General features: G+C 41.7%; 1 protein-coding gene across 1 annotated transcript; it reads left to right on the forward strand.

Annotated features, from left to right (window-relative positions):
* The first annotated feature begins 12,134 nt into the window (after positions 1 to 12,134).
* LOC137501727 (transcription factor Adf-1-like) lies at positions 12,135 to 14,110 on the forward strand. Its single transcript, XM_068228775.1, has 2 exons — positions 12,135 to 12,264; positions 13,623 to 14,110. Exons 1-2 carry the CDS (start codon positions 12,135 to 12,137, stop codon positions 14,108 to 14,110), a joined length of 618 nt encoding a protein of 205 aa, XP_068084876.1.
* Positions 14,111 to 70,897: the final 56,787 nt, after the last annotated feature.

A 70,897-nucleotide genomic window follows, 5' to 3' on the forward strand; every position in this document is an offset into this window, starting at 1 on the left:
CCTGCTGCTTTCTTTATTTGTCAGCTCAGTTCAGTTCAGTTCACTGAACTGTTCTATCAAGCTTCTTTTCTTTGTTCCATCTTTGCAATGATTTAGCTTTGTTTTGATATCTCTTCTTTCTTCTATCTTCTTCCAGGTATTGTCTTATATCCATTCCTTCCTCCTGGTTTGCTTGATTCCCAAAATCTCCTCACTCGAATTCAGGAAGGCTGATTTTATCCTTTCCCATTTTCCATTCACTCTAGTTTCATTAGGGCCTCCTCCTGCGTTATCTAGATCAAGTGATCTGTACCTATTCTTCAGCTTGATTACACAATCCTTTATAACTTCAGTATCTTTCAATTTGTCGACGTTGAATTTCGTTTCCACTTCGTTTATTCCTTCGGTTTACTGTAGCAATCTTCAGTTTTAATTTCAGTTATTACCAGGTGGTGATCGCTTCCACAATCTGCGCCTCTTTTGTTCCGAGTGTCTATGAGGGATCGTCTCCACGTATGGCTGATTGCAAAGTGATCAATTTGATTTTGTGTTCTCCCATCTGGCGAAACCCATGCTACTTTGTAACATGTCCTGTGAGGAAAAACTGATCCACCAATCACAAAATGGTTATTTAGGCAGAATTCAACAAAGCGCTCTCCATTGTCATTCTGGACTCCCACTCTCTGTTTCCCTAGAACTCTTTCCACCCCGTCATTTTTATTCCCAATCTTGGCATTCAAACCACCCATTAGCAGTTTGATATCTTTCTTCTTACTCTTCATCAGGACACTTTCAAGCTGTTCATAAAAATGGTTCTTCTCTCTCGCTCAGCTGTTTCTGTTGATGCATAGCACTGTACCAGATGAATATTTCTAACTCTTGTCTTGAACCTGCTGTAATGATGCGATCTAAAACAGGGTTCCAGTCAAGGAGGCATTTTCGTGCTTCTCTTGTCAGCAACAGTCCCACTCCGCTTTGGTTGTCATCATCTTCTTCCTTTCCCATAGGTGCCGATGACCTCGATGTTAGACCCCTATAAACAACAAACATCAATCAACATCATCTTCCTTTCCTGAATATAACAACGTTTTGCCATCTCTCAACTGATGCTCTCCAAATCCATTCCATTGTGTTTCACTCAGTCCAAGCACCATCATCTTATAGTGGTCCATTTCCTTTGAAATATGTTCCAACTTTCCTGCTTCGTACATTGTTCGCACATTCCAGAAACCAGTTCGAGTCCGAGTTTTTATTCTAAGAGTTGTCATTGAAATATCCGTCCGGTTTACTTTTGTATGTGTTTCTCTAATACTTGATTCTCGGGTGTGCAAGTTATTAGCCCACGGTACCCAAAGCCCAGTGGAGGGGCTGCCTCCTATAGCATCTAGGCGTGCTGATTTTCTGTCAGGGTTTCTTTCCTTAGCCTTTAGAGAACCAACTCTCTATACTACAAGGCACTAGCTTCACCAGAGCCCCGTTAGCCGCTATTTTCAGGGTTCCTGTAAGTCCGTCAGAACTACGGTAGCGGTCCCGGGGCACAAGAGGTCCCCACTGTACTTCACCCTTACAGCCATTCCCCTACTTCTAACGTTTGCCCATCTCCCACAACGTCTATGGGAGACGGGTTGCTCTTTCGTCACCGATAAAGTTAGCATGAAGATACTGTGGTGATTTTCGCCATCTTAAAAGCTCTGCAGTTTCTACTGGGTGACGAAAGAGACCACTTTTTCGTGTGTACCGACTCGTTAAATCGTTAAGTTCTCTGCAGCCTGTTGGCACCTGTTGCCACCAACGCCCTCTTGTGGAGCATGTTCATGACCCTCTAGCCAGGCTGCGTGATGTTGGCACCAGAATCACTTTCGGGTGGCTTCCAAGCCACTCTGGATTGCGGAAAATGAACTTGCGGACGAAGGTGCAAAGGAAGCGTTACTTTTACCTCCTAGACCAGTGAATGTACCTGCTAGGGTTATTTTTCTCAGCTACGTCGAATCATCTTGGCGTCCTGGGAATCGGAGTGGCTATCCGTACTTTCAACAAGCTGAGAGCAATTAGAGAAGAAAACTACCGTGTGTTGGTCATCTTTCTGACCTTCACGGAGAGAGGCCGTAGTATTGTGTAGGCTGAGGATAGGTCATGAACGATCTACGCACTCTTATCTCCTAAGGAGGGAAGACACCCCGGTGTGTTATTGTGGTGCCGACTTCACCGTGGCCTACATCCTCACAGATTGCGCCGATCTCTCTGGCCTAAGATGGAACCTTGGTCTGCAGGAGACACTCGAATTCATACTAGCCGACGACGCAACTACTGCTGATCTTGTCATTCGCTTTATGTGCGAGAGTTAGGTACCATCCCGGCATTTGCCTGGAGAAAAGTGCGAAACCTCAGAAAATCACTTCGAGGATGGCTGATGTGGGAATCGAACCCCTTCTACTCAGTTGACCTCCCGAGGCTGAGTGGATCCCGTTCCAGCCTTGGTAGTTTTTTTGATATTTCGTGGCAGAGCCGGAAATCAAACCCGGGCCTCCGGGGATGGCAGCTAATCACACTAACCACTACACCATAGATGCGGACTTAATTTTGTTAGTATATTTTGAAATTGTTATCTTGGATACATTGTTTTGCTTTATTTTAAATTTCTTTTCCACTTCGACTTATAGAGAGGATAATTACATAGTTGTGCTTCTTAAAGCAAAAATCACCACCACTACCCGCCGTAAGAGGCTACTAAAAGGGGACAGGTTTGTTCCTAACTTGGGAGCATGGGTTGGCGACCACGGGGCCCTTAGCAAAGTTTGACATTTCTTCCACTTACGTGCATCTTGCTTGCATCTTTCCTATCCAACCTCTGTTGGTCAACTCTTTTTTCCTTTTCCTACTCCGGCGGTATCAGGTTTCGAAGCTTCGGTAGTCTTGTTTTTTCACGCCTTTCGCGATCCTGCTCATTCTTTTGCCGTTACCTTCATTCTTCGAAGTGACGGATATCTTCCATTTTCCCTCCGTTTAGTGTCAATACAGGATGGTTGCCTAGTTGAACTTTCTCTTAAAACAATCATCACCATCACTCTTCACATTCATGGACACAGTTGTGATGTTCAGTGCGTAGAAGCTCCTCTAGGACTTTTTCAGAGCACGTGTCGAAGGGCTTCAAACTCACTTCAGTGGCTACAGTGATTTGTGCTCGTGAAACATTCTGGGAAAGAACGGACTGAAGTGATCACTGTGTTCATTTTTAACATATCTCGACATTCTTAGCTGAAGAGGTCGTTACACTTTATTACCCAACAGTTAGCTGAGGGAACTTCTGCAAATATTGGGCCTTCTCGTAGTTTGTGCGGATAATTACATCAGGTCTCAAACTCTCTGTTCCTGAGAATTTATGTTGTCTTTCCATGGTGAGGCCAGCCCCACGGTCCAGGGGTAGCGTATTTGCCTCTTATCCGGAGGTCCTGAGCTCGATTCTAGGCCAGGTCAGAATGTTTACCTAAATTAGAGGGATGGCACTAGGTCCACACAGTCTACGTAATTACAGTTGAGGAGCTATCTGACGATGAGGTAGCGGCCCGGGTCTAGAACGCCAAGAATAATTGCGGTGAGGACGTGCTACCTCGTAATCTGCAGATCTTCAGGTTGAGCGGCGATTCCTTGGTAGTTCAATCCTCATCATGGAGCAATCACAATGAAATAAGATAAAATTACCACTACCACTATCCCTTATAGCATTGAAGTGTAAGGTCATTAACATGTTGCAATTTATTGATGATGATGATGATCCTTGATGTTTAAAGGGGCCTAACATCTAGGTCATCGGCCCCGCAGTTTATTGTTAACGTTCAATTGTAAATGCGCTTCCCAAGCAGGACGAAGTAACGAAGGGCTCCTAGGGGTACTGGATAACATACTGTTTGGTCGTTCGGAAGTTGCAGAATTTCCTTAACAATAGGTCTCCATGTGAGCTATCTGCTTTCATTAAATTCTCTATGGAAATGGTTTCAACCGGTGCTGACTGAAGTCGTTAAATTAATGCTGTGTTGATAGTTGATAACTGTTAACATCTGACGTGTTTGTAGCAGATTGTTTACAGAAACCCTGTCCAAATTTTCTTTTAATTTACTTTTGAAATTTGCATTCGTTAAACGTTAAGGTGTTAATGAAGCCCCTAGATATCTAAGTTCATCGTGATCGCCAATCCTGGTGGTATTTCCATAGATTGTTGGTAATTTATCTACCCTGCACCTTGTTTGAATGGTCAAGCGCCCAGGGTTCAATTCTCGGCCGGGTCAGGGATTTTGACTACATATGGGCAATTCCTATAACTCGGAGACTGTGTATTTGCGTTCGTCTTAATACACATATTCACTTACACAAAACACACGACACTAGCCATCACAGAAACACCCTATAGTGAATACATCCTTCAACACAGGACTGGTTTCAGGAAGGACAACTGGTTGTAAAACTGGGCCGAACCCACACACCTTACTGACACCAAAAAATTGTAAAAAACGGCGGGAAGGAAACGAAAGTTGGTATGCAACTGACACTAATATTACAATTTCAATTATTACGACCGTTGACTTTGTGGGGGTCGTGGTTATATCAGTGGGTTACATGCTAGCTTTCCACTCGGATGGTTGACGTTCGAGTTCCGGTCGATATTTTCTTTTCGATCATCATGTGGCATCAGAAAGGGTATCGGTCATAAACCCCAGGCCATAACCAAATGAGCCTAGGTGGCTCCAGCAACCCTAGAAATAACTGGGATATGCTGAGGAAGGTTTAGTCCGGCTCCTTGCTGAATGGTCAGCGTACGGTCTACGGTTCAGAACCTGATTCGACTCTGGCCGTGCCGATGAATTTTACAGCGTATGGTTAAATCCTTTGGTTCGGAGACTGGTTGTTTGTGTTCGTCTCAATATACTTCTCATCTTAAACACTCTAAGTACTAACCACTGCAGAAATGCACAATAGTGAATATAGATCCTATCCCTCTTCATAGGATCGGCGTCAGAAAGAGCATTTGATCGTAAATTGTATCAAATACTGACCCACAAAGTTGGGATTAAGGCCAGAAAGAAGATGGCATTCGACTTTGCATTATTTATTGTAAGACTGGGGATTGTAGAATACACATACAGTATCCCATGCCTATCACAAACGGCGACTGAAAGGCGGAAACCTCTGGCCTCTCTACTTGGGAGTCTTAAATGACCATGGGGCTCCCTCCTAGCTGTGTCTGGCAGTACTTTCAACTTACGTGTGCGTGACTCCTCACTTTCTATACGACCTTTCTTGGTCAACTCTTGTTCTCTTCAGACTCCTAAAGTATTAGGTTTGAGAGTCCTTGGCCTTCTTCACCCTGTGGGTGGGGGTGGTAATATAACGCCCACAGTATCCCGTGCCGGTCGTCAGAGGCGACTAAAAGGGGCCACAGGGGCTCTCAATTTGGGAGCGTGGGTTGGCGACTAGGAGGCCGTTAGTCGAGCCCTAGAACTGCTTCCATTTCACGTTGCGATCCCAAGTTGAGAGCCACATTCATCTATCCTATCCGACCTCCCTTGGTCAACTCTTTTCTTTTCCGATCCCGACGCTATTAGAGCACTCGAGGGCCAGGGAGTCTTTCATTTTCATGCCTTTCGTGGCCCTTGTCTTCCTTTGGCTGATACCTTCAGTTTTTAAAGTGTCGGATGCCTTCCATTTGTTGCTCTCTGATTGGTGTTATATACAGGATGGTTGCCCAGTTGTACTTCCTCTTAAAACAAAAACCACCACCACCACCACCACCACCACCACCACCACTTACTTGTGCCAGGCTCCTCACTTTCATCTGTCCTATCCAACCTCCCTTGGTCAACTCTTGTTCTTTTCGATCCCGGTGGTCTTAGGCTGCGAATCCTAGGGAGTTTTTCAATTTCACGCCCTTCGTGGCCTTTCTCTTTCTTTGCCCGATATCTTCATAATTCGCAGTGTCCCTTTTTTAGTGTTTACAGAGGATGGTTGCCCAGTTGTACTTCCTCTAAAAACAATAATCACTACCACCTCCACCTTTTAAGGCCTTGAGGGTCTCATTTTCGCATCCGTCGTGATCCGCCCTTTTCTTTTACTGATACCTTCATTCTTCAAAAGGCCATATCTCTCCATTCTTTTTCTTCGGATTGCTGTCAAGAGTGCATGACTCCCAGTTGTACTTCCTCAACCACCACCCCTACCAACACTCTCAATTCCAAGCTTATAATTGGACGATTTGTTCCTTGTTCTTTTCTTAGCGGATATCCTTTCTTCTATTAACGTTACATTAAGCCGATTACCTCGTTGATTCTACATGTTCATCAATATCATCCTCCTGTAGGTGGGGGTGGTAGAATAATGCCCACGATGTCGCCTGCCTGTCGTAAAAGACGATTAAAAGGGGCCTATAGGCTCTCAACTTGGGATCGCGGGTTGGCGTCCACGGGGCCCTGAGCTAATCCCTGGCATTGCTTACACTTACTTTCCCCCTGTGGGTGGGGCTGTAGATTAACACCCACGGTATTCCCTGCCTGTCGTAAGAGGCGACTAAAAGGGGGCTGAGGGGCTCTGAACTTTGGATTGGCGACCACGGGGCTCTCAGCTGAGTTCTGGCATTGCTTCCACTTACTTGTACCAGGCTCCTCACTTTCATCTATCCTATCCGACCTCCCTTGGTCAACTCTTGTTCTTTTCAGACCCCGACGGTATTACGTATGGAGGCCTAGGGAGTCTTTCATTTTCATGCCCTTTGTGGCCCTTGTCTTCCTTTGGCCGATACCTTGATTTTTCGAAGTGTCGGACCCCTTCCATTCTTCCCTCTGATTAGTGTTATATAGAGGAAGGTTGCCTAGTTGTACTTCCTCTTAAAACATTAATCACCACCACCACCACCACCACCTTACACTTACTTGTGCTGGGCTCCTCATTTTCATCTATCCTATCCGCCCTCCCTTGGTCGGCTCTTGTTCTTTTTCGACCCCGACGGTATTAGGCTGAGAGACCTAGGGAGTCTTTCATTTCCTCTACCTTCGTGGTCCTAGTCTTCCTTTGATCAATGCCTTCATTTTTCGAAGTTTCAGATCCCTTCCAATTTTTCTTTCTAATCAGTGTTATATATAGAGGATGGTTACCTAGTTGTACTTCCTCTTTAAACAATAATCACTACCACCACACCACTCATTACTATCACACCCGTAAAAATAGTTAACAATGAGCAGGATGTGTTGTGTTAAGCATTAGTTTGTTGTTTTCCAGAGCATGATGGTTCATGAAGCAGCCTACGACTGTGACTGGCACTGTACCAGTAGTTTCAGCTTCAGGAAGTCTGTTCAGATCATCATTATGAGAGCCCAGAAACCAGTGAAGATAACAGCTGCTTCGATCTACGTCATCTCTTTGGAACTGTACATCAAGGTAATCTAACTTTCTCTCTACTTAACGAGAGCTCCATACTGCTGAATGACTCTACATTTGGAAGTCTTTAGTGGGTTAAAGTAAATAACATCATAATAAACTTATTAAACTTCTATGAAGGAACTAACGTTATCAACGCTGACATACTAACACTAACGTAATTATTCAGTTATATAGACTCACAAACTTCCCCCAAATATTCAGGACATTAGGGTACATGCTGAATTCAGATCGAAGAACAAAACGCTCAACTGTCCCAAGGGAGCGTGGGTTGGCGACCACGGACCCCTAGCTAAGTCTGGCATTGCTCCAACTTGTGCCAGTCTCTTCTCTTGAATCATTCCTATCTGACCTCTCTTGGTAAATTATTGTTCTTTTCCAATCCTGATGGTGGGCCTTTATTTTTTTTCGATATCTTCCATTTTAATTCTGATTAGTGTTAAGAGAGTGTGGCTGCCAGGTTGTGCCTTCTCTTAAATTAAGAATCACCACTACCATCAAAACACTCAACAGAAATCAATCCAGAAAGAGCAAAAAGCACTCGAAGAGGTGTAACTTATCCAGTGTTTGCAAACACAAATGCAATGAAAGTCCCAAATTTTATATTGGACAAACTGGTCGGAGTTTCGCACAAACCATATCGTTCATTTAATACTACAAGAACGTCATAAGTAAAAAACTGCCTGTTTTGAGTTATGTATACCATTTTATTGGTTCTTGCATACACTTTTAATTGATATACATAACCCAAAACAGGCAGTTTTCGAGTTATGACCTTGTTGTATTAAATGAACGATATATTCTTCATGTTTCTTCATCTAGCACGTTCATTCCCCTACAGAGGCAATTGCCATCACCTACTTCCAAATACTCTCACACGCAGTCCTCGCCCACAATTCGCCTCACATCACACTTTATCTAGTTGAACGGCCGTCTCCACCCTAACATTCATTTATCATCCTTTTCCATCTTCGTGGAATCCGTTCCCCCTATATGATCTAGCACACTCGACTTTTTGACCAAGGTGTCTTTTCCAACGTGTTTTAACCCGGTCTTGAACATGATTTCATTGTTTCACTGAAAATCTTTTAGCGAAATGCCTGACAAAGTCCCATTCTTCCCGGGATGATTTTCAACTAATTTAACTCTCTAGGACAGAACAACGCATTAAAATAAATCGGGTTGCCGAACACGTCAACCAAAATAGCGAGTATGTTCCAGATTGTTCCAAGTACAAACATACAAAACCTGTTGATGAACAAAATTAAAATCATACACATGAGACAATACAGTAAAGCTTGTTGTTAAAAGTTCTTCTTGAGTATACGTACGACAATACGGACTTTACGATGAAATTCATTTTATGTAACTCTAGTACAATGTGAGAAATATACACACTTATATGTGACAGTGGGTCAATCGAGGTCTTCCCTCGCACTTCTTATAATTATTTATACTCGCTTTGCATACTATTAATATGCTTATTCTTTGTTATTATTTATTATTATTATTATTATTATTATTAGCCTATTATTGTTATTATTAACTTCATTCTAGTTCTTCCTTATTCTTATTAGTATCCTAAATGTCTTTATCATTATTAATATTCCTATTCTTATTTTTATCATTATTGCTCCTTGTCCCCGTTTTTCTCTTCTCTCTTCTTGTGTCTTTTCATATTTCTCTATCTTATCGTCTTCCGCTGTTCTAAAGTTTTATTCCGTAAACTTATGCACAGACATGCATTTGGCTCACTTTTCTTTTCCATTAGTTTTCTCAGTATTAATTAATTACTTCTTCTTTGTTCAGCTTTGCAAGACAGACTTTTGTGTTTTACCAAGTGTACCATTGTTAATTTCTGTTATATTTTTTTTTGTTCCTCTAATATTTATAACTTGGTATTGTACCGGTTACGACCTGTACATGCAGTATTTTTTTACTATTAATTGTACCTCATCATCACGCAAGACGTTCAGAGCGAACTAGGTTTGATTACGTTCGGAGGAGCGAACAGGCGAGCCAGCGACAGCTGTATGTGTGACGTAGCTGCAGGGACAATCTAGACTACCCGCCTGACGCCACGTGTAGCCTGCATGGCCTGGTATATTCTGGATATGAACGTCACGCCTTCGTGAACATTCCATTGAAAAAAATTCAAAACTTTTCTAATAGTAATCGCAGCGACTTGAGCGATACGTCATTTTGAATAGAATAACATAAACGTCTCAAATTGCGAATCTCAAGTAAATCCGTCGAGGGATTCGCGAGATAATCAGCCTCAAAGAGATCACGTTATGATGACGTAGGAGTCCCAACCTGAATATAAGGCCGCGTGCACACCGGGCGCGCTTAAGGAGCAGCTGACTGTCGTAGCGAGAGGTCGTACGTGCCTGTCGCTCCACTTTCTCTCTCCTTGCCAGGTGCTCAGTACTTTCAAGTGCTAACCAGGCAGCTGTACTTATTAGTACGACTTCGAAAGAGCTTTTGTCTGAGCTGAGCACTTCTCAGTGCTCGCTTATTCTTATTCTCTTTCAGGAGGACCAGGATGAAGAAGACGGACGTGTGGCGATCGTCGGACTACTGCTGGGCAGCGGAGGACTTCGAGTCGCCTGCACCCGAGCCGGAGCCGCAGCAGGGGGAGCCGGCTATCGAGGTGGAGACGGAGCCGTACAGGGACGGGTGCGACCCCCCTGATGGCTTTTTCTTCTCCGAAGGCCACACCGATCCGGAGTACGAGGCGCTACTCGTATACTACAGGCCGGGGCGCCCTGTAACTTCTGAACGGGGCCTCGTCCTGGACAGAATGCGGCGCCCTCGCCGAGGAGGCAGGATCATCTCGACAACCATGGCCATCGAGAGCTTCCTACCAGGAGGCCTCATTATCAGGCATCACGACCAGGAGCGGATGCGCGACGCAGAGAAGGAGCTTTCTACTCTGTTCCAGGTCATCCGTCTACCAGGAAGGGACGGCGTGCCAGGGATGAACACCGGCGCAGTCAGGGCCGCGACGGAGACCAGGGAGACGCCGAGGAGGCTAAGGAATAGGGCGGTTAATACCGACCTAGTCCTGGCCACCCAGCCGGCGACCAGCGACGCCATCACAGAGGTGGGGCATGACGCCCCCTGGCGCCGCGACTGTGCGACTTCAGTGGAGGAGGATGCCCCCTGGCGTTCTGAGGCTGCTGTCCAGGCCCAGCCTGACAGCACGTCTGTCGAGCTGCAGACCTCGATGTGCGCCCCACAGGACAGGGAATGCACTCAGGCGTTAGCATCGACCGACGCCGCCGCCGCCGCCAGCCAGGAGAAGGAAGAAGACGGCGACGCAGCGGAGCCATCAGCTACCCTGGGGTCACCAGGCCGGGAGGAGGGCCACGAGGACGAGGCCTCTTCCCCCGCCGAGAAGCAACCCCCGGGACCGACCGACGCCGCCGCTGCCGCCAGCCAGGCGAAAGAAGAAGATGGCGACGCAGCGCAGCCACCAGCTACCCGGGGGTCACCAGGCCGGGAGGAGGGCTACCAGGACGAGGCCTCTTCCCCCGCCGAGAAGCAACCCCCGGGAAGAAGAAGAAGGCGACGCCGCACCAGGAAGCAGAAGGCGTCGCTGGCTCACCAGGAGAGGACCGCCAAGCCGCAACCCAGGACTGCTCCCAGGACAGCAGTCAACCGAGGAGCCAATCAGGAGAGGACCTCAGCGGGTAGCGGCAGTCAGGTGAGAGTAAAACGTCCCCCTCAGCAGCTCTTGCAGTGTTTCCGCTGCCTGAGGTGGGGCCACCGTCAGGTCAGCTGTGGGCTCGAGGTGAGGTGCAACCGTTGTGGTGGTGATCACCACTACACGGCCTGCGCAGCACTTAGAGACGCGCCGGTGTGCGCCAACTGCTCGGGGGGCCACCCGGCCTCCCATCGCAGTTGCCCTGTCTACCGGGCCATGGCGCGGGCAGAGAGGAAGGAGGCCCGGCGCCATGACCCACCCCCTTCCAGGAGGCCCCCGCCTCGGCGGGCTTGGCCTCACTCTCCGGGATCGGAGACTGGGTACGAGGTTCCCCAAGGAGGTGGAGTCGTGCGACAGGCCCTAGTGGTACTCGACGCATGGCTCCGCAGCCGGCAAGGACCGTGCTAGTCACAGCAGTGCCCAGACGGACTGATCCCCAGACGATGGAATGGCGAGGAATTGGTTTATGTTTTGTGCATGTTACCTGTTCCTAACTAACATAACCTCTGGTCTTTTTCCAGCCCACATCCTTGCATGTGCTATCAAAAGATGTCAGGTTTTACATGTAGGCTCTTTCTTCTTCCTGCCTATGTGGTTTTTCCCTGACCCTTCAATACCAAACTTCAACACCATATACCTAATACAATATCGCCTGGTAGCGTGTTTGACATGGAAACAGGCAGATACTCCTTGTATCACTTCCCACTCTTCCCTGCTATCTCTTTCTTCTTCTTAGAAATAATAGCATGTCGGAGACCATGTAGATTGAGTCGTTGGTCACGCGGGGGGAGCGGGCTTCGGGGGCCCCACCGAAGAAAAAAAAAAGGGCGCGCTTCGCATAGTGTGTCGCGTGTTGCTCAACGCTAAGCGTCACGCTAAGCATAACCAGTACTTGGTTTATAGGCCAGGTGTTCATACCACGCGCGCTCCGCTGCGCAGTAAGCCTACCTTACAGCTAAGCGAAGCGCCAGACAACGCGCAGTGTCGGCTAATTGCTTAGCGTTACCTAGCTGGTTCTGAAGGTATGGAAGAAGAAATTATTCATGCAGTGTTTCAAAGAGAAGAAATATGGAACCCAAGACACAAAAACTATAAAAATGTAACTGTTTTGCAAAAGAAGTGGACTGAAGTATCTACAACAGTTGGCAAAGATGGTAAGTTTTATTGCATTACTACAGTAAATATACACATTAATATTACTTCTATTCTGACACTTTATACTGGGATTAACATTGTGACAGGATGGGTAACTTTGTGACAGAGTGCATAGAATGTCCCAGACTCTGTCATATCGTTTATAATTTTACCAACGGAAGGTGGTAACATGAGGAATTATATCGCTCTGCAGGCTAGTAGTGGGCTTGGAAGTAAATATTTATATTTATGAACGATTAAATTTGTCATAAATTTACTCCACTTTGGTTACGGTAGTGACATGTATATGCTAAATGTAATTATTCTGCCAAGCTACAGATCCAGTGCCATTAAAGAAATCGCAGAAAGTATCTCGGATGTTTTTAGCCCTGTCCGAGAAACGACACTGTGTTGGTGTGTTAGTCCGTAATGAATTACCAAGCTGAGCAATCAGGTTCTCATCATCTTCCGCCTGGAAAGGTTCGTGGATTAAAATAAAGTTGTGAAGGACGCAAATAGCTTTCACAATATTACTTGCATTGGAAACATCAGTTTCTATTGCTTTCAGTAAAATCCGCCACTTACTGCACATAATACCAAAGGCACATTCTACACTTCTCCTTGCCCTTGAGAGTCGATAATTATAAATACGTTTCCGATTGTCTAAAATTCTTTTGGGATATGGTCTCATCAAGTACTGCAGAAGTGGGTATGCTTCATCACCAACAATGACAAAAGGAGCTATATCCTGTGTTTATGGTAGTTCTCGTGCTGGTGGAACATTTAGTGTGTTATTTTCCAATAATTTGTATAAAGAGGTAGTTCTAAAATTTCCTCCATCACTTTGACGTCCAACTGCCCCAATATCAACAGCCAACAACTTGCAATCAGCATCAACAAGAGCTTGTAACAATATTGAAAAGTACTGTTTATAATTATAATATAAAGAGCCGGATTTGGCCGGACATTTAATTTCAATGTGTTTGCCGTCCAGCGCTCCTAGACAATTGGGAAAATTCCATTTCTCCCAATACTTTTCTGCCACTTGTCGCCACATTTCAGTTGTAGGGGCTGGGAGGTATGTCGCCCGTAGAACATTCCATATTACTATGCAAGTCTGTTTAATAATTTGAGAAACTGTCGACACGCCCAATCGAAAGTGAAGCGCCAAAGAATGAAATGACTCTCCAGTTGCAAGATATCTGAAAGAAATAGCAAATAGGTTCATTTAATTATAAATAGTTGTGTAAAATCTTTGTAATAAATAAGAAAGTTAGTTAAATCTGTAAGTCACTTCTTTCATAAATACTGTATATTTTGAGAAGCCAGTACAAACTACTTATTTTCTCATTCAGGTCTATTTTTGTTTATATTTCAGTTAAAACCGTGAAAGCCAAATGGAAATATCTGAGGGATTACTTCCAACGTGAGTGTAAGAAACTGAATCATCCGAGATCTGGAGCAGGAGCTGATGATGCACCTAAGGGGTCATCGTGGCAATATTTTGACGCGATGCTATTCATTAAAGATGTTTTGACTTCTGACAAGGTCGAATCAAGTCTACAAGAAGGATCTGAACCTGACAGAAGCCAGGAACGAATATTCGAAGACTCTACTGAACATGAAATAATACAGTCACCGTTACCACAAAGTGAAGAGTCCACACCACGAAGCAACTCTTCATGTTCGTCTTCGCGTGTTAAAAAACAAAAGAAAACACAAGAAGAAGAAATACTGGCTGTTGAAAAAAGAAAATTGGATTTTTATTTAAAGAATCGGAACGGGAAGAAGATGCTGATTTGCTATTTCTTAAGAGTTTGTTGCCGGACATCAGAACACTGCCTCTGTGGCGAAAACGTCGTTTGAGACTTAAGATACATGAACTTGTTGTCAATGAGATTGAAGATAACGAAGGACAGAATACTTCAGTTGAAATGAGTTTTATAGTACCACCTGAAGCATCTAATCAACCCATATGTTCATTATTTACTCATGAAGATTCTTTGCCTTAAAGTTTTATTTTTTCTGTGCTACTTTGCTATCTGATTAAGTAAAGTGTTAAGTGCTGTGGATTATTTCTGTATCTCTTGTATCTCCTTCAATAATAACTATAATAATATAATTTGTTTTTAACATCTACGCTGTGAATCCACTTTTCATTATTATTATTATTATTATTATTATTATTATTATTATTATTATTATTATTATTATTATTATTATTATTATTTTACGTACCTCACTGTTAAAACTAGCCGCTGTTCGGGCGATATCTTCTGTCTGTAGTTAGTACCAGGTCCACCAAGATGATTTTCCAACTTCTCCAAGAGCATGTCAAAGGTATTTTTTGTCATTCTTAAGCAGTCATAAAATTTATCGGGGTGAAGTCTTGCATCCCTGTACAAATGGTAGAATTCTCCGAAAGTATTTCGTACTTCATTAAATTCATGAACCCACTTACGATTCTTCTTTCTAATTTTCAATTTTAAGTAACTGTAACTGTTTTCCATCAATAACATTTTTTTAGCGAACTTAGATAACCACCAAAACGCCTCGCGCCAAACTAAGCTGACTGCACGGCGTAGAGTTTTCGGTGTGAACAGCAAGCACGCCATGCGCTATGCATACCGCTTCACGCTACACGCGACACACTATGCGAAGCGCGCCCGGTGTGCACGCGGCCTAAGGCAGAGCTGGGTGTTCAGCCTGACTCGCCACGCTGTAGTGTTCGTCGAAGTGCTGACAGAGTCTACCTTCGAATATTCAAAGTCTTCATGTGGGACTTAAACTCTGACAGTCGTGTTGAACTTATCAATTGTGCGCGTGTGAACTCTAATGTATAACAAAGTCTTTATAATGGGCATTGAGTCCATCAGTTAAGTTGAACTTATAACTTTTGCGTGTGTTGAAACTCTGTTTGTGACAAGTCGTGTATTGGACTTGGTGACAACAGTCAAGTCGGACTTATATTCTGTGCGCACGTAGAAACTTCTCGATGCAACTTACGTTTATTCTTGTAGAACTGAGTTTATTACCACGTTTCCTGTGTGAAACTTAGCATCTGAACAAACATAATTAATTTCAATGTGACACTACTACGTTATACTATTAACTGTGACATTTTGTTAAATCTCAGCATCATTTCATTGGGATTTAGAGTGTTTATGAATGTGTTCGAACTTTCACAAGAGTGTTAATGCAAGTGATTACCATAATCGTGTGCTACGACACCAAGGTTTCACTCCGAACTCAAACTGTGTTCTTTATCCAATTCAAACAAAATTGTGTATTATTTCTTCTGAAAAGTGTATAAATTATTTTTGTGTGACTGACAGCAGTGTCTTTGATAAACTCTCGAACAGTCACATATATTTAATGTCAAGTGCGCCTAACAACGAACTGTACTTTTCATTTCACCCTTATTTCTTCGTCAAAGTGTCTAGTGTTGTTTCATGACTGGCAGACGTGTCTTTGATAAACTCTAGAGCAGTCATACATTTCTTTCAATGTCAAGTGCTACTTTATTTAGTGGAAAATCACCACGAACTGTGCCAAGTGCGTGAACAATTTTCAGTTTCATTATTTCTATTCATGAACTGTGCTTTATTTTCTTCCAATCTCGATGCCACCCGCATCTTCATCTTTAGTGAACTTATAAATTCTATCTACAAGATTGAGAGTGAATTCGACTGCATATCCCAACCATATTAAATGAAACAGTGCTGTTAAACCAAAGTGTCGGGGGAGTGTGTAATTCTGGACACTCGTATAAGTTATGTGACGAGTGATTACCCCGCAACATCGTCGGAGATCGTCGGAGAACGTCGGAGACCGTCCAGAACGTCGAAAGTTCGAGACTCAAACCCATATCATACCAACCTGGATGTTCCGGCCTTATCTCAATGTAATATTGGCAACTTCCAGAACGTGTTCCAGCCCCGTTCAGCCTGGTGAACTGGGAGCACGGGTCATCAAAAGGCGATGTTGAAGACAGCGACTATCAACAGTAAGGTGATGTGCACTTTAAAATGCATTTTCTGAATAAAAAACTATTATTCAATCTATTTAAAAAAATTCTTGTAGATAGGACCCTGCCTCCTGTACCAAGCCCTAGCTAGAAACCACCCAGAATTCCCTGAGACCTACTTCGTGCTAACTTTATTTTACTGGTACAGTATGCAAGATGGAATTTTACGTTACTTTAATACTTGCTCCACCGACCAGGAAGATGAACTTTTTGTATCAAGTAATTGTTTATATATTTTTACTAATTTAATTTATGCGTGTTACACCCAGTGCAAGGTGGATATTACTTTTATTTCTCAGAGACATTTGAGGGGGAAAAACAACTATTTCTGTATTTATTTTGTATTCTTTTATCCATGATCTGACTCTGTACAATTCTGTATGCATTAATTTTTTCAATAAACGGGGGACTTTTTTTTTTTTTTGTTTTTGCTAGGGGCTTTACGTCGCTCCGACACAGATAGGTCTTATGGCGACGATGGGATAGGAAAGGCCTAGGAGTTGGAAGGAAGCGGCCGTGGCCTTAATTAAGGTACAGCCCCAGCATTTGCCTGGTGTGAAAATGGAAACCACGGAAAACCATTTTCAGGGCTGCCGATAGTGGGATTCGAACCTACTATCTCCCGGATGCAAGCTCACAGCCGCGCGCCTCTACGCGTACGGCCAACTCGCCCGGTAAAACGGGGGACTAGTGGGGGTTCAATGCTTGGGGGTCCTCTTGTGGTTGCTTAACCCCTGCGCCAACTACTCATCACATCCTCCCTCTATGTATGGTACAACACATACTTTTCACTGTGCGCTTTAGTTTCACCAATCTTCTCCCCTCCTACGGCCAAAGAGCTTCCCGTTCAGCTGACGGCCCGCCTGCCACTCCTGTGGCAGGAATGAAATAGCTTATTTCAATTCAGTTCAATCAAGGTCCAACCTTCGCCGTCCAACGGTTTTCAACACCACGAGTCAGGCACTTAGACCATTCCCTATTAAACAGGTGGCAAAAGAAAATCCGGGAGGTTTCCCTTCAGGACGAAACCATCGCCTACGACTACCGCAACACACAGGTTGAATAATCTGCTGTATCCTGAACTCTTTACAGTCTACTGGAACAGGCATAATTACCATGTTTCCACATTTACCTCAGTGTCTGGCCACCACAACGGCAACAACTAGCATCACCACAACTACCACCATCAGCGAACTCAGCCAATCAGCCGCAGTTGCATACCACTCGCCGGAAATGTCCAGTTACGCAGCGCACAATTACCAAGCCACCCAGCGCCACTAGCTCCACAATGGGACACCTCCAAATTCCAATTTCAATTTACGTTATTGACGCCACATTCTACGGCAGGAGAGGAACGAGGTCAACAACATGAATCAGCACCTCCAGCAGAAACGACAAGTGACCCACCGCTCCACATGGAAACCTCAGTTCAGCATATTCCTCCTACTACCACCACCGCCCCATCTACCTACACTCCTCCCAAGCTTGCATTTTCCTCTGTATCCGGTACTAAACGCCCTATCAATCGCTCCCGTTTCCTCCAACCCACCCCAGCAGGAACACATCCATTCTTACATTCCAGTCCCTCCCCTGACTTCCAAACACCCCACACCATTTTATTCACCCTACTCAGATACGACATGCGCTGAGAAGACGTAGTGGACATCAGAAGAACTACAAATGGAGTCATCATACAGGTCAACGAGGACGCTGCTGCCTATCTTCTCTCCACTGTCATAGGTTCTCGACGTCTAGGATCAAGCACCCCCTTCAACCCCTCCCACCGCCACCTATACCACTTAAAAAACTCCACCTCCCCCTCCGCGCTACAGACTTCTCAGTTGCATAATACGAGACGTAGATCCCTCTATTGCTGAAGACACAATACTCTCCGAGCTCAACGCAGAAGGCATTCTGGCGAAAAAGGCATTCCGGATCACCGAGCTCGATAGCTGTAGTCGCTTAAGTGCGGTCAGTATCCAGTAATCGGGAGATAGTGGGTTCGACCCCCACTGTCGGCAGCCCTAAAGATGGTTTTTCCTGGTTTCCCATTGTCACACCAGGCAAATGCCGGAGCTGTACCTTAATTAAGGCCACGGCCGCTTCCTTCCAATTCCTAGGCCTTTCCTATCCCATCGTCGTCATAAGACATATCTGTGTCGGTGCGACGTAAAGTAAATAGCATTCCGAATCAAAAACGCAACAGGTCAAACATGCATGGTACGGCTTCTTCTACCATCACCAGAAGACATCGACCGGGTACTGGTCAGCGGAGTCTCTATTCACCGACACCACCATAAAGGTGAACCATCTCGAGCACCACTTCCCCAATCCATCGGGTGTGAGAGGTACCTCGCCTACAACAATCATCCCACCACTCACTGCACTCTTAAAGTTCAGTATGTGGACACTGCAATCAACAACACGCTGCGCCCAGATGTCCCAACACACACCATCCACCCTAGTGTCACACCGGTGGAGACACTCACCCAGTATACTCACGCCGTTGCAGCAGCCTCCCTCCACCTCCCCAAAATCGACCAAAACTTATTGCTCCTATCAGAACCATCGACACGCTCACATTGCCCAAACGTTCCTTTTTCTCGCCACCCACAGCTGAAGATCCCATCCGTTTCATAACGCTCTCATTGCTCAATATTCAACCCTACTACAGATCCTTAGTCCTCAATCACCTACAAGCCGCAGCAAATCAAACATTAATTTCCATTTCTCAACCACCCATTCCAGCTTAAATTCTCATTTCAACTTCATCCCTTTGGAAACATTGATTTAAACTCCCACAGCTCTCCCGTTTTGTGAATAAGTTCCATCTTCTACGAATGTGTACAACCAAAAATGTTGCCACCCATAGTATGTATATAGTAGGTTTATAAGTATATCAAAAGAACAATTGTTACATAGTAGCCTACTTACAACTAACTAGAGATGTTGTTAATGCTGTAGACTTACAATATTACCACCGGGCTGTGAGCTTGCATCCGGGAGATAGTAGGTTCGAATCCCACTATCGGCAGCCCTGAAGATGGTTTTCCGTGGTTTCCCATTTTCACACCAGGCAAATGCTGGGGCTGTAACTTAATTAAGGCTACGGCCGCTTCCTTCCAACTCCTAGGCCTTTCCCATCCCATCGTCGCCATAAGACCTATCTGTGTCGGTGCGACGTAAAGCCCCTAGCAAAAATATAACATTACCCAATCAAGATATGGCTTTAAAAAGTGTATTGTATATATTATGCGAGCATACAAATTACTTTCTTTCTTGTATGTAACAAATAAAGTAAAATAAAAATGTAAAACCTTTAACCAAGAGGCCATACCCCCTCCCACCTCCTTCTTCTTCACATCCCTTTACCCACCTCCTTCGTCCATCACATCTCCCTAACCCGCCCACATCTCTTGACCAGAGAGAGGGCGTAACCCTCTACGTGGCCCGCCCAGCCCCTTTAGGGCGTGAGATGAAAAAAAATTATTTTAAAAATCAAGGGTGCGCCGAGTAGAGTAGGCTTCGGTCCCCCTGTGGGTTGGGGCGGTAGAATAACACCCACTGTAACCCCTGCCTGTCGTAGCGTGGGTTGGCGACCGCGGAGCCCTCAGCTGAGTCCCGTCATTGCTGCCACTTACTTGTGCCAGGCTCATCACTTTCATCTATCCTATCAGACCTCCCTTCGTCAACTCTTGTTCTTTTCCGACCCCGACGGCATTAGAGCACTCGAGGCCTACGGAGTCTTTCATTTTCACGCCCTTCGTAGTCTTAGTCTTCCTTTGACCGATGCCTTCATTTTTCGAAGTGTCAGGTCCCTTCCAGTTTTTCTCTCTAATCAGTGTTGTATAGAGGATGGTTTCCTAGTTGTACTTACTCTTAAAACAATAATCACCACCATCATCTCTGATTAGTGTTAATAGAAGATGATTGCCTAGTTGTACTTCCTCTTAAAACAACTATCACCGAGCTCGATAGCTGCAGTCGCTTAAGTGCGGCCAGTATCCAGTATTCGGGAGATAGTAGGTTCGAACCCCACTGTCGGCGGCCTTGAAATTGGTTTTCCGTGGTTTCCCATTTTCACACCAGGCAAATGCTGGGGCTGTACCTTAATTAAGGCCACGGCCGCTTCCTTCCCACTCCTAGCCCTTTGCTGTCCCATCGTCGCCGTAAGACCTATCTGTCTCGGTGCGACGTAAAACAACTAGCAAAAAAAAACAAAAAAAACAACTACTATCACCACCATCACCAGCACCACCATCTGCCTGTCGAAGGAGGGGAGTAAAAAGGGCCCCAGGGACTTCAAATTTTGGAGCTCGGGTTGGCAACCATGGGGCCGTTTGCTGAGTCCTAGCATTTCTTCCAAATACTTATGCCAAGCTCCTCACTTTCATCTGTCTTATCTGCCTCTCTTGTTCAACTCGTGTACTTTTCCGACCCTAACGGTATTAGGTACGGTATCAAAACCGAGGGTGTCTCTTATATTCACGCCCTTCCTGGCACTTGTCTTCCTTTGGAGGATACCTTCTTTTTTTAAAAATTGTCGGTCCGCTTCCCTCTAATTAGTGTCGATAAAGATGTTTGCCCAGTTGCACTTCCTCTTAAAACAGTTATCACCACCACCACCACCAAAACCATGCTGGGACCTGGCATTGCTTCCACTTACTTGTGCCCGGCTCCTCACTTTCATTTATCCTAGGGCCGATGACCTCAGATGTTGGCCCCTTTAAACAAGAAGCATCATCATCTATCCTATCCGACCCTTCGTCAACTCTTGTTTTTTTCCGACCCCGACGGTATTATGTATCGAAGCCTAGGGAGTATTTCATATCCACGTACTTCGTGGCCCTTGTCCTTTTTTGACCGATACCTTCATTTTTCGATGTGTTGGACCCCTTCCACTTTTACTCTCTGATTAGTGTTAATAGAGGATAGTTGCTCAGTTGCACTTTCTCCTAAAACAGTAATCACCTCCACCTACCTGACATACCACAGCCCAGAATGTACTATTGTGCGAAGGGTTTGTTTGTTTGTTTGTTTGTTTGTTTGTTTGTTTGTTTGTTTGTTTGTTTGTTTGTTTGTTTGTTTGTTTGTTTGTTTGTTTAATAAAATATGTAAATTGTCTAATTCTCGAGAGAATGATAGTGCTAAAGATGTGTAAAGTATGTTGCAAGCTGAAGAGTATGGAAAGTGGTGCCTTTTAAGAACTCATGATATGGACGTTGTTCTATAAGAATGTTCGTTGGCTTGACTAAAGACAAATCGTGATTCTGAATGGCGGAACGTTAATAAAACGTCAAAGTGATATAGCCCCTCTGAGGGCTCTCCACGCAATGTGTGAGAACAGCATCCTCGGCAGACTCTGCAACGAGAGTGAATCTTTAGCACGCGTCCTACTTCTGTCTTAAAATTTAAGAAACGTGATTTCCACTTCCGGAGGTGCATGTGGCCCTGAGGTTCACTAAGCCTACACCAAAAAATGAGTACCAGATTAATTCCTGGGGGCAAAGGCGGTCGGGCGTAGAGCTTAACACTCTACCCCATCAAATGCCGAGGTTACGGATAGTGGAACCCTTTACCTTCCCCCCCTCCAAGGGCCTTCATGGCCTGTACGGAGATGACTTTTGCTTTGCTACTTCTGTCTCCCTGTAGTGGGGGCAGGGGAATAGCACACACTGTATATCCTGCCTGTCGTAAGAGGCCACTAAAAAGGGGCCCAGAGGCTCTCAACTTGAGAGCGTGGGTAGGTGACCACGGGGCCCTGAGCTGAGTCCTGGCATTGCTTCCGCTTACTTGTGCCAGGCTCCTCACTTTCATCTATCCCATCCGACCTCCCTTGGTCAACTCTTCTTCTTTTCTGACTCCGACGGTATTAGAACACTCGAAGCCTACGGAGTCTTCATTTTCACGCCATTCGTGGCCCTTGCCTTTCTTTGGCCGATACCTTCATATTTCGAAGTGTCGGATCACTCCATTTTTTCTCTCCTTTTTTTATGCTCGTGGCTTTACGTCGCACCGACACAGATAGGTCTCATGGCGAAGATGGGATAGGAAAGGCCTAGGAGTTGGAAGGGAAGCGGCCGTGGCCTTAATTAAGGTACAGCCCCAGCATTTGCCTGGTGTGAAATGGGAAACCACGGAAAACCATATTCAGGGCTGCCGACAGTGGGATTCGAACCCACTATCTCCCGGATGCAAGCTCACAGCTGCGCGCCTCTAACCGCACGGCCAACTCACCCGCTTTTTTCTCTCTAGTTGCCTAGTTGTACTTCCACTTAAAACAATAATCACCACCACCACCACCACCACCACCACCTGTTAAATCACATTTTTGTATAGTCATCATTAGAGAACTATGTAAATTGTATTGTGAATATTTCTTCTGAAGCGTTATTAATCATTTAGATTCAGATGTTTCTTGTGAAGAATGCTTTGTCTGAATGCGAACCCATAATCTGGGAAGTAATTACAATTAAATTAAACTACAAAGTAAGTTATATTTTTAATTTTTGCAGATCTTGAAAGCATCTTACTCATACTACACCCTGCTGCGTCAAGTTAACGAAGAAGGGAGTGCTTCAGAACAACAGCTGCAGAATATCTTTTAAAAGAGTGAATCACACAATAAGATTATTTCTCTGTTATGTACCATACGATGTTGCTTGTAATCCAGCTACTTACCAGGTAGAGAGAGTATTAGATCCTTTTTATAACGTGCGTATCAAGGAAGCTTTCGGCGAGAACTGTATGCACACACGCACGCACAAAGTACGTGCATATACAGTATATACAATTATACATAGAGGATAATAATAATAATAATAATAATAATAATAATAATAATAATAATAATAATAATAATAATAATAATAATAATAATTGTACCGGAAGGTACACCTCTACTCCGCCCATTCAAAATCAGCGCCTTAAGAAACTCCTCTATCGAACAAAAGTGGAAACTGATACAACATGAACTTAGAACTTTAATCAGAAGATGTCACTACTAAAACATTAAGTAATTTTGTTACTATGAAGTTTCCTAAACTAACTGAATTTCTCCTTGTTTTGTTCTGCTACATATCAAGAAGTTTGGACATTTTTCCACAGATGACACTACAAAAACATATGATCATGCACTCTGGTGCAAGGTGAAAGAACTTATAACTTAAAGAAGTTTTGTATTCCTAGGTTGTCCATAACTGACTCTATGTTCATTTATTTTTGGGTTGGCAACACTTCTTTTTCTTTCCGCCAGGTTTGAATCTAGCCAATCATAAATTTTTGTAATTAAAGTTCAACCAATCCCGCATTACTTGTTCACTTTGAATTCACCAATAAAATTTGAGAGGGCGGGTCTGGACTAGTCTTGAATTCTCTCGAACCTTCCCTGAGGGTATATAAGTTGCGGCTTTTCGAGTTTCCTTGCCAATTGATCGTCGTCTTTCTAAGTGTGTGTGCTAAGTTTTGTAAACTAAATCCGGTATCTCTTTCGTCGGCAACCAGAACATCTATAAGGTAATGGCCACATAAAATTCTATCTTTCTTGCTGTCTCCGCTACTTTACTTGAGGGGAAGGTCCGAATCTTTAATTATGTAACCTACTTTTCTAAAATGTAACTTTCCTTTCGTCTAATGTAAAAACTTCATAAAATCTTTAATTGTAAATCGGGGATAGAGAGTGAGTTACCCTCTCGAGCTCCCCTTCATCTTGGTTTGAGGTGGCTACGTTTTCGCAACATTTCGTTTCTGTAATGTATTAAAGTTATTTCCATCCGAGCCACCTCAGTAGTGTGGGAATAGCCACAGTTTCATCGGCCAAGAGCCCTGTAGGATTTTATATTTCATTATCTGGAGTGCAGGGTACGCCTCCATTCAGTTTGTGTTCGGGCCGTCTATTTAACCTGTTCTTTTTCGCAAAGGCCCTGTAGGTTGGGTACTAGATACCCCTGTGTAAAAACCAATTCAAATTTTAAATTGTGGCTTGAGAGCCCTGAGATTGTAAATTTTGATGTAATGTTGTCTTGAGTGGGCCGTAAGAAACTGAGAGCCTGTTAGCTCTTTTTCAAAGTTTTGTACGAGTAGCGAGTGCCTCTGGAAGGCTATATATTGTATTTTGGGAGCAAGTGCTCTTGAATTAGGGGATTTCTGCCCTTGACTTAATGATTCCTTATTTTTTATTAAAGTGGGGTTTTTTTTTTTTTTTTTTTTTTTTGCTAGTTGCTTTACGTCGCACCGACACAGATAGGTCTTATGGCGACGATTAATTAATGTTTTGTAAACTGGATCCGGTATCTCTGGAATTGTAAAAATAGGGGCTTGAAGCCCAGAATCTGTAAAATTCACTGATCTTGGATTTTCCTAGTCTTGTTTCAAGATTGCTTTTGTACCTGACATGTTGTTATGTTCACTAAGAAAAAATGAATTTTGATATTGTAGATAGACCCATTCACCCCGGCATCTTCTTTAACCTCTTTCTGCTCCACGTAACAATAATAATAATCATAATAGTAATAATAATAACAATAATAGTTTTACATCCCACTAACTACTTTTACTGTTTTCAGACACGCCGAAATGCCGGCATTTTGTTCCACATGAGTTCTTTAACGTGCCAATAGGTCTCCTGACATGAGACGGACGTCTTTGAGCAACTTCAAATACCGCCAGATTGAGCCGATTTTGAATCAATTAACTTGGACACAGAAGGCCAGCCCTCTACCACCTGAGCTAGTTAGCCCGGTAATAAATAGGTTGCATTAAATTAATTAATAGGCAGTTTTGTAATAATGATATGGCGTATGGCTTTTAATGCCGGATGTGTCCAAGGACATGTTCGGCTCGCCAGGTGCAGGTCTTTTGACTTGACTCCCGTAGGCGACCTGCGCGTCGTGATAAGGATGAAATGATGATGATGATGATGACACATACACCCAGCCACCCTGCCAGCGAAATTAACCAATGATGGTTAAAATTCCCGACCCTGCCAGGAATCGAACCCAGGACCCCTGTGACGAAAGGTTAGCACGCTAACCATTTAGCCATGGAGCCGGACAGTTTTGTGGTTTATTGAGGTAATAGTCTCAGGTTATCGAGAATATTTAAGCATATTTCTGTGAAGTGAGAAACAATTAAATCAGAAAAGTAGCCTGTGTGGTTGCGACGTTCTGTAACAGTGTTCATTGTATATAGTCTACCTATCAGCACCTGGGCCTTGTTCACTCGTTTCGTTAATGACTACTTTTATGCACATCTGTAGAGACCTTCACCGACTGAACAACACATACAGTTTTCCATGAGTAAAAATTGGCTTTGGCAGACAGATTCACTTTTACCCGAAAGTAGTCCGTCCACCCGTTGAATTGAAACTATTAGAAGAAACTTTCATTGATTATATACAACACAGTACATCAGTGTTTTATGAATACAGTAACCCGAATTAACCGAAGTTCACATATCCGAAAAGATGGTGAAAAAATAATAATAATTTGCGAGACCGATGCTCAAAATCGAGTTGGCTACGTTGCTTGCAACAAGTGACATAATTCTCTTTCCCCTACCCCATATTCCAGTACTCTGTACACCGTTAACTTTTTCCTTTTACCGCACATTCTATGTACTCATTACCTGCTGTCACGACAAATGTTTTTGTCCGACTCGTTGGCTGAATGGTCAGCGTACTGGCCTTCGGTTCAGAGGGTCCGGGGTTCGATTCCCGGCCGGATCGGGGACTTTAACCTTAATTGGTTAATTCCAATGGCTCGGGGGCTGGGTGTGTGTGGCGTATTCAACATTAGAAATCTTCGTAGATGGAGCCCTCATCTTCACAGACATGCAGGTCGCCTAATAGGCCGTCTATTAGAAAAAGAGCTGCATCAGGCCTCTCCGGAGGCCATACGCCATTATTATTATTACAACAAATGTTACAGTACTTGCTTCGCCGTGAACTGACCAGCAGGTCCTTCTACGTACTGTTGTATTTTACTTTTGACGTAAATCAGTCTAGGTTCTAGTGTACTGTGTTAACATGTCGGCGAAAACGAAACGTGTTGTGATAAAACAATTGAACAGAAAATGGAAGCAATTAAGCAATTAGACAGGTGGAAAATAGGAGGCTATTACGAAACGTAGCATCAGATTATTCTGTCGGTATCTCAACGACAGTATCTGACTTCGTAAATTTCAGGAATACTTATCGAAAATTTCAAATCGCAAAATTATTTTTAAAAGGCTGAATATGAGAAATTAAACGAAGCCCTATTTCTCTGGTTTACCCAGCAACGTACAAAACGAATGCCTTATCCGAACATGCACACTTAAGGTTTGTCGAACAAAACAATGAATCCGCACCAATGTTCATCAGACGACTTGATGCGTCGCTCTCGCTAGCTCCTTACCGGCCTTGCCAATCGGGTCCACGCACTGTAATCGGAGTAGTTACACAGCTCGACACGTGGTGCTAGCGGCCTAACTATTTGCGGTAGAATGCATACTTCTTTATGGAAAAGATATTGACTTTGATTGCCGATTTATCGTAATTTAGAGTTATGGAGAATGTTACATGGGTTAATACTGTTAAAATGATTAATCCTAACGGTTACTTCCGTTGATATTTGCCAAAGTAATGTCGTGAAATGAAACTGCGGAAAGATGGAGTAGTCCAGCTGACATTCTGACATTGACTCTGACTGCAGATTTATCTTAATTTAGGAATAAAGGAGCATGTTACATTGACTAATACTGCTAAAATGATTAATCCTAAAGGCTACTTTCATTGATATGTGCCAAAATAACGAGAAATGAAACTGCGGGAGATGGAGTAGTCCAACTGACGTTCCTTAACTATGAGGAATAATAGTAATCGCTTTTATTATCATGGCATTTAGATACATAGCAGAACTTACCACAATACTTTTGTCTTCTGGTGTTAATCTTGAGATAAGAGTCATTGTTCCATTAGAGTTGTAAAATTCTTCAAGTGCTGCTGCAAGGAAGGGGGCTGGGCAAAACACAAAAGTCTTATTTTTTTCTATATTCATTGTATGGATATGGATAACATAAAATTTTTACTCAAACATGTATACATTTTTTCAATATATATAGTTTCAGATTACATTTCATTCATACCTTGCACTAGAATTTCAAATACCGGGCGAGTTGGCCGTGCGGTTAGGGGCACGCAGCTGTGAGCTTGCATCCGCGAGATAGTGGGTTCGAACCCCACTGTCTGAAGCCCTGAAGATGGTTTTCTGTGGTTTCCCATTTTCACATCAGGCTGTACCTCAATTAAGACCATGGCCGATTCCTTCCCACTCCAAGCCCTTTCCGATCCCACCGTCGCCATAAGACCTATCTGTGTCGGCGCGACGTAAAACAAATAGCAAAAAAGAAGAAGAAGAACTTTTAATAAAAATTCAGTGAGAGAAAAGTATTTTGAGTAAATACATTGTTAACTGTTCATTGCTCAGGTAACAACACTTCATACGTTGGCTTTACCGTCATAACAGTAATGGTTCTTACTTGTCAGTGTTAAAAATATTAAAGCTCAGATTATCTTGGATAAAAATGTGTTGTATTGCTGTCATATGGTAAATAAGACTCCGCCTAAAGGATTATTCAATGAAAGAAACCTTAGGGGTAAAAAAATACCCGATTAACGTGATTAGCTGCCACCCCCGGGGGTCCGGGTTAGATTCTTGGCCACCGAACTCGATAGCTGCAGTCGCTTAAGTACGGCCAGTATCCAGTAATCGGGAGATAGTGGGTTCGAACCCTACTGTCGGCAGCTCTGAAGATGGTTTTCCGTGGTTTCCCATTTTCATACGAGGCAAATGCTGGGGCTGTACCTTAATTAAAGCCACGGCCGTTTCCTTCCCATTCCTAGGACTTTCCTATCCCATCGTCGCCATAAAACATATCTTTGTCGGTGCGACGTAAAGCAAAAAATATCTTGGCCCTGCCACGAAATTTCAACAGAGGTACGAGGGTGGAACGGGGTCCACTCTGCTTTGGGAGGTCAACTGAGTAGAGGGGGGGATCGATTCCCACTTCAGCCATCCTCCAAGTGGTTTTCCATAGTTTCCCACTTCTCCTCCAGGCAAATGCGGGGATGTACTGCACCCGTCCACCTCCCGAGTCCCAGACTAGCATTTATCTCATGGATGTCGGTTCATTATTTAAGTCATCCAATATACACTGACTGACAGTGACAATGCAACACCAAGGAGGAGTGGTTCGAAAAGGATGAAAGTTGGGGAAAAAACAGAGACGGCACGGATGAATAATTGATGTTTATTTCAAACCGATATGCAGGTTACACAATGCGCACGGCATCGACTCAGTAGGATGTAGGACCACCGCGAGCGGCGATGCACGCAGAAATACGTCGAGGTACAGAGTCAATAAGAGTGCGGATGGTGTCCTGAGGGATGGTTCTCCATTCTCTGTCAACCATTTGCCACAGTTGGTCGTCCGTACGAGGCTGGGGCAGAGTTTGCAAACGGCGTCCAATGAGATCCCACACGTGTTCGATTGGTGAGAGATCCGGAGAGTACGCTGGCCACGGAAGCATCTGTACACCTCGTAGAGCCTGTTGGGAGATGCGAGCAGTGTGTGGGCGGGCATTATCCTGCTGAAACAGAGCATTGGGCAGCCCCTGAAGGTACGGGAGTGCCACCGGCCGCAGCACATGCTGCACGTAGCGGTGGGCATTTAACGTGCCTTGAATACGCACTACAGGTGACGTGGAATCATACGCAATAGCGCCCCAAACCATGATGCCGCGTTGTCTAGCGGTAGGGCGCTCCACAGTTACTGCCGGATTTGACCTTTCTCCACGCCGACGCCACACTCGTCTGCGGTGACTATCACTGACAGAACAGAAGCGTGACTCATCGGAGAACACGACGTTCCGCCATTCCCTCATCCAAGTCGCTCTAGCCCGGCACCATGCCAGGCGTGCACGTCTATGCTGTGGAGTCAATGGTAGTCTTCTGAGCGGACGCCGGGAGTGCAGGCCTCCTTCAACCAATCGACGGGAAATTGTTCTGGTCGATATTGGAACAGCCAGGGTGTCTTGCACATGCTGAAGAATGGCGGTTGACGTGGCGTGCGGGGCTGCCACCGCTTGGCGGCGGATGCGCCGATCCTCGCGTGCTGACGTCACTCGGGCTGCGCCTGGACCCCTCGCACGTGCCACATGTCCCTGCGCCAACCATCTTCGCCACAGGCGCTGCACCGTGGACACATCCCTATGGGTATCGGCTGCGATTTGACGAAGCGACCAACCTGCCCTTCTCAGCCCGATCACCATACCCCTCGTAAAGTCGTCTGTCTGCTGGAAATGCCTCCGTTGACGGCGGCCTGGCATTCTTAGCTATACACGTGTCCTGTGGCACACGACAACACGTTCTACAATGACTGTCGGCTGAGAAATCACGGTACGAAGTGGGCCATTCGCCAACGCCGTGTCCCATTTATCGTTCGCTACGTGCGCAGCACAGCGGCGCATTTCACATCATGAGCATACCTCAGTGACGTCAGTCTACCCTGCAATTGGCATAAAGTTCTGACCACTCCTTCTTGGTGTTGCATTTGCTCTGTCAGTCAGTGTATAAATATAGAGGCCTCAGTGAACACGGGAATGAACGGGGCAACTAAAAATAAAAATGGGGAAAGCTCAATTGTCAACATGAATTTAAGGACTCCATGATAGGACTAGGAAGTGACAGTTAACTTTAAAAAGGGCATAACGTCTAACTACAATAAAAAGATTATGAGAATGGTTTCCTTCGAAATAATTGCCAGAAGGAGCAGTTTATTGCGCCATCCGGCGCACTGAATTTTGATACACTTGAGAACAACCATTAAATTTACAACACGTTAAATCAAACAAATCACTTGCTTCACCGCAAGTGGTGACAATATGCTGATGATGTTCATCCTGGAAGAAAATTACAGTTGTGGGGTATAATACACTGATCGATCGCATTAGGATCGAAAGCCCGAGGATAAACCATGTTTATTGTCGGCTTCTCGATTTAAATTAGATGAAGTACCTCCGACTATCTACAGTACATTTCCCTGAAGTCGGCACTCAGGATGGGAAATGTCATATGATCTCGGGAAGTGTAATCACGAACGGGTTCCATTTTATATCCAGCTGATGTCATGCCACTGGAACTAACATCTACAAATTATTTACACATGATCTAAATACTGCCCAACTCGGCCACATGGTCTCAGTAGGTTAGTGTCTCGATGAGAGAACGTGGGGATCAGTGGGAATTACGGGCCGATGACCTCCACTCACCCCGCAGGCAGAAAATAAACAAACCAAGCATTACAGTAACATGACTCACGCAAGAGCCAGCGAGAAAACATGTGATTATTACTCAGATGAAATCGCTAGCTGAATGATGTCGTCGTCAATAATTGAATTCATTATTATTAGAATAATCATTCATCCACGAAAATACCATTATTATTATTATTATTATTATTATTATTATTATTATTATTATTATTATTATTATTATTATTATTATTATTATTATTATTATTATTATTCGATGACTCCTGACACCGCCACGTTTCATTATGATCCTGATTATTACGGGACGCAAAACACAAATGTTATTACTGTTATTATGTCCGACTCGTTGGCTGAATGGTCAGCGTACTGGCCTTCGGTTCAGAGGGTCCCGGGTTCGATTCCCGGCCGGGTCGGGGATTTTAACCTTCATTGGTTCATTCCAATGGCCCGGGGGCTGGGTGTTTGTGCTGTCCCCAACATTCCTGCAACTCACACACGACACATAACACTATCCTCCACCACAATAACACGCAGATACCTACACATGGCAGATGCCGCCCACCCTCATCGGAGGGTCTGCCTTACAAGGGCTGCACTCGGCTAGTAATAGCCACACGAAATTATTATTATTATACTGTTATTATTATTATACTATCACTCATGTGATTATTAATATTATTACGATATCATTCATATAATAATAATAATTATTATTATTATCATTATTATTATTATTATTATTATTATTATTATTATTATTGTTATTATTATGGGTTATGAGTTGGTCACGTCCGCAAACATCTCAACATACCGGTTGCATTTACGAGTTTACAATGATCACCAACCCAAAATGTGATTATTATTATTATTATTATTATTATTATTATTATTATTATTATTATTATTATTATTATTATTATTATACTGATCACTACGATTTATCACCGTTCTAACATTATTATTATTATTATTATTATTATTATTATTATTATTATTATTATTATTATTATTGGTCTCACACCATCAGTTATATTCGTTTTTAACATATTTATCATCATCATCATCTGTTTACCCTCCAGGTTCGGCTTTTCCCTCGGACTGAGCGAGGGATCCCACCTCTACCGCCTCAAGGGCAGTGTCCTGGAGCTTCAAAGTCTGGGTCGAAGATACAACTGGGGAGTATGACCAGTACCTCGCCCAGGCGGCCTCACCTGCTATGCTGAACAGGGGCCTTGTGGAGGGATGGGAAGATTGGAAGAGTAGTATAATTGGATGGTTCTGGCGCCTCCGCCGCATCCTCCGCCGCCCGCCTCCTCCGCCGCCGCCGCCGCCCGCGGGAAATTTGAATTTTGGCGGGAAATTTGAATTTAGGCGGGAGATTTGAATTTGTAAACAAAGCCACGTGCTTTTTGACAGCTGTCATCGACAACAACGCATCGCTAACCTCACTGCTGCCATCTTGACGGGCCTAAACCTCACTAGTACCAACTTAACCTAACTAGCGTGAGGTAAACAAAGCCACGTGTTTTTTGACAGCCACGTGCTTTTTGACAGACAACAACGCATCGCTAACCTCAGTACTGCCATCTTGACGGGCCTAAACCTCAGTAGTGCCAACTTAACCTCACTAGCATGAGGTAAACAAAGCCACGTGCTTTTTGACAGCCACGTGCTTTTTGACAGATTTGTAAACAAAGCCACGTGCTTTTGACAGACAACAACGCATCGCTAACCTCAGTACTGCCATCTTGACGGGCCTAAACCTCAGTAGTGCCAACTTAACCTAACTAGCGCGAGGTAAACAAAGCCACGTGCTTTTTGACAGCCACGTGCTTTTTGACAGATTTGTAAACAAAGCCACGTGCTTTTGACAGACAACAACGCATCGCTAACCTCAGTACTGCCATCTTGACGGGCCTAAACCTCAGTAGTGCCAACTTAACCTAACTAGCGCGAGGTAAACAAAGCCACGTGCTTTTTGACAGCCACGTGCTTTTTGACAGATTTGTAAACAAAGCCACGTGCTTTTTGACAGACAACAACGCATCGCTAACCTCAGTACTGCCATCTTGACGGGCCTAAACCTTAGTGGTACCAACTTAACCTAACTAGCGCGTGGTAAACAAAGCCACGTGTTTTTTGACAGCCACGTGCTTTTTTGACAGCTGTCATCCGCCATTTTTGAGCACTGTGCTGCCCTCTATATCGCAGTAGCTGCAAAATTCGTCACCTGTCATCGGCAGTGCTGCCATCTTGACGGGTCTAAACCTTAATGCTACCAACTTAACCTAACTAGCGCGAGGTAAACAAAGCCACGTGCAGCTGTCATCCGCCATCTTTGAGCACAGTGCTGCCCTCTTTAGCTACTTACCTTTGACAGCTGTCATCCGCCATCTTTGAGCACAGTGCTGCCCTCTTTAGCTACTTACCTTTGACAGCTGTCATCCGCCATCTTTAATCCAGGGAGAACAGTGCTGCATATAGCTTTGTAAAGCACGTGGAATTTGCCACCGCTACATAGAGGGCAGCACTGTTCTCTCTGGATTAAATATGGTGGATGATAGCCGTCAAAGGTAAGTAGCTAAAGAGGGCAGCACGGTGAATAAAGATGGCGGATGACAGCTGTCAGAAAAGCACATGGGTTTGTAAAGCATTTAGAATTTGTCGCCACCACATAGAGGGCAGCACGGTGATTAAAGATGGCGGATTACAGCTGTCAAAAAAGCACATGGCTTTGTTTCCAAACAAGAGCACGTGGAATTTACCGTCACCACATAGAGGGCAGCACTGTGATTAAAGATGGCGGATGACAGCTGCACATGGCTTTGTAGAGCACGTGGAATTTGCCGTCACCACATAGAGGGCAGCACTGTTCTCTCTGGATTAAAGATGGCGGATGACAGCTGTCAGAAAAGCATATAGGTTTGTAAAGCGCATAGAATTTACCGCCACCACATAGAGTGCAGCACTGTTCTCTCTGGATTAAAGATGGGGATGACAGCTGACGAAATTGCCAGCAGCATAGTGCTCTGTTGGTTAAAGATGGCGGATGACAGCTGTCAAAAAAAGCACGTGGCTTTGTTTCCCAACAAGAGCACATAGAATTTTTCAAATTGCCACCACCACATAGAGTGCAGCACGGTGATTAAAGATGGCGGATGACGGCTGTCAAAAAAGCGCGTGAGTTTGTTTCCAAACAAGAGCACGTGGAATTTGCCGCCACCGGGTAGCACTGTTCTCTCTGGATTAAAGATGGCGGATGACAGCTGTCAGAAAAGCATATAGGTTTGTAAAGCATGTGGAATTTACCGCCACCACATAGATTGCAGTACGTCAGTACAGCTGGAGGCAGTTTTCGGCCAATCAGAAAATTGCAAAATTTAGCCGCCCTGCCGTAGTGGAAATATTATATAGTCGTTTGTGATCGGGAGAAGAGAATTAAAGGAAAAATACTGTTCTCTAGTCTTGGACTAAATTTTAAGGAATTGTTGGTGCGGTTATGTGATAAGTTATTTTATAATTAATGAATTATAGGCATTTACGTCGTAAGTTTGTGAAGTATGGATTCGCCCGCAAGATCGAGTCTCATGGCGGGAAAACGCCATTAGACATCAATGAAATAATCCCAGTGACGCTTGGCAATATGTGGGAAAATATTTTGATGCAACATTAAAACCACACCTATTGTTGAAGTCACTAGAGTTGTTTCATTAATTAATTAATCTGCGGACACTTAGAAATTTGACGTCAGGGTATGATATCACTACGCCACCCCCTCCCAAGAGTCACTCCGGAGGCGTAGTTTCCAAAATTCACAAAACGAACAGTGGAGTTGTACCGAACATGCAGTCTTAGTTCAAATTTCAGAGAGTCCAGTCAAACTTCAGACGAGATCGTGACGAAAATCGCGGGCCGCGAAAAGCGAAGTTTTAAGTTTATTTAAAACTACCGCTATAAGTGCAGACGCCGCGAGTATTTCGGTGAGTTATAATGTGATATTGATCTCAAAGAACTATTAAGATGCTACGATCTAGTGTAAATCATGAACTGCTGGGACATTTAGAGCGCTCACAATGTCGCAGAATCTCCAGTGTTATTTCTCACCAATTGACATTCAATTGCTAATTTCACGGCACACCTAGATGAACGTTACTGTGTTCCAGGGTGATAGCGGTCAGAACATTTATATTCGCATCAAACTATAAGCTCATATGCAGATTTTTCAGTAGGAGTTGCAAATTTATAGATATCGCAACAAGTAAAAATCATATCTGAATTCACAAACTCAGAAGGACAAACTAAGCATGGGGTTGTGTAATGTAATGTCCCCGAGATAAATGACGTTTCATTAAAGACAATGTCAGTTTTGACAATGGAGTGACAGAGTCGATTGACCAGTTTGTACAAAGTCAAGGGCAGACACCTGACAGCCAACTGCAAATAACGGGAGATAGGCAGGCCAAGACGTATCCTCTCTGTTTCCGTGGAAGGTGAATGACATTTAACCCACTACACAATCAAGGAATGGCAAGGACAGGTAGCAAGCAGCACGGAAGGTAAAACGCAAATAGAAAAGTCGTTCTGAATACAAACGGAAGCCCACTTGTGTGTATTAATTCTGTTCATGTTATATAATTTGTGTATTTGTTTAAGCTTGAAGAATGCGTGTGATTTAACCTACCTGCGAGTGCTCTATAATTAAAAATGGATCCAGCTAGCGTGTGCGACGTATTGTATAATATAACCACTATGTCCACAATGGAATAATTCGAATTCAAAGCAGGGACTGAGAGAATGCAGCCCACGATCACCACAAGGTAAAGAGCATGTTGTATTTATCCTTTTTGTAATTAAAACGACTTGATTAACGCGTAGTCCGATTAGGTTTAGATTCCATAGTTTTTGAGTAAATTCGCACACCTGATATTGAAAAGAATCATGTTGAAATCAGCTTTATAATCATAACCTACTATCGAGGTTTGAACAGTCAGGTTTAACGATCGGAATGTGAATGTCCCGACCTCGACTAACCTATATACAATACTGAGATGGAGTAAAAATCAATTTTGAGTCGTTAAATGATATGTCTTCATGATTGTGGTTAATCAGATAATTATTTGACCTAAGGATTAAGTAAAGCCCATAATTATTGCTGGCCTATGGGAGGCCATAATAATAATAATAATAATAATAATAATAATAATAATAATAATAATAATAATAATAATAATAATAATAATAATAATAACTGAGATGGATTAAAAATCAATTTTGAGTCGTTAAATGATATGTCTTCATGATTGTCGTTAATCTGATAATTACTTGACCTCAGGATTAAGTAAAGTCCATAATTATTGCTGGCCTATGGGAGGCAATAATAATAATTTGTTTCTGTTTGTTAAGTAATTTAAATTCAGCTGAGGTAGTATAATTCATCAAGAAATAATTTATCTATGATATTGGAATGAATAATAAAAATATTTAGGTATAACGGTAGTAATAATCATACAATAATTTTGTGGATATTTTTGTAGATGAACGATAAGATTTCGCGATCTTTGGTGCATAGAGAAATTGGATAGTAAGGTCATTGGCAGGCAATCATGGATGATATTACAGGATTTATTGGGCAACCATTGGTGACCGGCTCAGGTTCGACATGTTAAAATGTAGTGTGATTTATGAAATATTAATGAAAAATGGAGATATGATTGCAAGTATGAAGTATCATCCCAGCATGTAACAATCATGAGCTAGAAGAATAGAGCCTTGAGGACCATGTCGCGTATATCAAATGAATGTCGTATTATTCTTATGAGAACGAAAAAATGATTTTGTGAGGTTATTTAGCTCAGGTATGATAGAGCATGCTGCGTTGATATAATGAGAGAATTATGGGAACTGATGATGATGTTATTAGCTTAAGAAATGTGAGCTCAAATCTATGGTGTAATATATATGATAATAAGGGAAGGATAACGTTGAATACGCAAATTATAGCAGAGATGATGAGATACTCGGAGATATTCCATAAAAGGGGCCGAGTTGAAACAGGAACTTTGACCGGAGCTGGCAATGGGATTCGGAATTATGTTGTGATTATTGTGGAATTATTTTATTTTCTAGTTTAAAATTTGGGGTTATCAGTTATAGATAAATGTATTATTTCACTTGATTGCCACCAACAGCACCTCAGAGTCTCTAAAAGTAATAAAAGTATACAACTGAATGAATTTAATTAACCATGTACTTAATTTTTTTATTTATAAGGCTAGGACTTCGTTTATTAAATAATTATGGCTCAGTTTTTGCTTAACTGTGATTTAATCCCAGTTTGCATATAAGGTGCGCGGATATCATGTTATTTCATTGAATTAATTATAGGCGTAACTAGGTTTATTAGTGTGTTCGCTTTTTCCTTTTTTCGTGCATTATGTGGACAGTGTCGTGTATATTTGTAAATATAAATTTCAACTGGTAGTTTTAGTAGGACCGCCTGTATTCACAGTCAATAAATTACAGAAAGTTCTTTACGCATCTCAAAAGGCAACGCAAATAAATAAAGTAATCACCACTACAAATTTATGTAAATTAACGTTGAATCCTGCAAATGAACTGACTTTGGATTGTCTGTAATGTAAATTAATGCCGCAAGTTGATCTAACAAGGTGGAATCTGCCACCAGTAACGATGGAATTTGTATTATTTTTTGTCGAGGTTAAGGGTAACAAGCGGCAATGAAACTATGTGAGAAGGCAAATTCATTTGACTCATATTAAGGATAAGGCATTTAGCCTCTTATTTGTAATGTTTTTGCCCAGTGGCCATCACAGTAATTAAATTTAGGTTGTACCATGGCTGAATAAATAATTTCTAACGTTTATTTGTATTTAAAAGTAAACACAGCCTTTGGGGCTTCTTTCAGCCACTTGGAGTTAATTATTTGTCAAAGTTTATATAATTATAAAAGAAAGTTAATGTCCAACTGAAACAGTGTTCATGGTTCTTTTTAAAACTTATTAACATATTTAGGTAACTTTTAAAGGTCATGATTCAGGAGTATGTCGACATGTACATACCGTATGTGAGTTGTCTCAGATTATTCTACTTAGTTTAATTAGTTAGTCATTTAATTTCAATTGAGTTGCAAACTTTGATATTTATAAATTTGAGACTTAAGTTTACGATTGATTGAGTCTAGCCTTGAATGCTAGAAGTTTTGCACCAGCGTTCTCTCGACAAATATTGTTTATCCAATGTGTTTATTGTTTAATTTGGAGCTAATCCATCTGATCAGTTACCTATTTAAGCCAAAATTTGAGGTTTTTTTTTTAGCTAATCACCTTTATATCCGATCTTTTATTATTTTATTTTTACTTAATCTTGCTATTGTAATTTTGTTAATAAATTATATTCATTCATTTCAAATCCGTCTTGGGTAACGTTATTTGTAGATAGCTGGACCCTTAGGTATTTCATTTCTCACCCCATTATTTTGGCACTTCAACCACGAGGAAATCCAGGGGACGCAGCACGCCCGAGGAAAGAGTCTACGTGAGCGGTGAGTATTTTTTAAATTTTTCAGCAGCAGCCGTGGCAACAATTTTCAAGAGGAGCACCGCCACACATGCCTTGAAAAGGGCACAATATAGACAGGCCGTTGCTGTTTACACCAATGGCTAATAGTTTATTCTTCCGTGCGTTACGAGCTTTATGAATTCTGAACGATGTTGTTGTGAAGTGCACATTGATAGTGATTAGTGGAAAACTCAAGAATTATGCCGAAAAAGTTGTCATGGGCGCAAAGGAGAAAGCTGTACAAGGAAAGTGAGTTGATGAATGAAGCTTTATTAAGTAAAGTGCCAAAACTATTTTTTGAAGCTAATACAATACAAAATGTTGCCACGGCTGAGATCAGTATGGCTGCACCTAGCTGTATTTCCTCCTCACAAAGTAGCAGTCAAGAGGCCAAAGACACTGAATTTGTACCTTTGCCTTCCCCTACTGATGATACCGTTACAAGCGATCTTGACCAGAGTGATCGTGATAGTGGTAATCGCAATAAAAGGGTGATAAAACTGTCAACAGACACTGAAACTGAAATTGAATTTATTTCCAAATCGGAGCAGGTGCCGGTGATTACTTCAGATCCGGCAACGTGGCCAGCCCATATTATGCACTTTCAGCGTGATGAGTTTGTTTTGAAAGGGCCGACTGAAAAATAACGAAAATAGCCACTTTTCAAACCAATTTCGGTATCGGTTTTTTTTAAATGGAGAAAAAAAATCAAGGCGATTGTTTATTTATTCAGAAAAATCCGATTCTGTCTATTGTTTCGGTTGTAGATTGTTTAATCCCTCATCAAAGTCACATTTTGGTCAAGCAGTGGGTTTTAACAACTGGAAAAATTTGGCAGACCGTTTAAAATCCCATGAGTTGTCACCAGACCATTTCAAAAATATGGCTGCATGGTTTGAAGCAGAAAGAAGAATTAAAGGAGACACATCAATCAACCAGCACTTCATGAAGCAAACTGAAACTGAGGGTCAGCGTTCAGAAGAAGTATTGCGACGGTTAGTGGAAATTGCTTTATATCCAGCAGAGCACAATATGGCTTTTCGTGGGTCATCTTCCAAAGTTTTCACAATAAGTAATGGAAATTTCCTTGGACTTTTGCAACTTTTACGAAAATTTGATAATGTAGCAATGGAACACTTAAGATGTATAACTAACAAAGAAACACAATTTCATTTATTACGTGTGTCAATACATTTTTCTATTTGATTTACGTCGCACCGACACAGATAGGTCTTATGGCGACGACGGGATAGGAAAGGCCTAGGAATGGGAAGGAAGCGGCCGTGGTCTTAATTATGGCACTTCCCCAGCATTTGCCTGGTGTGCAAATGGGAAACCACGGAAAACCATCTTCAGGGCTGCCGACAGTGGAGTTCGAACCCACTATCTCACGGATGCAAGTTCACAGCCACGCGCTCCTAATCGCACGGCCAACTCGCCCGGTTGTGTCAACACAAAATGAAGTAATAACTATACTAGGTGATTCAGTAATGGAAATATCTTGACGAAAATAAAGGAAGCCAGATATTTTTCCGTTATCCTTGATTTACTCCACACATAGGGCCTAAGTCACAAGGAGCGAGTTTCATTAACGATTCGCTACGTCACTGAAGATGATGATGGGAAGATCAAAGTAGAAGAAAGCTTTGTGGCCTATCGAGTTGACAAAGAAACCACTGGAGAAGCTCTCACTGACTTGCTGTTCAAAAAAAATTGAAGAGTGTGTTTGAACATGACAAACTGCCGTGGTCCGGGATACGATAACGGTACCAACATGGCAGGTGTAAAAATAGAGTTCAAGCTGGTGTACTGGTCAACTTCCCTTTGGCTGTTTCAGTCCTTGTGGGTGCCAGAGCCTAAATCTAGTAAATGCTGATGGAGGAAAATTATCAGTTAAGTCTACATCTTATTTGGTATTTTACAACGCCTCTTTACCATCATCTCTAGTTCAACGTAGCGCTGGTGTGTAATAAGCGACCATACTAAAGCACTTACTTTAAAGCAAGTGTGTGAAACGCGTTGGGAATCTCGCATAAGTGCTGTTCAGACTGTTAGATACCAACATGCGAAAGTTAGGGATGCATTGGTTGAGTTAGGCGGCAAAATTGATTACCCCCAAACACCCTCTGAAGCTCAATCTTTGACTAATCAAATGGAAGACTTTTCCTTCATCATAACTTCGATCTTGTAGAATGACTTTCTTTTTGAAGCTAATTTGATCAGTAAAACTATTCAAAGGAAAGAGGTAGACATCAGTGACTGTTCTGAAAAGTTCAATAAATGTTTGGAGTTTTTAAACAGATTTAGAGAAAATGGATATGTGGACGTAGTAATCTCCGCTAAAGGAATAGCTGTTGAATTTGTATCGAACATGTTTTTCCCGAGAAAAGGATTCCTAAAGGAAAACGCGTTCTTTGTATGAGTTTTCTGAGGAAGTGCAATCATCACCTGAAGAAACGTTTATGAGAGAAGTTTTTTTATCCATTAGTGGATAAAGTTTTGAACTCACTTAAGAGGAGATCAACTGCGTTGGAAGAACACCAACATGCATGGGGATTTTTGGGTAATGTTGCTCAACTTCCAGGAAAATAAGATATAAAACAAAGTTGTTTGGACCTTGAAAGACAACTGACAAAACAACCAAAGTGTCTGATATCAACGGCAATGGCCTGTATCTTGAACTCTTACATGTGAGTTCGATTGTGGATCATGGAAAAAGCACAGTCACACCAAAAGAAGTATGCGTATGATCAAAGACACAAACAGTAAAGATTTGTTTACAAACTTGTGGGTCGCATTAAAAGTGTTACTAACAATACCCGTGACAGTTGCTAGTGCCGAACGAAGCTTTAGCAAGCTTACGCTTATAAAAACTTATTTGCGCTCTACAGTCGCACAGGAAAGGCTGAACTCTCTCGTCATTCTAGCAATAGAAAATGACACCGCAAAAAACTTAGACCGTAGATAAATTCTGACAACACTTACTCATGCAAAAGCCACGCAAATGCCTTTCAATCTTTGAAATTTGTATATAGACGACAAAAAAGAGCATCAAAGACAGAGACAAATAATGAAAAATCAAAGACTGTATTTTGTTTATAAATACACTGACTGACAGAGCAAATGCAACACCAAGAAGGAGTGGTTCGAAACGGATGAAAGTTGGGGAAAAAACAGAGACGACACGGACGAATAATTGATGTTTATTTCAAACCGATATGCAGGTTACACAATGCGCACGGCATCGACTCAGTAGGATGTAGGACCACCGCGAGCGGTGATGCACACAGAAACACGTCGAGGTACAGAGTCAATAAGAGTGCGGATGGTGTCCTGAGGGATGGTTCTCCATTCTCTGTCAACCATTTGCCACAGTTGGTCGTCCGTACGAGGCTGGGGCAGAGTTTGCAAACGGCGTCCAATGAGATCCCACACGTGTTCGATTGGTGAGAGATCCGGAGAGTACGCTGGCCACGGAAGCATCTGTACACCTCGTAGAGCCTGTTGGGAGATGCGAGCAGTGTGTGGGCGGGCATTATCCTGCTGAAACAGAGCATTGGGCAGCCCCTGAAGGTACGGGAGTGCCACCGGCCGCAGCACATGCTGCACGTAGCGGTGGGCATTTAACGTGCCTTGAATACGCACTACAGGTGACGTGGAATCATACGCAATAGCGCCCCAAACCATGATGCCGCGTTGTCTAGCGGTAGGGCGCTCCACAGTTACTGCCGGATTTGACCTTTCTCCACGCCGACGCCACACTCGTCTGCGGTGACTATCACTGACAGAACAGAAGCGTGACTCATCGGAGAACACGACGTTCCGCCATTCCCTCATCCAAGTCGCTCTAGCCCGGCACCATGCCAGGCGTGCACGTCTATGCTGTGGAGTCAATGGTAGTCTTCTGAGCGGACGCCGGGAGTGCAAGCCTCCTTCAACTAATCGACGGGAAATTGTTCTGGTCGATATTGGAACAGCCAGGGTGTCTTGCACATGCTGAAGAATGGCGGTTGACGTGGCGTGCGGGGCTGCCACTGCTTGGCGGCGGATGCGCCGATCCTCGCGTGCTGACGTCACTCGGGCTGCGCCTGGACCCCTCGCACGTGCCACATGTCCCTGCGCCAACCATCTTCGCCACAGGCGCTGCACCATGGACACATCCCTATGGGTATCGGCTGCGATTTGACGAAGCGACCAACCTGCCCTTCTCAGCCCGATCACCATACCCCTCGTAAAGTCGTCTGTCTGCTGGAAATGCCTCCGTTGACGGCGGCCTGGCATTCTTAGCTATACACGTGTCCTGTGGCACACTACAACACGTTCTACAATGACTGTCGGCTGAGAAATCACGGTACGAAGTGGGCCATTCGCCAACGCCGTGTCCCATTTATCGTTCACTACGTGCGCAGCACAGCGGCGCATTTCACATCATGAGCATACCTCAGTGACGTCAGTCTACCCTGCAATTGGCATAAAGTTCTGACCACTCCTTCTTGGTGTTGCATTTGCTCTGTCAGTCAGTGTAAATCAAATCTTAGTATATGTATTGAACCCATAATTCTACGATGAGAAAAATATTTTTTTATTTTTCTCAATATTTATTTCGAAACAACATGCTACTTTTATTTTTGTGAGCAGCCACGTTGCGCTCCCAGAGCCTCTATGTCGCGTGGGAAGGATCTCACCCGCGGTAAGCTCGTGAACTACCGTGACACCTCGGCGGACTTCGAGTGCCCAATAATTCTTCAAATTCACGGAATTCTGCGTAACGAGAGATTTTGGCAACACAATAAACACAGAAATAAATAATCTAAATTATTCTTAAACCCTACGTGAAGACAGAGCCCCCAGGGTAAAATATAAATGCAGTTAAGCCTAAGTACAAATCAGCGTCAGATCAGTGGACTAGCTCCACGTGCCAAGGTCAATGGATGAAGAAAACCCGCGAAACGCCCGGGCAGAAATAATTTATTTCACCTGTTGCGAGTGTGGTAAAATTATGAGATTAACATCTAAAATAATTACAAGTCTGTCCGGAATTCTGGAACAAGTTTCATGAAAATCGGTCTATTGGACGCGAAATTAGCAGATTACGCAACGAAGCTTAGTAGTGTGTGTAGCGTCATCATAAGACTATAAAAGAAACCCCCCTCTGCATATTTCTCAGTGGCGATCTGGGTTTTGAAGCAGCGGGAGTTTACGCCCGTCGTCAGCAGAAAATTGTACCAGATTGATCTACAAATAACTTAGTACATGTTCGTGGCTGAGCTCCACATATTCGGTTAAAAAGGGAAGGTGACTGAAAAGTTCTGAACTTTTGCCGACAAACTGTGAAAGTATAGGCGTCTGTTAAAGTACATAGCAGATATTATTTTATCACCTCATGTGTGTTTGAAAGTGTTAAGAGAGTTGGAAAGCTAGTCAGAGCAGTTCTGATTTCGTTATCTGTTGAACACCTGTTGGGTTAGGGTGACAGAGAGACGACTCTGGGCGAAGGTAGACAGTCGCAGCCGACTGCAGAACGAAGGAGGTTTGTTGTACAAATTATAACGAGGAAAGTGCGTGATTTGTGTTGTAATTTAATATCGTGTGAAAAGGCAGTGTTTGTAAGATTGATATTTTTGAGAAGATGATGTTATTTGTACCAATGTGCGGCTAAAGGCACGAGGTCAGCTGGCGAAAATATAGTCAGAATACTGGAGATGACGTCACTTGTAGGTCTGTCTATATTTGTATTATGTTGTAGTTAGATTTTATTGTTTGTTCCAGCCAATTTTTCAAGATGATTGTCGGGTTGATATTTGTAATTATCAGGCGAAAAGTGTTATAATTTTGGTCAGCGTATGAAAATTTTAGTTTGTAAATTTCACGTCAAGAAACTGTAAAATGCGATGTTTATATATGGTGTTAATGTTCTATGAGATATTGTCCAAAGTGAGGAAAATTAGGAAAGCTATAATGTTAAAGTAGTCGTGGCGAATGTCTTAATTTCAAATATCAGTTGAATTCAGAAATGTTTGTCGATAATAATAATAATAATAATAATAATAATAATAATAATAATAATAATAATAATAATAATGTCTACCGCGGGATAAAGAAATTTTTCTATGTTAAAAGTGCATTTAACCAGTATATTTTACAAGGATCGCAGGCATTTAGAAAATTCCAGTGAAATTCGATAGAGTTATATTTATTCATGGGAAGTAAAATTTTTCGACATCGTGTATGTCGATGATACGGAAAATCGCGATGTGTTCTTGTATTCTCGAGGTCCGAAAGTTGTAGTAACAGTAAGTAAAGAGGTGTATTTTATAATGGTTGTTGTTTTCACAAGAGGATTGAAATACGAAAAGGGTCTTGGAAATATAAGAAAAATGGATTGAGAGCGAAGAATTTATATATGTGGACATGAGAGGGATAGGAATACTGAAGGTGAAAGGGAGCCTGGATTTTAAGTGATACCGCTGGGATAAGGCGAGGAGAATGAGTTTGAGACAGGCTATGTTTGCCGAGGAAGTATTTGTGTGACAGGCTGTAGTGTTGTCCGCTAACAATCCGAAATTTGAGACGACTACTGTGTGAGGCACCGTAGATTTCTAGTAGATCCCAAGTGAAAACGATTTTAGTTAAGATTAAAAGTCTTGGTAGTAAAAGTATGAATATTAAGATAATGTTACCTCAAGGATAAAAGAGCATTTAGAACACATGGTTGGTGTTGCTTGAATTTCGTTTCACTGGATAGTCATTGATATAAATATTTGGAATTAACGGTAGGCGATTTGAGAGTTTCCAGTGCGGTAGTGGTGATTCTTATTTTGTTTGACAACATCCACTAAAATGGTAGACGTGTATTGGGAATTATTATTCCTTCCCTAAAACTTCATTGTACCGGCTGAGATTGTGTTTGAGTTGGAGAATTGTTCGTCACGTACATTTATTTTTCGAGCTCGCGTTCTGTAACGAGATAGAGACTTACTGCATTTTTCGACTTGCGTTTGTTTAATAGTAAGAGACGTGGTTCCGTGTGTGTTATTAGTCTGACCAGGTTTACAATTGAAATGCCAGAGATGGTTTGAAATTGCTAGTTCGCCTGATATACTAGGGGATGCGTAGCACGACCCATTTTTACGCCCGACCATAGATTTAGGACGTCACATGTTATCCTTGGAGTATATTGATGATGAGACGTCCTAGTTCACGCCCGACAATAGAATTTGGAAGGTATCGTGTACATAGAAATTAGTGTTAGGATGTACAGATTTTAAGTGAGCCCGACGATAGGTCTGGGATGTTAGCTGTACATACTCAAGTCTCAGATTAGATGTTTTTTTGTTTTTGCGAAGTGACCTGGGCGAAGGTAGCATCTACAGTAAAATATGAAATATGAAGAGGGTTAGATCGGTAATAATGAGGCCAACTTGTGAGCAGGTATAAACAGCTGGAAGGTGATCCCTAAGATATGGGACCGTTATCGGCGAATGAGGGTTGCCCAAACATTGGATATCGACCTGATGGATATTAAATATTTTACTGTAATTCTCCGGGCGTGTTGAGTTTAAATGACTTCGATATGTTATTTTATTTTACGGATTTAATTGTTTTGTCGTTCTGACGTCCGTTTCGTTTTGATAGTGTGCATATTGACACTCAATGTATTAGTGTGAGACTTGAGCTGCGAATGCGGTTTCGATTTGTCAGCCAGTAGTATTAATTTATTTTCAATCTTTGTCGTTCTTTCACTTTTATACGTAGTTGAATTCGATTAAGTGATCACTTTATAGGTAGTGTGTTGGGACAAACAATAAGTAGATGGATCTGTAATGGTAGTCATTGTTTGAGAAAGGAAAGAATTCCTTTTGTTGTATTTTTCAATGTGGACTAGTAATTTTATTAAGCGTAACATAACCATTTCTAACCTGAAAATCGGTTTGATAATAATACTTTTCAAGTGATTTGCCACTTTTTAATTAACTTCAGTGTTTGGCATTTCTTCTAAATGCGTGATGAATAAGTGTTTCCTGCATTTCGCAGTTTTGTTCCTTCAGAACGACGTAACGTAAGATCCTCGCGGATCATGTTGTTGTTGGTTCCTTCCGAACAGCTGTTTGGGTGCTGCACATTTAGCATCGGGATTACCCTATCACTTAAGGGTGTCATGAATGACAAATACATGGTGGAATTTTATTTCAATTGTGAATGATGCTGTTAACTCGTAGTGAACACCATGGTTTCCCATAATATTTCGCAACCTATCCAAAGCAACTGATAGACAACTAGGTTCGATTAAGGGTCCATTCGGCGGGTTTTCCGTATCCGTAAGGTTATTCGACTGGTGGATAACCTTAATTGAGAGGAAATCAGGCGTACTACTTGTTGAAAGTCAGATTTTCCACGGATCGTGTGGATTAATTCTCAGTTCTCGTTTGGAGTAATAGGTGCCCGGTTTTCAGGTCTTTCCTTTTTCAGTTTTTCAGTTTCGCTGTTCACTAATTTAATAGTTTCTCCGAAGCAACTCTTCGGTATTGTGAGAAATAAATCAACGCTATGCAATGTGACTGCGTTTGAAACATTCAATAATAAATAATTTATTAAAAAAATTCCAAGGATTTATATTAAAATAATAATGTTGTCGTGCCATTTCGAATTTAATAAAAGTTAGTAAGCACATATTTGCTCCTCATTTCAAGTAGTTGGTCTCTCTTCTGAACCCCTTGGTTAAGATCGTGACCGAATTTCTTCCCGCAACGACCCGTGATTTAAGAGTTCTATATTGTTCTATTGTAGCAGCCGTGGCCGACCAACGATGGAATGGTAAGTTCAAGGGTTCAGTATATCAAATGTGTAGTGGAGTGTGGTTGGTCCGTGATGCTATTATTTATAATAGCTGCCTGTTTTCCAGTCCGCAGCACGGCGAGTCCATAGGTGGTGGAAAATAAAGTGGCTGTAAAGAGCTAGGGTATCATCCCCCCGAACCAAAACTGGAACGAACAAAATTACGAGCACTACCGAGGGTGGAGGGCGCCAATTTAAATCTTGCCTTGGGCGCCTACATACCACGCGACGGCTCTGAGTCGAGGGTAGTGATATTCACCTGCGCTCTTTTCAGAGGTGTACACTTTTAGCTCGTCAGGACTTTGTCTACTCTAGGGTTCCTTGAAGCATAACGGTCCCCCTGTAGGTGGGGGGGATAGAATAGCACCCACGGTATCCCCTAACCGTCGTAAGAGGCAACTAATTGATGTCCCAGGGGCTCTTAACTTGGGAGCGTGTATTGGCGAAAATAGGGCCCTCGGCTGAGTCCTGGCATTTCTTCCACTTACTCATGTCAGGTTACTCACTTTCATCTATACTTGCTATAATTGCTTGGAAATTCAATCATTCCACTGCTCCATGCTGGGTAGGCTTTAGTGAGTGTATTGTTCAGATGTTACAGAAGTTATTGCGACGACTGGTAGGGTCGTTCCTCCTTAGCTTACGAGGAACTATTGACAGTACTGGTGGACACTGAACCAGTTATTAATTCCCGGCCATTGACTTACTTATCTGAAGACAGCGATGATTTACTAATGTTAACTCCAGCAATGTTTCTTCAGGATATTCCTAGGGTCAGATAAGCCATGGAAAGTGATCCAGATACATGCAACATCTGAGGACAGAATAACGCAAAAGATCAGACTAGAGTACCGAGGGCAACTTAAAACGGGGAAAGGCACGGTTACTAGACTAGACGGTAGGGGTCATCAGTTGGATGCGCAGTAGCAAGCCACGCCTCCTGACGTCACACGGTCCCCACGTTCGCTAAACGAAACAGAGCGCCATTAATCTAGTGATGGTGTTTACCTTGTCAACAGTGTAAGAGTTTAATTTTTCTGTGCTGTGCTGTGCCATGGTGTGTTGTGCTGTCGCCGGTTGCTCTAACCACGATAGACACCAGAAGGATTTAGACATTAAATATCATCGTTTTCCAAAGAACAGCAACATCAAATTAAAGTGGATTAATGCCTGTAAACGGGCTTACTCGTTTACTATTGAGAATGCTCGTGTGTGCTCTGTACATTTCGACAACTCGGACTACATAAGGGACTTGAAGGGTGAGTCCCTAAACCTTCCAATTAGACGTGATTTAAGGCCTGACGCACCACATTTAAATTTGCCACTGAGTAGTAATGATTTAGCGAATCAGTCCTGTAACGACAGGGCACAAAAGTGAAATAATCGTAAGGAGATACGGCAAAATTTACAATAGCAGGCGCCAATTGAAGCAGAAAATATTAATAATGCAATCTTGAGGAAGGAATTAGACGACAAAAGTAAACATCAGTGTTTCTGTAATGAGAAAATTGCTGAAGGGACTGCAGAATTGGAGTTAGTTAGAATATAAAGTTGTGACTTAAAACAGAAAAATAAGGATCTTCAGGACCGTCTTTGTGCAGATAATACCGAGATAATAAAATTAAAAAATAATGTTCAAATTTTTAAGGGTACTTTTTCTAAAAGTCAACAGCAAGCTTTAGTAAATGGCAGATGCTCAAGCTGGTCATCTGAGGGCATTGCTAAGGCGATAATCTTACGGTCTATATCATATAGAGCATTGTATTTTGTTAGAGACGTGATTAATTACCCTTTTCCTAGCTAAGTTACAATCAAACGACGGCTAAGACAGTTTTCTATTTCTCCTGGATTCATTGAGTTTAGCATTAATATCTTAAAAACACAATCAAGGGTACTTAATGAAATCCACGGATGAGTGCATTAATTCTATTATTAAAATGGAAGATGAATGTAGTGCCTTCCACGGAAACTACATTAAGAAATGTCCAGGAGTTTTTAGGATGTTAAAGGAAGAAATTAATAAAAAATATCCTGATCTTGAAGATTTTGTTGTTTTATGTTTTATTAGAACCAGAACATTCATAAGGATAAAAAACATAAACAAACTTAGGCACATGAATTATTTGAAGAGGTGTAAACAAACTCCTAATAAAAAAGGAAAAGTGTGAAAAAATTAAGAAAGTTGTTGGATAGACTGATTTTAAAGTAATGTAAAACAACCAAATAACATCTAGATGTAAATATTTTGTGTGTTACCTATATAATGTAAATATTTATACAATTATACCACCATAATAATAATAATTAGGTGTATTTATTGGGTGGTTTTTAAATATTGAACTTTTGATAGCATTTTCTGACTGTGAGGGTTTTCTCCGTAGGTGCCACAGGTCTATATGGCCTAAGCCTGTGGAAGCCTCTTTCCCCAAAAAAGAGTGAACCCTGATATGGTAGAAGAGGTTGACGTTTCTTCAGGGGCTTTTTACCAACATTCCACCGGCCAATACACATTTATAAATAATTACTTAAATATAATATTAGGTGTTTACAATACTACTTAACATCAACAAACCGCCAAAACAATGGTAAAAAGCATCCCGTGCGATTGGTCAAGTTTCTTTAAATTTAGTAACTAGTTTTAGAAATAAATCTATGTATACAATCGTTCTAAAATCACTGGATGGATGGAAAATACGAAAACTGAACCGTGAATTTTTTGCGAGGCGAAAGATAGTTTAGTACTGAGAAAGCTACTGGAATAGTTCGTTAAGCACAGTGTTATTATATTACTTGTAATGTTCTGAAAAGTACTCAAATAAATTCCAACATAATTATCTACACATAACAACTGGCAATTATATTTGACAAAATTGAAAATTATTAAGCATGTGGTTAAATAGAAACAAGCAAATCATGAACAGAAACGCACAATTACAATGGGTCGCATTCACTGCAAGCCCGGCAGTGGAGACAAATACTTTAAGTATTTGGTGGAGACCAGATGACGTCATCAGCCAAAGACAGCCTGCGCGTGACCCCTACCGTCTAGTCTATTAACCGTGGGGAAAGGTAAGGCGAACTCGTATCGAGAGTCAAAGGAGGGAAAAGTAGTGATCCGCAAAAGTGACGATGCACGTAGAATGGACTGGCTTTTAGGAAGAGTGATTGCTGTATATCCCGGGAAGGACAGTGCCGTCAGGATGGGCAATGTTGGGGATCTTGCCTAATATCTCTTCTTTTACTCCGAGAACGAAGCATATTTGTTTGTGTTCATTTGTTTATATATATTGTCTCCGTAAGTAAAGAAAGGAATTGCTAAATAAAAGTGTGTTTCATTAACCTCGCTCTCCCATCACGATCACGATTCACGACATTTTTGGTGCCGAAACCCGGGAAGTCGGGATATTCACGTCACGAAAGATTTAAGTTTGCCTTGTGTTTAAAACATTTAAATTTCGAGGAGCCGTAAAGATTTGTAAACAGTATAGTGCCACAGCAATGCGCCACGAACCACAACAAAGATGCTTCGTTCACGGAATAAAAGAAGAGATATTAGGAAAGATCCCCAACAGGCAAGATGAAGACTAGTGTTGGTGAGTTGGACTGGCCTGTGCAGAACATCTATTTACTATCCACTTGAAGCAACTCCCATTACTGAGTGCCAGTATGAAGAAAAGCCCTGCTGTACCTGACTCTAGCACAACTGTTCTACGACTGGTTACTACAAGAAGTGGTAGAAAGATACGAATTCCCTCTCCTTTCAGTATATTCTTCGTTTTGTGGTTACTACAAGATGCGAGAGGAAGTTACGAATTCCCTCTCATCTCAGTTTTCGTATTCTTTGTTTTGTTTTAGTTGTAGATTTAGTGGTTTTAATCATAATATGGTGAAAAGGTGGAAGAATGTTACAAAAATTTGGTTAAGTTTATTTGCTTCTGGCCTCAAAATGACGGATACTGGCTGGAGATCAGCCCATGTTACATGGACCCTGTGGCGAGTGATGCTTGATGGGACAATGATGAAAAATGAGTGACGTGTAATGACAGTAGTCATGAATACGTATGTTGTGTCGTTGTACAATAAATAATAGTTCTTATCCTTATAATTAACTCTAATTCGGTGAATTTTTCCCTTAACAAAACAGATAGGTAATCCTCTTTGGCATATTCAGGTAAGAATATAATCCTTCCTTATTCATTAAATGCCCATGTTCATTGATACTGTAGCCCGGTTGTCAATATTTCACACCCGCGAAACGATTGTCGTTTGACATTCACACCCGTGTAACGATTGTCGTTTGTTTTACACGCTCGCGGACTTCTAGGAAAGGATGTTGTCAAACGGTGCTTAGTGCTGACAACCTCTGTACTTAGGAACTAATTGATTGACAAGCAAAGGGGGTCTGGGGGCCTAAGCCCCCAGGTTAGAAGAGGCCCTAGACCTTTAGTTTAGTGTGGATACACGATTGGTCTCGACTGGTTCTTGCCGTGCGGACGGTTAGGATAGGATCTGGACAAGACCATTGGTCTGGACGGTTAGAAGCCGCGAAGCGGCCCTAGGCCCTTAGTTTCGTGAGGAAACGCGATTGGTCTGGACGGTTAGGATTCTTGCCGTGAAGAAGACGATTGGTCTGGACGGTTAGGATTCTTGCCGCGGACAAGACCATTGGTCTGGACGGTTAGGATTCTTGCCGTGGACAAGACCGTTGGTCTGGACGGTTAGAAGCCCCGAAGCATCCCTAGGCCTCTATTTTCGTGAGGAAACACGACTGGTCTGGACGGAAGATGATTGGTCTGGACGGTTAGGATTCTTGCCGTGGACAAGACCATTGGTCTGGACGGTTAGTATTCGTGCCGTGGACAGGACCATTGGTCTGGACGGTTAGAAGCCGCGAAGCGGCCCTAGGCCTCTATTTTCGTGAGGAAATACGATTGGTCTGGACGGAAGACGGTTGGTCTGGACGGTTAGGATTCTTGCCGTGGACAAGACGATTGGTCTGGGCAGTCATGATTCTTGCCGTGGACAAGACCTTTGGTATGGACGGTTAGCAGCCGCGAAGCGGCCCTAGGCCTCTATTTTCGTGTGGAAACACGATTGGTCTTTTATTCAGCCGGAGTTGGTAACGCTATGTATTTATAATAATTAGAGAAATTTATCAGCATTGATGGCAATGACGTCACGACAACAGCGCATTCTATGACGTCTAGTGTTTGTAATATGAATTACAACTTCCTTGTGTACTTTTACTCGCTACTGACGTTCCGTCCAATATGAGTTCCTTGCCGATTGTTGATTCATTATTCATGGAATGGAAAATGGCTGCCTGCGATGGTTGCGTTATCAGTCCTTCTGAATTCGCTATAAAATATGAAAAACAATTTAAATGATTTAGTCGAGTTCTATCAACGTCAAGGTTTGCTATCCAATAAAACTCTTAGTGAAAACTGTGGACGTAATGTTCCATTGCGTGTGGCAGAAGAGAGCTTTCGCTGTTGACGAGTCCAACGGGGTGTGCAATGCACTTGGTTTGCTAGTGCAAGAAAAATACCTTCTTGAAGACTCTAATTTGAGTTATATGAAAACTCGTCGGTCCCATTGTTAGCCTGGGTAGACGACAATAAAAATATAGGACCAGGCATCGAAGTAGAAAGTGACGAAAGCAAGTTTGGAAAGAGAAAGTACAATCGAGGCAGGCCCGTAGCAGGACAGTGGCTCTTCGGAGGCGTGAAGAGGGACAACTTGAAAAACTTCTTTGTTGTTCCTGTCGAAAAAAAGGGATAAAGGCACCTTATTATCCGTAACTAAAGAGTGGATCCTCCGAGGCGCGACAATTATTTCGGATTGCTGGAGGGTGTATAATTGTCTGGAAGACAAGAGATTCGTGCACCTTCGCGTGAATCACTCTGTTCAGTTTCTGGACACTAAAAAGAGTGGTCACGTGAATAGGGGGAACAGGAGGGTGATGCCCATCAATCGCCCTCCCGTGCGTATTCAAAACATAGAAAACCGTTGGCGTCATCTTAAGCACGGGAGCTACTCGGTTCCGGGATTCGGCAGGAGGAAACATTTCTTCCACGGTTATCTTACCGAATCCTTGTTTAAGAGCTCGTTCCCCTTAAACGTTCGGGTGCACGAATTCCTCAAGGCAGCAGTAACCCTCTATCCTCCTCTACATTGAGGTAAGTTTCACATATCTTTATTGCTGTTGTGTATTCTACATTGTTTCTTTAACATGTTATATTTTCTTGTGCTTTTATTGTGCTAGAGTTGGTAACGGATTAGGATTAACATTATTGACTGCAACGACATCACGTGCCACTTCACATTGGCAAATAGGGATGCAAGTAGCTACTTCAGAAATGAAAAATGGCGGAAAATGGCGTGTAACAGTCTTCATTAGGTTATAAAAATAAATATACAGTACTTCTTTGGGCGGGATGGTGGGTTTCTGGACTTCGCAATGAATACATCTCTGCTCTTAGATGCTCTCCAAGTAAGATTTCATTATTTCCCATTTAATATAACATTACAAATAAAATGACATCCGGGCTATATTTTACCCCATGTTCCCTGAAGCTCTAACACTCTCTAAGTTACAGGAAATGCACTGGACTACACTTGATCATCCTCCTTACAGCCCGGACTTATCGCCCTGCAATTTCCATTTGTTCGGACCGCTTAAAGAAGCTCTAGGAGGGCAACGATTTGAAGACGAGAGTGTGGAAGACTTAGTGCGCAAGTGGCTGGTGACACGACCCTATTCTGTTTACGATGGGGGCATCAAAAAGCTGCCCATACGCTGGGACAAATGCATTTCCAAAGCAGGGAACTATGTGGAAAAATAGATTGTAACTGCCTTGTGTTTTTCAATAAATGAATTTAAATAAAAATAAAATCCCGTTTATATTCGATCTCCCCCGTAAAAGGCAATGAGTTGGGTTGTGCTGGCGAGAAGGCTGTCTCTAAGCTACAGGAAATGCACTGGACTACACTTGATCATCCTCCTTACAGCCCGGACTTATCGCCCTGCAATTTCCATTTGTTCGGACCGCTTAAAGCTGAACTTATGGTTCAAAAACGAGAAAGCAAGCGATTTTATAGTGTTTTAAAACAATCTGAATCTGTGGATGGCCAATCACATGCAATATGCATCGTTTTTATGTCCAATGTGTCTTTACCTGTCATACCTGTGCAGGATTTGTACTATTTCAGGTAACTTACAGTCAACGCCTTTGGAGTACATTACAGGCAAAATGACTTGCTACGTTGACCATGAAGGCGAGAGTGGGAAGGGTGCTAACGATGTTTGCTCGCATCTCCAACACTATATCGATACCTTAATTCATCGAAACTTCAAACGACTTCTAATTTTTGCCGGTAACTGCACTGGGCAAAACAAGAACCAGGCAATATGTCTATTCATTATGGCACTGGTTGAACTCAAATTTGAATCGGTGGATATTATCTACTCTTTACGAGGGCACTCTTTCATGCAATGTGACAGGGATTTTGCTGTCATTAAGAGAGGTCCAAGGCTAGTTGACAGACTTTATACATTGGATGAGTATATTGCTATTATTAAAGGAGCATCTACTAACCGTAAAAAATTTGTAATAATAACACCACTTCATGACAGTGTGTTGGATGTCAGTAACTGGTACGGTCAGTATTACAAGAAGACCTGTCTAAGCGTTGATTCCTATGACAGAAACGTGCTGAAAGCAGCGAAAATTTCATTTAAACTATCTCAGTACCGGTACCATCAATTGACATGCAATAGCTTCAATCCAGGAGTACTGCTGGCAAAACCTGTCGTCAATGGCGCAGTCGAGCATTGATTCAGACTGAGATATAGCCAACAAAATTTGAGTACCCGCTCACCGAGCAATCAGTAGGAGACCAATTACCAATTATGGCAAGTAAAATGGATGACATTAGAAAAACGCTAAAGTATATCCCTCACGAGCACTTGAACTACTGGCGTGGAGTTCTTGCGTACCCAATCAGACAGGAAACCCAAGACGAACAATGTGGTGAATAGTTCGGTGTTACGTGTTTCAATGATTCTGGCCAAGAGCAATCTGTACTCTTCGTCCGTAATATCAGTGTTGTTTTTGCATATTTTCATTACACTGGATTGCTGTCATTGGAATTATTGCTATCTGTGTTACAATGATTCTTGCATTAATATTCTACTTCATTTTCATATTACTATTAATTTAGTATTGGTTCGGTATTCGTACAGAAAAATGTATTTACATATTTAAAAAGCAATAACAATGTATGTTCAGTCTTCAGCCGTAAGGCCGGTTGGATCCTCAACAGCTCTGCCATCAGCTGTCATAGATGGCCTAGGCATCACTGAAGAGGCGTACTGGGGAAATGAGGAGTGAGGTAGTTTCCCGTTGCTTTCCTCACCAAGCCAGAAGTCTGCCAAGCCCACTGAAATGCATGCATCAACCGACCCTATGAGCAACGTTTTCACACCATTCATTGCAGGGACTGGCTGCACAAGGAATGGCATTACTAGCATCACTCATACCTCAGTCACTTTCATATTGTCAAAGCCAAGGATAAGACAGAGACAGATCAATGAAAGTAACAAAATTGCTCTAGCCCATACCATAAGACATAGTGCACTGTAAGCACTAGGTCCTGCCAGCAAAGGCATAATAACAATGCATTTTGTAATTATTTTGGGGTTTTGTGTGGAAATTGTCATTCAGAGTTCTGAAGTTCACTCCATTTTATATATCAATGGAACTTCTGCAACACTAACATCTGTCATTTTTTCATAATCTATTAATCTATTAGTACAGGCGTCATGCACTGGCAGAAGCGTAGAACATAGATCGACATTTTCCATCACCTACACAGTTTTTTCCTTCTGTAAAATCTAGAAACTGTCAGAAGTCCTCTTTCAACATCAAGCGATCCATGTACATCTCATTCGAGACCTACGGTCGAAGAAAGGCGACATATGGGAATATTTCTACTCCTCCGATGTCATGATAAATCGCAAGTGTGTTCAAGGTGGATATGATCTGCGGCACCTACTGGCAATGTTCTCCGTTCATGGGTTTCATTATAAATTATGTAATATACAGAATTATCATAAACCAGCTCCGAACTGCGTCTGTTCGATATGTAGCACACCAATGGAGGCCGGTGGACTGTTAGGTCGGGGGAGGGGCACCCACGGTACTTTTTCTCACACCTCTTTCTTGAAAACTTGGACAGAAAATGGAAGAGCAAATTGATATCTTATGGCTGCCCTTATCATCTGTTTTTGTCATTTGGATATCCAGTGATGATTACTTTTTAAAGGATACTATCACTTAGGATCTGATCTGAAAATTACGTATATACGGAATTAGTCAAGCTTTATTTGCCGAACTAAATAAACTGGAGGTAAATAAGTCCCCTGAAAAAGTAATAGATCAGAGCTGTGATGGTTCGAATGCGATAAGCGGGCAACACACAGGTGTACAGGTAAGAATGAAGGCCGTATACAAATGCGCACTTTGTTCATTGTTACGCCCATCAATTGAACTTGATTATCGAGCGCTGTGCAATCCAAAACAAGTAAGTGAAATTTTTTTAAAAATAGCAATTTAGAAGGATTTTGCACGTTTTTTTTAATCTTCCAAACGGGCAGCCGTTCTAGATGAGATCCTTTAGAAACGTGTCCCGAAAAATTCCGCAACTAGATGGAATTTTAGAACAGGATGCGTAAGAACTGAGTAAAGATTTAGGATATCTGTCATGGTTGTTCTGGTTCTCTTAGAGAAATCTCGTCATATATCAACTGAAGGTGTGCGGAATAGATTGAGTTTCAAAGCTCGTTCTGTATAGTTTTAGATAGTCCCAGAAAAACACGACTGTTAGCCTTTAAAGAAGTCTAGCTTGACCATTAAATTATCCAACCCATCAAAAATTCCAGGATTATCGGATGAAACGGTTTCATTGTGTCCTCGCAGTGCGAACTCAGATTTTCCACAAAACATAATGCAGTCAATCAGTTTACTGAGTATGTAACGGTTTTTTGATACGTCTTCATTGAACTGTTTAATTTTCAACCTGTACGCACTATCTAACTGGCACCTGATGTATACCTCACCAAACATCGCGAACTGAATAGGCTACTATTGTTTATATGCTTTTCTCTATATTTATATTCCTTTTTCTACTAATTCAAGAGTTTTCAGTCGTCCGCAACACCAGTTAATGTTCACGCGAGATCACGAGAATTCATGGCCAAACCCGTGTAGGAAAATAACGCATTTCTTATCTCACATACACAACCAGTCAGCATGCTTTTACAATGTGCGATTGAATTTTCTGATATAGTCAGCTTTACTTTTACAAGGATTCCGAACCTGTGTAATATTTAAATCAAGTTTCGGAGGTCGTAGACTTTTCAGTTCTAATCTACTGTCAAAAGAAAGACGTCCGCTCTTGAAAATAGCGTCCGCAGAATTCATTTTCAAAAGCAGGAATAATTAACCACTCAAGATGTAAACATGGTTAGAATAAGATTGAAAATTAAAAAAGGAAAGAATTTAAGATTTAAGCACTGTGAGCACAACTCGCCAGTTTCAATTTAGAGCACAGCATTATTATTATTATTATTATTATTATTATTATTATTATTATTATTATTATTATTATTATTATTATTATTATTATTATTATTATTAATGCCTTTGCTGGCAGGACCTAGTGTTTACAGTGCACTATGTCTTCTGGTATAGGCTAGAGCAATTTTGTTACTTTCATAGATCTGTCTCTATCTTATCCTTGGCTTTGACAATATGAAAGTGACTGAGGTATGAGCGATGTTAGTAATGCCAATCCGTATGCAGCCAGTCCCTGCTATGAATGGTGTGAAATGTTGCTCATAGGGTAGATTGGTGTATGCATTTCAGTGGGCTTGGCAGACTGATATGTAATAGAAACTCTGGCTCGGTGAGGAAAGCAACGGGAAACTACCTCACTCCTCATTTCCCTAGTACGCCTCTTCAGTGATGCCTAGGCCATCTATGACAGCTGACAGCACAGCTGTTGAGGATCCCACCAGCGGCATCGCTGACGGACTGAACATAAAAATTATTATTATTATTATTATTATTATTATTATTATTATTATTATTAATATTATTATTATTATTATTATTATTATTATTATTATTATTATTATTATTATTATTATTATTATTCCGAGGATTGTGTGGAACGCAGAGGTGAAAGAAGGTGCGGGCATGAATGAGTGGATATACGAAAATTGAAAGATTGATTTAAAACTTTAAAATTGGCAGTTTTATTTCTTCCCACTCATTTCTTTACACTTTTCAGTTGTCAACTATTAACAAAAACAACTCACTAAGTGAATAACGAAATCTCAGGTACAACAATGATCTTGAGACGTAATATTATGAATTCATAGGACAGTTAAACAACATTAATTAACAATACGATCTTGAAGCTCCAACCTTGCCGGTATGACAAGACCGACCTCTGCTCCATTCAACAATATTTTTTACAAGAGCACTTTTGCTCCACAAAATTATGTAGGAGACAACACTCCGAATATTATATCATTAGAGCCTTCCGCACCTTTCTACCTTTACATTAATAAGAAGAGCGTCATTGCTCTATAAATTTACACTTAGGAATCTATTTTCGAAAATTCACATTTTCCATGCCTATCAAAGGCACAACCTACATTTAACAAAATCAAACAATATTCAATGTCTTAAAAATGCCCAGTAGTCTAATACATTTAACCTGAAGTTAAACAGGGTAACAAATACGCATTCTACAGGGCTTTTGAAAAAACAAAAGGTAAAATAACTGACCCAAAAACCAAAATTATAAGCAGGCGAACTCTTGCATGCCTAGAAATTTACAAATGCATACAACCCTGTTTGGACTTTTGGCCCGACGTTCCAAAGGCTAAGCCTATACTACTGAGGTGACTAGATGGAGAAACATATCTAGGTTGCAGAAATTACAAGATAGAAAAAGTTACAAAATCAAGTTCAGAAGGAATGGGAGAGGATACCTCACTCTCTACTCCATGATTTCGGATAAGTTCTTTCGACTAGTTTGAAATTACATTTAGAGTTTGAAATTTACATTTTTTTAGAAAATGAAGTTACATTACTGAAGATTTGAAATCTTTCCCTCGAGCTAGCTTTGAAAGACTATAAGATTTTAATCAGGATCTGCCATTACCTTGAGCTGGTGGATCTCTCGAAGATGGACGAGGCGCCCTCGCCTCCTTTATGAACACATTCTAGACTGGAACGATCAGTAAGCCAACCTGGTCCGAAAACACGCAAGCTTTCATAGCCGAGGGGTAGGTTCCAGCAAACTCTGGGCTAAGAGCCTGACACACCCTCAATTCTTATTCGATTGTCAAACAAATACCAGAAAATTTCGATTGGTGGAAAAATAAATGTACAAAAAATTTATTGATCAATATTTTAAGTTGGCGGACGGGAAGAAACAGAAGTGTTGTAAACTTTGACACACTGAAAAAAAATAATAAACAATTCAGTTTTGTAAACCTTAACATATAAAATTACTCTACAATTTTAATAGTTCATCTTCACACCAGAGGGCACAACATAAGTTCATAGTAGAGACAGCTGTTGAGAAATGTTCAAACTCCTTTCGCTAGATGTTGCGAGTTTTATATTTTAGATGGCATTTTCCAAGGCGCTTAATTCAAATGCGCGGGGTGAGCGTACCTCCGGTATTATTATTATTAGACATAGATAAAGAAATCACCAGGAAATCACCATCACTACAAGCAGTTCCAAATCACAATCGCACCGGTAAATAAACACCCACTACTTTCAAAGCTTAGGGTATAAAATAATCACCACGAAACAATAACATAAAGAAAGATTACAACCAAAGCGTACAACTACGGACCAGTATCATTGCACTCACTCAAGTCTTCCGCGCAAAAACGAACTCGCTCACTGCTGCCAACCCACACGAAACGCGGGATGAAAGCCAGAGGCCTGTGTTTCTTCACCTTCGCAAATAGATTTGTTAACAATGAAGCCATACTTTTCAGTGTCTACTTAGTTATATGTAACAAAACTCTTCAGCCTGTCAAACACCCTGCAATTACAATATAAATTATAGAATTATAAACATTTCTGTAAAAATACACACTATTATACAAAGAATGACATGTATCGTACTAGAAGAACATCCTCAGATTGTATCAAATCACTCAAAACATGCCCATATATGTTCAGAATTTTTTACGTCGCGTAAACTAGTCAATCATAGAGAGTTTAGCGATAAGAAGAACCAGTAATGACAAAAAATAAATGTTCAATTATTAATGTTACCGTGTATTCATGGAGCAGAAAGAGGTGAAAGGAGGTGCTGGGTGGAATGGTCCTATCTACAATATCAAAGATTAACATAAAACTTTTAAAATGAAGGTTATATCTCTTTTCAAATTCAAGCTTCTTCACTAGGTGAAGAAAACAAAGATAAGGTACAATAACAATCTTGATACAAGAACTGGAAAATCCAAGAATAGGGAATTTAACCGATTTGGGCTTCAAGTCCTTAATTTCCAACTTTACAATATCGCCAATTAGCGCTTACATAGACAAGGAGAAATCTCCCAAAACAAGAGCACTTTGCTCCTAATGTTACAAATACGGCCTTCCAAAGGCCCCCTCAATATTACAGCAATCTCAGAAAATAGCTTACATGCTCTCCAACATTAACCAAGGAGACTGCGCTCCCAATTTCTTACAAAAATATTACAAATTTCCGGCCTCTCTAGGCCCAACTTGAAATTTTGCAATTTAATAGACAGGGGTAACTAATACCCAAACTACTGGGCCTTCTTGGAAAAGAAAAACAGGTTAAATTACTGGCCAGAACTCAAAATGAATGAAGGCGTACACTTGCGCTCCAAGAAAATTACATATAAAACCCTAATTGGGCTTATGCCACGATGATGCAGAGGCTAATCCCAAGCTACTGAGGTGACTAGAAAGAAGGTTAATTAAACGCTTTACAGAAAAGAAAAACAGTTACAAAATAGTAGTCACCTCAAACTAAGTTGAAGGGGAACTCGAGAGGGTAACACACTCTCTATCCCCGATTTACAGTTTAAGAATTTGTGAAATTTTTACATTAGCCGAAAGAAAATTTACATTTTAGAAAACAGGTGGTTAAATAGTTAGAAATTCAAACTTTCCCCTCGTGGGAGCCTGCGGAGGTTGCTACAGAGAGATATGACTGGTGGTCATTACCTTGGCTGTTGAACTGTCTGGCGAAGAATGAGGCGCCCCGCCTCCTGTCTTAACACACACACTCTCAGAATTTCGGCGATCAAAATACAAGGTAGCCTGAAAAGGTCGCAGCTTGTATACCCGAGGGGACGGTTCGAGAGGGTTCTGGACTAAATCCGGACACATCCTCTCATTTTTATTAGGTAAACCAAAAACCTACAAGAAGCCACTGACTGGCTGAAAAATATTTACAAAAATTAGTGATTGGCCAGATTCAAAAACTGGCGGAATGAGAAAGAAGTGTTACAAACCTTGAAATAACAAAATAAATGAACGTTAATTTAGTTGAGAAAACATAATGACACAAAACAACTTTAAATCATTAATTCTTTTACCTTGCACCAGAGTGCATTACCTCAGTTTTTGTAATGACATCTATGGAAAAAGTTCAAACTCCTTGACGTAAACCACAACAAAACCAATAAACACAGAGAGTTTAGGCAACTTCACCATAACACAATTACTCCATAATTCAATGGTGACATCTTCTGATCAATGCCCCAACTTCGTGCCCTAGCTTTTTCAAGATTTGTATGAGAGATAGCGTTCTTTAAGGCATTTCTTTTATATGTGCGGCGTTGAAGTGTACTTCCCGGTACAATTAATATAATGAAAACCTTCTGTACTTATCTAGACTGTCGATGCTAAGTCTGTTGTCACCAAACACTATTTCAGGACTGTGTTTATGGAGAGGCAAATGGAAAGTTTTGGGTATAGCACACTGCTCGCGGAGAGGGGAGGGGAAACATGGGAGGAGCCACATAGAGCGTTGTGGATCCCTCCTATTGGATATTAAAATCTAGTATACTGCACCGTGGAGAGGGGAAGGGGAAAGTAGGATGGAGCGAGTGGAGCACTGTGTAACCTTCTATCAACACTGGAGAGGGGGGATGAGATGTTATTAGCCTACTTCATGTTATAATGTACTTTTATCAAGAAGGAAAACCTTCAAGAAAAATACGTGGTTCTCAAATACACTAACAAGAACACATACAAAGTAGCTAATATTTTCATGAAACGAGGTTTAAAAGTAGAATTTAGAACGAATAACACAATACAGAGACACGTCAGCAAGTGCAACCTAAACAAAAAAGACCCTTTCTCAAAGTCAGGAGTATATGAACTCAAGTGCCGAACACCTAACTGCAATGCCACATACATATGTCAAACGAGACGCCATTTCCACACGGTACAAAGAACAAAAAACGCGATGAGATATAATCGGCATTCAGCCTTCTGGGAGCACGTATACGACTGTTCACACCATTTCACAGACATCAACACAGATCTAAAAATTTTACATATCGAAAATAAAAGTATATCTTTGAATATAAAGGATGCAATCGAAATTTACATCGCAAAAAATTCTAATGTAACCAACCTAAATGACCATACACACTTAAAAAATTATCCCTTCTTCGTGCTACTCACATAACACCTGGACAACACTTACTCATTAAATTAGCTTTCATCATAATAAAACATAATATTTAGACTTTATTTCAATTCCTTACTTTCTTCATCAAAAATTATTAACTTGCGTTCGTCCATATTACACTAGTGTCCAAAAGTTAAGCATAATCACTAAACGAGGCCACACCGCCTGATAGAAATGTCAGGCGGACTGCTGAGCAAACGGAAGCTGACTCACGCACCATATGTCACACAATTTGTCCAAAAGAACAGTGTCAGAAAAGTTCTGATAGCTAAGGTACACCTTTGACAACCACTAACAAAACTTGGCAATGTCTTCCACAGCAAAATATGCTGTTAAAAGGGTGTATGGTTACCCCTAACGGCCACACATGCTTTGCAGCGACGTGTCATGCTCTCTATCAGATGATCCAAGAGTTCTTGTGGCAGTCGATCCCATTCCTCCAAAAGGGCAATCCGAAGGTCTTGGAGGGTCCTTGGTGGAGGCTGAAGGGATACAATTTGCCTCCCTAATGCATCCCAGGCACTTATAGGATTCAGATCCGCAGACCTCGCTGGCCAGTCCATGCGATGAATGTCTTCCCCAGCCAGAAATTCATCCACCAGAGCAGCGCGGTGCGGTCGGGCATTATCTTCCATTAAGAGGAAGTCCCGACCAACCGCGCCTCTGAAGAGTCGAACATGTGGTCTCAGTACCTCATTCCTGTATTTCTGAGCGTTAATAGTTTTCCTCGGACCACCCATGAATATGTGCAGGTCCGTACGACCATTCACCTTGATGCCGCCCCACACCATGACGCTACCACCACCATACGGATCCCGTTCCACGATGTTCCTCTGGTTGTATCGGCTACTCGGTTCTCTCCAGATTAATGTGCAATGGGAATCGTTCTGCAAACTGAAGCTGGATTCATCTGTGAAGAGCACATGCCTCCATTCATCCATGGTCCAGTTTCGATGTTGACGGCTCCACAGTAAACGGGCCCGTGTCTCTGCCGGAGTGAGCGGGACGCACACCGCTGGACGTCGGGCAAATATCCCTGCTGTTCTGAGCCTCCGGTACACAGTTTGCCGGGAAACGGCAACCCCTGAGACGGCTGCAAGCTCCGCCGACAATTGTCTTGCAGGTGCACTCCGATTTCGTCGGGCGATTAAGGCCTGCTCATGTGGCCGAGTATGGGGCGCAGGCATTGTTTGTGTTTACTTTGCGGTTATACCGCTAGTCAAAGCAGATAAAACTCCTTTCCCATACAGAGCGAACACGTAAGGTTGGTAGGTGCATATATCGTGCGATTTGCGGTCTATTTCCTGTTGCCCTGCTTAATTCTAACTTATTATTAACATTTGGACACTAGTGTATATAAAAGTACATTATAACATGAGGTAGGCTAATAACCTTCAATCCCCCCACCCTCTCCAATGTTGATAGAAGGTTCCACAGCGTTCCACTCGCTCCACCCTACTTCCCCCTCCCCTCTCCACGGTACAGTATACTAGAGTTTAACATACAATGGAAGGGATCCACAACTCCCGACGCGGCTCCTCCCATGCTTCCGCTCCCCTCTCCGCCAGCAGTGTGCTATGCCCAAAACTTTCCATTTGCCTCTCCATGAACACAGTCCTGAAATAGTGTTTGATGACAACGGACTTAGAAGTTTTTCTTTATATTAACACATGTAAAATTATTTTTGTCATTACTGGTTCATCTTATCACTAAACTCGCTATCATTGACAAGTTTACGCAACGTAAACAATACTGTATACATATACGCATGTTTTAAGTGATTTGATAGAATCTGACGATGTTCTTGTAGAACAAAACGTGCCATTCTCTGTATAATAGTTTGTATTTTTACAGTGTGTATTTTTACAGAAATGTTTACAGTGTTATAATTTATAATGTAATTGCAATGTGTTTGACAGACTGAACAATTTTGTTACCTTCGCAATTTGAATCAACATTCCTGGTCTCAAATATTACATTTCATCATCATTCATTATTTTTTGGCTTCCAATATAATTCATGATAAGGCAAACAATGTCATGAATTATTATTTAATGCCACTATAAGCTGTCATGGCTAGCGCAAGCTCGTAAAGTGGTTTGTTAAGTTGCCGTTACACCTACGGATTTTGCCGAGCGTGCCGTATCTTCAGTCTCAAAATATTTATCAGCGAACTGCCCACTAAAAGTCACTCACCTAAGTTTGATATTGCCCAACAGTCTTCCTCACTGATGAGAATTTTTACTTTTACGATGAAAGGTAATTTTCTTAGCGTTATTCGAGTTCAGTTTTTGACTTCAAATATCGAGAGAAAAAACTTTTCGTTCTCTAGGGAGGACACCGTCCGGGAATCCTTACGGGCCGGCCGCTACTGTGGCACACATTTTGGTACCATGTATCAAGTTGCAAACAACGACTGGAATCACTCGTAAAATTTTGTAATTAAGATCATTGTAATTGAATTCTTTGCACATTGTGTGCTTTAAATAAATTATGAATTGTTGGAGAAACGTTGCGTCTTTGATTCTCCTTATCTGTGCGAAAGGCAATACTCAATGCCCTCCGTTCTGCATTGCACTCCAAGTGTGCGAGCGATGTTTTCTAAGACGACATTTGTACATTTTCATCGCTGCTCACAGGTACACCTTTTATTTTTACACCACAGTTTTTGGAATACTGCTCTAAATAGTTCACCTTTTCATTCAACACAGTTTTTTCCACTTTCAATTTCTTGTTAGCCAATTTTGCACTTTGCACTTTTTTCGTTAACGCGTCGACATAGTTCATTGTTTTCCTTCAGTAATTTGTTACACTTTACTGAATGAAACTCTAATGTCTTGAGTATAGCAGTTCCGTCCACCGTCGTGCTTTTCCTTTACATCTCTCTCCTCTCACCATCACTACATCCCGGGATAAAAGCTCAAGAGTCCGCGCCGTATCTTCAATCTCAAAATATTTACCAGCGAACTGCCCGCTAAAAGCCACTCACCTAAATTTGATACTGCCAAACAGTCTTCCTTACTGATGATAATTTTTTAGTTTTACGATGAAATGTAATTTTCTTAGCGTGCCATTAGATTGATAGCAAAGAACATTGATGGCGAAGAACATTCCTGCGGTGGCTGTCAACATACGAGTCAGATGAGTAGTCATTTCTACTCGTCCTGCTTTAATCATCTTTCCGCGAAGATAGTATCCGCTTTCTGAATTGCCTATTCTTCATACAGTTGCTTAGACATCTGCACACACGGTAAACGAAACTTTGCTTCATATTTTCCGTCGCAAACAGCATATTCTTCCCAGTCTTCATAAAAACATCTTTCCGCGTTTCTTATACTTAGAACTCTGTCTATTTGTTACCGTCTTTATACTAGCTGCAAATAATTTCCTGTGCTGCATATATGATTTTGGGATTTTGGAGATTAGTGTGATTATTTTTTGATAGCAAATAGAAATGTCGCCTTTCGTTGCACTGTTCATCGTAACCCGACTTGCCACCCCGAGACGTAGCAAGCTGTAGGCATATTCATAAGCGGTAGTACTCTAATTTGAAACATATACTGAAATACACGACCTACTACTCAAATAATATTATTCACTTTTAAGTTTACAAAAAGTTAGCGCCAGATATTTCGCGCATTTACATCTGCCGAAAAAAGATCGGAAAATATTTACAAACTTCCGCGCTAAGTCGACAAATCGTGTGCCATTAGATTGATAGCAAAGAACATTGATGGCGAAAACATTCCTGCGGTGACTGTCAAAATATGGGTCAGATTAAGACCATCTACAATACTCAGACCTTACTGCAAAATAAAAATGACCGCCGCATCGCTTTGACCCATACAGTCCTGTACTGTATTAACACAATTTGTTTAAGATCTGTAAGTGCTGTGCTCCCCAGAATGGTGAACAAATTTAATCGAACATATTTTCTACAATGAAAATAATGAAATACTAAAAACTTTCTGGAAGTAAAACGAAATTTTAACACGCTTTTATAACTAAATATCGAACTTCGATATGCATAACCTAGAATACAAGTGGATGTTTTTGCGCTAATTATCTTAACAGATATTCATCATCAACTCTAAAGCAGAACATTTACATATAAATAACAGTATGATACTTGAAGAAATGTAACCAATTAAAATGTACTTGCTTTAATGGACACTGTTACCTCTAAATGTTGCACATACTGTATTATTAAACTGTTTACATTGTTTTGATAAACACGCAGAAAATACTAGGTGAACCTATTCAAAAAATTAAAAAACTAGTCAGCATATACCCAAGAGACCTACCTGATAGATGAACGAAGACCTGTTTGTGGCTGAGTTTTGACTGCTTACGCGTTCTCACTTTCTCACCAAGTTCATGACCACAGACGCTGCCCTTTCTCTTCACCGCAAGTTTTTAGCTAATTCCAGTGAGGTGTTCTTCTCATTTATCGCTTTAGTGTAATTGTTAATTAAAATATTGCTTAAAACTTCCACACATTTTTTAACAAACACTTTCAGAGGCACACCACATCTGCACAGTTTATCCAGGTGATTGATATTCAGTTCACAAATCTGAATCCCTGACGTTGTAACTGCGTCTTACTGATTACTTAATTTCATAAATACAGGTTCATATGCACAGCTTATCAAAATTTGAAACAGTGCATAGACATTTGGACACAAGGTAATCAAGAAAGGCGAAGGACATTTCAGACACCCTCGACTTAGTTCTGAGAAGTATGAAAAAAGATCCCTATCACATACTACCTCCACTTCATCATTGGACTGTAACTGTAAAGCACAAAATTTACATATAAATCACAGTAAGATACTCGAAGGAATGTAATGAATTAAAATGTACTTGCTTTAATGGGCACTGTTACCTCTAAATGTTGCACATACTGTATTATTAGACTCTTTACATTATTTTGATAAACATACAGAGGGGGCTATTCAAAAAAATTAAAAACAAGTAATTATACACCCAAGAGACCTACCTGATAGATGACCGAAAGAGCTATTTGTTCCTGACTTTAAAATGCTTACGCGTTCTCACTTTCTCACCAAGTTCATGATCACATGAAGCCGCCCTTTCTCTTCCCTGCAAGCTTTCTAGCTAATTCAAGTGAGGCGTTCTTCTCATTCATTGCTTTAGTGTAATCGTTAATGAAAATATTGCTTAAAACTTCCACACACATTTTAACAAGCACTTTCAGAGGCACACCACATCTGTACAGTTTATCCAGATGATTGATATTCAGTTCACAAATCTGAATCCCTAATGTTGTAACTGCATGTTGCTGATTTCTTAATTTTGTAAATATAGGTTCATATGCACAGCTTATCAAAATTGAAACAATGCATAGACATTTGAACACAAGGCAATCAAGAAAGGTGGAGGACATTGCAGTCCCCCGCGACTTAGTTCATAGTTCCATTTCATCATTGGACTGTAACTGTAAAGCACAAAAATTACATATAAATCACAGTATGATATTGAAGGAATGTAATCAATTAAAGTATACTTGCTTTAATGGACACTGTTACCTCTAAATGTTGCACATACTGTATTATTAAACTGTTTACACTATTTTGATAAACACACAGAGAATACTAGGTGTACAAGTAATTATACATCCAAGGGGCCTACCTGATAGATGACCGAAGGAGCTATTAGTTGCTGACTTTCAAATGCTTACGCGTTCTCACTTTCTCATCAAGTTCATGACCACAGACACTGCCCTTTCTCTTCCCTACAAGCTTTTTAGCTAATTCTAGTGAGGTGTTCTTCTCATCTATCGCTTTAGTGTAATTGTTAATTAAAATATTGCTTTAAATTTCCACACACTTTTTAACAAGCACTTTCAGAGGCACATCACATCTGCACAGTTTATCCAGGTGATTGATATTCAGTTCACAAATCTGATTCCCTAATGTTGTAACTGAATCTTGCTGATCACTTAATTTTGTAAATACAGGTTCATATGCACAGCTTATCAAAATTTGAAACAGTGCATAGACATTTGTACACAAGGTAACCAACAAAGGCAAGGAACATTTCAGTCCCCCTCGACCTAGTTCTGAGAAGTATGAAAAAAGGTCCCTATCACATACCACCTGCATTTCATCATTGGACTGTAACTGTAAAGCACACAATTTACATATAAATCCCAGTATGATACTCGAAGGAATGTAGTGAATTAAAATGTACTTGCTTTATTGGACACTGTTACCTCCAAATGTTATTTATTTACATTATTTTGATAAACACACAGAGAATACTAGGTAGGCCTATTCATAAAATTAAGAAAACAAGTAATTATATACACAAGGGGCCTACCTGATAGATGACCGAAGGAGCTATTAGTTACTGACTTTCAAATACTTACCCGTTCGCACTTTCTCACCAAGTTCATGACCATAGACGCTGCTCTTTCTCTTCCCGCAAGCTTTCTTGCTAATTCTAGTGAGGTTGTCTTCTCATCTATCGCTTTACTGCAGTGGCGTATACTGAGGGCTACCAAGGCTATCATTGAAGCCCAAACCTCAATTGAGAATGATGGGAGTCAAAAGCACAATATAATGGAAGCATCTGACACATTGTTCCATTAAAAAAACTTCCAAACAGTGAGAAAAAATGTGACACGTATTTCTGAGAGCAAGGCATCGGAAAATGATATTGCACCCCAGACTCTCGTCCATCTTCCCTCGACTCACCCGTCATGGCCACTGCTAACAATCAACCATGCGTTACTCATCGCATATACTTCCTCACCTCATACTTCTCACTTAATTACATAGATAACAGAGTGCTGGTATTTCACTCCCGTTTACTTCTACTTCCTTGTAGGAAGACACTGCAGGGCTGCAATATAGTTTTCTTTTTGGTAGGCCTCCTAAAATGAAATACAGTCTTTCAGGTTAAGTGTTCCCTTTTGTTGGTTGGAATCGAAGCCGTGATCATGGGTCGGACACGACCACTGATCTCCCGAGGAAGCTAAATGACCGGTGAACGATGTGTACGACCGCTGAAAAATCAACATTTTTATATAACAGTACCGGTAATAATAATAATAATAATAATAATAATAATAATAATAATAATAATAATAATAATAATAATAATAATAATAATAATAATAATAAATGATGCATGGCATCAGTATAGGCTTGGTGGTGACCTAATGTGGATAAAATGAATGGCGAAGACGCCATAAACCCCAGTCTCCAAGCCAGGAGAATTAATAGTATGAGGGGGTTGATTCTGAAAATTGAACCGGGGCCATTGGACCAAAGGCAAGTATTCTATCTATTTAGCCACAAAGCCGGACTTTAATTTGCTAAACCTTAGCCTACCTTCTCCACTGATCAGAGGTTGAGAATTGGCAGTAGCGGACGCCAGGGCAGTAACTTGTGAAGCAGCCTTGACAATACAGCAGGCTTCTCCGTTGGCTATTGGCTGCAGCCCAAAACGCTGAAGGCTTGACTTCACTAAACGAACTATCGAAAAGGGGTTACATAAGTCTAGTGATAGCCCACGTCTTCATCCCAGCATACGCCACTGCTTTACTGTAATTGTTAATGAAAATATTGCTTAAAACTTTCACACACTTTTTAACAAGCACTTTCAGAGGCACACATCTGCACAGTTTATCCAGGTGATTGATATTCAGTTCACAAATCTGAATCCCTAATGTTGTAATTGCATCTTGCTGATTACTTAATTTTGTAAATAATGTTCATATGCACAGCTTATCAAAATTTGAAACAGTGCATAGACATTTGAACACAAGGTAATCAAGAAAGGCGAGGGACATTTGAGGCCCCCTCGACTTAGTTCTGAGAAGTGTGAAAAAAGGTCACCTGTATTTCATCACTGGAATTTAGCATTACCCGACATTCATCGCGGTTGCCATGTTTATTTAATTTCTCAGTGACTATCTTGCTAGTGTAACTTGCAATACATATAAGAATTTCCTGCGTTTCAGGGGAGATTGGAGCATGTGATATTTCATTTATTGCAAGTTCCAGATATTCTAGATTATCAGGTACACTTCCTTTACTACCTTTTTGAACTGTCTTAGTAAAATCATTAAAGTTCAGTTCTCCATATTTAGCGGACTTGA

This window comes from Anabrus simplex, chromosome 1, assembly GCF_040414725.1.
Source record: "Anabrus simplex isolate iqAnaSimp1 chromosome 1, ASM4041472v1, whole genome shotgun sequence".
NCBI classification, from domain to species: domain Eukaryota; kingdom Metazoa; phylum Arthropoda; class Insecta; order Orthoptera; family Tettigoniidae; genus Anabrus; species Anabrus simplex.

Coding starts and splice junctions, on each gene's coding strand:
- LOC137501727 (XM_068228775.1), top strand. CDS start 12,135: ATGGAAGAAGAAATTATTCATGCAGTGTTTCAAAGAGAAGAAATATGG. Junction 12,265..13,622: donor TACAACAGTTGGCAAAGATG/GTAAGTTTTATT, acceptor TTTATATTTCAG/TTAAAACCGTGAAAGCCAAA.